This window comes from Camelus bactrianus, chromosome 10 (genome assembly GCF_048773025.1).
Source record: "Camelus bactrianus isolate YW-2024 breed Bactrian camel chromosome 10, ASM4877302v1, whole genome shotgun sequence".
NCBI lineage: Eukaryota > Metazoa > Chordata > Mammalia > Artiodactyla > Camelidae > Camelus > Camelus bactrianus.
In genome coordinates, this window is record NC_133548.1 from 50,224,675 (window position 1) to 50,296,763 (window position 72,089).

Genomic DNA, 72,089 nt, shown 5'->3' on the forward strand with positions numbered 1-72,089 from the left:
TAGAAACAAGCATTATTGCTATTTTGGTATGCTTCCTCCCACCCTAGTCTTTTCATATACTTTTTTTTTTTTTAAAGGTAGGGATTTCCACTCTGAGGAGCAGCCTGCTCTACCAGAATCAGTTGGTCAGTTTGACTCCCACTCCACAACTGAATGGCCTTTTACAAGTCACTTTCAAATCCATAAAATGAGGATAGTAACACCTATTGCCTCAGGTTACTGTGAGACTAAACAAAATGATCCTTAACCAAGTACCTAATATGATGCTTGGTACATAGTAAATGCCCAATATATAGTAGCTGTTATTAATAAAAGGAAGTCCAAATCCCACAAGACACAATTATAAGGAAAGTTTTCAACATCTCATTTTTTAGGAAAAAGGCTTTGCAAACCCACAATCTAACCGCATGTACTCTTCCAAAGAAAAATAATCACACCAAAAATAGGAATTTGCCAAATAAGATGTAAGCAATACCAAATATTTTTAAAACCAAAATTTTACAGTAACGCAAAACAGTAATGTGCCAAGAACTAACCCCAGGCCCTGGCTTGTTTAATAAATCTCTCTTCTATAAAGCTGACATACTTATGGGATTACCGTTTACATTAGTAAGTTTTAAGGGTGGACACTGCTCACCTGCCAAGAAATGATTTTTTCAGGCTTTCCATCTACAGTTTCCTCTGTTTGCTCTGTCCGGACACCTCTGCTCTCCCCTGGCCTCTGCCCCCACCGAGTGGCGTGATCCTGAGCAAGCTGTCCTGTCTAGTCCTCTGTAAAATGAAGGGTAGTCCGTACAACTCTACTGCTCTAAAATTTTACTACAATGCAGATTTTACAGTTTAATATATGTAATACTAGTTTAAGGAAGAAGGATCACACCTTAATCAGTTATCTTGAAAACCTTAAATAGCATACTGAATATCATAATTATCATGTCTTTTTAGAGGGGGAGTGAATCACATTACATGCATATATTTCTAATACTAAAATAAATTGATATATTTTCATTGAGAAGAAAGTGAGAGACTAACTTAAAAATATTTGGGGTCATGAAATCCCCTATATAGTACACACCATTTTCAAAGGTGGATCTTCTCTTAGCAAATGTCACTTACTCTGGCTTCAAATCTATTCCAAATGGACCTCTTATTGGCAATGTTGGTGGTGAATTTGGCTTAGTTTTATATACCATTATCACTCATTAATTAGATGAGGTCATTTATGGAAAAACAAACAGTGCTGATTTTGTTTCTGCAAACACCATTGCCTACCCTTTGACCGCCTATACTCAATGCTGACTGTCTACTCTTACCTACATTCTGGGAGACAAGGAACCACACAGGTTCTTGCTGGGTTTACATCTAGTAGAAGAGCCAGGCAAACCTGACAGCACCTGTAAAGGCCATGTAGATTTCAGGGACAGGGAAGCCCCTAGAGAAAGTGGTATCTAAGCTGAAGTCTGAAGGGTGAACAGCAAGGGTCTGAGGTGACGGCTGGAGACAAGAGCCAGTCTCACACTTTTCTAGGTCTAGCTAGGGCAGCACGTCCTCTAGTCAGGGCCCTCCCTTCTATGCTCCCTTCACATCGTGAGTTTTCCTCCATCTACGGTGACTGGTTTGTTCTGGATAGTCCAGCTTTATCTGTTGTTCTGGTGCAACTATTAATAGTGCTCCCTTAGACTCTCAGAAGTGCCCTGGTTGGGACAATGGTAGGATTAACCTACCTTTAGCCCTGCTCCTGGCCAATCCTGGCTTGCATGTCTGGCTCCCCGACGTGACTGAGCTCACTGAGGGTACGGGCTCAATCGTACTTACCTTTGCATCCATGGTATGGGCTCCACCTCATTCTTCTTTGATTCCGTGACCCTAAGCTTCATGCCTGAGACTAAGTTTAGATTGAGCACCACAGACATTCAATACAGTATTTGAAATTAGAATGAAAAGCAACTATGAAACAAGGTATTAGATTTGCAAATCTTTATATCATATTAGAATCAGGGTTCCACATTTTTCTAGCTGTGTGGCCCTCTAATCCTTAGGTTTTCACCTGAAAAAAATAAGGATAATTTTCATAGGGTGGAAAAATTTAAATGAGCACAGCACTGGCATATAGCAAGCACTCTGTGAGCAGCAGCTGCTACCACAGACAGTATGAGCACTCCTCCTGGGGCTGCAACCCTGCTCTATGAAAACTGCCCTAAGGAAATTAAACCAACAGCCAACAAGCATCCAGTAGGCACTCAATAAGTGAGCATGAAACGAATGCTTGGTCTTATGCTACATGCTGGCTGCAGACTAGATTCTTAGATTATAAAAATGCATTAATCAAAATTACAACTTTGAAGTCAAAAGGTCTGACTCCTCTAAGTCCAGTTTTAATAAAAACAAAAAACAAAACAACACCTTCATTATCCACAAGTAAAGAAGCAGCACAGAACACAGGACACAGTAGCACTATCTGACCACATCCTAGACATGTTAATGAACAGCATTTAAACCTCATCCTTGTTATAACCATGTCCTCTTTTAAAAGTTATTTTTCTATAAGCATGCCAACTTGGATATTTGGGTCCATCTCTTCTCTTTTTGAACTGTCAGCCTCTCAAGTTTTATATGATTAATGTATATAGAGAAAATTAGAAAGGCTTCAGACTGAGTCAACAGTAGTTTTCTTGATCCCTCAATTACAATATCCTCTTTGCAGTATATCCTTGTTGAACATTTGGAATGAATTAAGACTTTAAACTTCCAGATGTTTAAACTACTACTGTAAATTCAAACTCATTAAAAAGGGCAGATTTACTACCTCTACTTAGTTTTGAAGTCTGTTGTTCACCCTGTCCAAATAATTTATGAAACCAAATACAGTGGCAGGTAGTGTATTCTATTTTTATAGTATTCATGGTGAGAAATAAGGGGCATTTAAAAAGGTCTGGAAATTAACTGCCACTTTAGCCAACCTATAGATCACACTTATTGTTGTTTCTAAGCTAGTAATTGTTTCCTGAAACTGATCTAGTAGATTTTTATGCTAATCTGTACTAAAAATTACTTTTGCTTTTTCTGGCCACAAAAAGCTGGCTACAGAGGAGCATTTGGTTACAGCAAGAAGACAGCTGCACACATACTCGTGAAGTAAATGGACCCGGATCTACGGACTTTTGTGGTAGTGTCTTGGCAGCCAAACAAAGGTGGCAGCATTTCTACACCTAGTTTGTAAAGTCTTAGAAGTTTCAGGCTTCAGGTTTTGGGTTTTTTGTTTTTTTGTTTTTTTTTCCAAGGAACCCACTTTGACTATAATGAGCACATTTTAGAAATGCTGTGCTGAAAGCTGGCAATGGATAAAGCAAGAATACAAAAGAAAGCCTATTCCTAAAGCAAATATTTCTTTCACAAACCTTAAGAATGAAGTGGCTTTCACAATCATTTTTAAGATTGAAGGATTGGATTGAAGTACCTGGCTCTGGCACTTATTAGTTATATAATTTGGGGCAATTCATCTACCTCTGTGAGCTTGATTTCTCAACTGAAAAATGGGACTACTACTTGCTTGAGTTTTTCTTAGAACTTGAATGATATCAAAGTGCTCTGTAAAAAGCTCTATAGTATCATATAAATATTAATACTGCAAGTACAATCTTCCTATGCTTTATGACTCACTTTAAATAGCACTTAAAAAGTGGCTGTCCCTAATATGAAACAAAACCAGATCTAACTACGTTACTGCAGAGGATCTGGCGTCAAGAGGAGGGGAGGACCGTTTCTTCCAACTCAATCAACTACTAGTTACATTACAAGGTTACTGTTAAGAACTAAATAAAAATTACCTACAACTATTAATAAAGCATTTTTTCTCATTCATTTATAGGTAACAAATCCTATGTTAGGCCTCAACTGTGTATAACTTTTTTCCCCAAGAGTGGGTATGTCAAAAGCAAATTACATATGCTAAACTTTGAATATATTTCCAATTACATATGCTAAATTTTAAATAAATTTCCCAATATATTTTGTTTAGATATGATACAGAATTTTTTAAAAAATGCACAAAGTTTTTATGGATACACTATTATGTTATTTTCTTTTCCTTTAATTTCAATAATCTGATTCACTTAACTTTATAAAGCATGTGTGTGTGTAGTTATAAGTAAGCACAACTGTAGTCCTGTGGGTCAATTCTAGGCTGTAAGTTCTGTAAGAAAGTGCATCTGTTACTGCCAGCACTTAACTGAGAAGCCTGGCACACAATAAACATCCAAATTTGTGGTATAAAGTCACTATACCAACCACTTTCAAACTCCATAATCTTGCAAAAATGATGTTTCATCTATGGGGAGATACCATTGACCCAATCTATCTTCAAAGACCGGAGTTTGTGAAGATACCTCTTAATAAGTTTTGGGTTTTAAGCTTTCAATAAATTCTCAAATTAACTTGGAGAACATACGGAGATTATAAACACAAGCCATGGGCACTTTAAAAGCTTAACCAATGCTTGCTGCATGAATGTTTTTGATAAATTATCATGGTAGACTGAAAACGGGGCCCTATTTTGCAGCTCTGTCCATCAAGATGACGAGTCTATTATCCTCATCCCTTCTGGGCCAGCCTTGTGACTTGTTTTGACCAAACAAGATATGGTGAAAGTGATGTTCTGTGAGTTGAGTCTGGGCTTTGAAGCTATTGCCTTTGCCTTCTTGGTACTCTGAGACCACCATCCCATAAACCCAGGATAAAAGGTCACATGGAGAGGTCTAGCTGTCCCATCCAGGCCCCAGCCAATCTGCCTGCTGAATACAGAGAGTCCAGATGAGACCAGTGAAAGAACCACTAAACTAAGCCACAAAACTGTAAACTTTTGTTAAGCCACTAAATTTTGGAATGCTGTTAAGCTGTAACAGGTAACTGATGATAAATTATCTGACCCTCATGGCACAAAAACACATAAATGTGGCTTTACAGTTGAGGAAACATACCCAGATTAAATAATCTGCCAAGGCCATACCACTCCTAAGTGTCCTAAGAACTGGATGCAGCTATTAAAAGGCCAGCTCTGTGTTTCCTTCTTTGTCATCCTGCCATCATGAATCTGACCAGTTCCTTCTGTTCTGGACAAAGGCACTTCTTAGAGCTCTGGCTATGAGATAAAACTTTGTTATCTTTCTTATAATTTGCATGAGTAGTGCATCCTGATTTGACACATACACCAGGCTTGTCCACAACAGGGAAATACACTGCTGCCTATCATTAATACCCGGCACATTGCAAATATACCCCCTTCCTGTTCTCTGGAACTCAAATAACACTAACTTATCTCAACATAATATCATTCAGTGACGTCTCTGCCATGTTCACTCACTTACATTTGAGCCAGCAACAATTATGCAAAACCTAGTAATTTGTATTAGGGGCCATACAGCATATCATATTTAAAAAGTTAGATAAATCTTACATTTAATAATATCACAGTGAAAATGTCTTTTTTTTAATTCCCTAAGTAGTAAACCACACACACACACACACACACACACACACACACACACACAACCCCAAACTTCAACTGAGGTGATAAATATTTTCGAAGAGCATTTACCCCAAGAATCTGTTTTGTACCCCCCAAAAATAATGTATCTGAACTTTAAACAAAATTCACATTTTATTTAGGTTGAAATAAACTATACAAAATTGATTTTATTCACCAAAAATAATAGCAATATTTTCTGTATTATTCCTAGATAAACCACAAAACATTTATTTTTGTAGGTTTTCTAGGTTTTGCCTGTAAATCAAGATGAGGCAGTAGATACAGTCATGGAAAAAGACAGAAGAAAACAGACAAATCAGTTGTCAGTATCCATGGCCTCTGATTCTGTCTTGACCATAAAACAGAAGTGTTCAAATATATCTGCCAAAAAACTGATGAAGATGTAGGCTCAACAAAGGAATGTAAACAGCAACAACCAGATGTGAAACAATGGCAGGCTCTTCATTAAAACTTTAACTATAATTTGTTCTTTTAAGTTCATTTGATAATGACAAAATCTACACTGAAATTGTTTGGTGAGCTTACACGTTTCTCTTACCGTCTGATAATTCCCTTAACTGTCCCTTACAGATTTTTAACAACGTACTTAAAACTCCTACTATTTAAAGGTCAGTCATGAGCTTCATTGTTTTATAAAATGTACTCCTTCCTCCTGCACCTCTTCAAAATTTATTTCTTCCCAACTGATAACTTAATACCCAACAATTAATACCCAACAACTGATAACTTAATACCCAACAATTGGATCCACAGTGATAAATGTTATGTCTAAAATGACTTTAACTAAAACAATTCCAAAGTGCCATCAGCAGAGATCACACAGAGGTGGAACATGGTACTTTCAATGCCACTTTCTGGAAGAACAATTAGGGGTCCAAAACATGAGAGTTCAAACAGGGGCCATTCAAACAGGCAGATTATCAATGACTAATGTACTCAATGGGAAGCCTATAGGTCAAGATACTCAGTGATTAAGTGGCCTACGTACACCTGACAAGCTTTTCTGTAAGATATCTTCAAATTTCTTACAGATTTCTTTTTCAAATATCAAATATAAGAGAAAGCCTATTTTTAAAGTCTCTTAGGTATTTTCAATAGTTTCTGAATTAGCTGTAGGAAGCTCTGACTTACTTGTATAGAGTTTGATATATGTATCCACCATTAAATCCAAATCGTGTTTTATATCAAAATTTATGTTAAGCAAAGCCAAATTACTTGACCTTTGGTCTGTCAAAGTGTTCCTCAGGTATGCTTTGAGACGCTTTCGCCCATTTTCATAGCGTTCATTCTCAACCTTCATCACAGGAAGAATACATAGGACCTTCAGCAATGCATAAACATTAGGAAAAAACTTGATGTCTGGCAGATGAAGGGCTTCATAAATAGTGGATGGAAGTTCTATATCTTTCCCTCTGTGTTTCCACTTGATTCTCCAACAATGCAGCTCAGCAGAGAGCGTGTCAGGATTAGGTAAGTCACTTCTGTACATGTCAGCATGGTGCTCCTCCGATGTATTGAATTTGAGCTGTCCCATGACAGAGGGTACCAGAGATAAGCATTTAAGAGCTTTGAGGTGCTGTTCTGAGAATATATCTTTCAGTTCCTGAATAATGTGTTCCACTGTTGGAACACTTAGAGTTTCTTTATAGTAACTCTCAGAGGTTAGCTGAGTTTCCAGGTTACCCTGCTGAGCTCTGCGAAATTTCCCTGGGAGTTTCATCTGAATATCAAGTTTGGTTGCCAAATTTGTGGCTTCTTCAAACCAAAATTCATGATAAACTTCAATATTTTCCATCACTTCATTTAGTGAATGCAGCACTGCAGTCAAGCTACTGGCTGCAAAGAAGACATCAGAGGTTTGCCCCTGAAGATTTTTCCCAAAGGCTCTTGTAAAAGATAGAACATTTTTAAGAACAACAATGGTAACGATGAAATCAAAATCTGTTACTGCACTACAGAGTACAAATGCTCGACCAGCTATACAGTTATTCCATCTAATATTTGTGTCACTATTTATACCATCTAAACATAAAACAAGTGCTTGAAGGAGGTCCACTAAGATCTCAAAAGCATCATGCCTGCCTGTCCACTGAGAATGGCAAATTTCCTTCAGTTCTTTGCCCCTTTCTTCATTGTTCTGAAAGAGGACAGAAATTACACTGTCAAGCTCTAAAAGCAATTGTGGTGATCGATGGAAAAAAGAACAAACTTCCTCAATTGTTCCTAATGCAACAGATACTCCTGTAACAGGCACTGATTTTGCCAACCACATATTTAAGGCACAGGAAGAACAGAGTGTGTAGACAGCTTGGGGATACTTCTCTAAAAGTCTTGAAGCAACAACTTTCATTTTGGAAGAAAATCCACTGGACACAATGTAAGCCTGGCCACGACAGTACTCCATGTTTAATCCCCACTTCTCAGTTATCGTAGTGTGAAATTTCACAGCCAAAATTTCTGCATCAGCTTCATAAGGCAGGAAGCCCACAAATTCCTCTCTCAGGTTATGAGCTTCGTCGACAAACCTAACTAACACAGGCAGGTGCTCTTCCCCTGCTATGTCCACCACATCGTCAGTGATGATGGAAAAGAAGTGAGAGTCTCTCACTTCCCTGAGGGTTTCTTCTCGAATGCAGCTCTCACAGATCTCAAGCATCTGTTTCTGTTGTGTTTTTGAACAGAACAGTGTGTTAACTGCTGTTGTCTCAAAGCGTTTTCTCAGAACCTCTTCACCAGAATTTATCCGGCACTCCAGCAGTGCTTGAAAGTTATCAGGAGTGAAGAGACCTTCTGGGATTTCATCAGCTTCATGTCCATCCAGAGGTATGTTTTGTTTTCCCATAAGAATCAAAATTTCAAATAAAGATTTTAAGTATTCTTTGTTTTCCTTCTCCTCAAGGGTTAAAGGTAAAATGTCTTCATCCTGCTCTTCACTCCCTTCTTCTGCACTAGGGTTCTGAGCATTGCTGTTGTTTATTTCTTTATGTTTTTGTTCCTGTTCAGAAGTTTCATCAACTGGAAAACAAAGAATTAATTTTATAAACAGGCTCATAAAGAATCATACAAACAAAAATTTTACATTTTTGATTGGTTAAATATTTAAAATATATAAATGCATTCATTCAACACTCATGGGGCACCTACTAGACTATAGACTAGGATACAGAGATTAAAAGAAGATACTCACACTCTTGTGGTGGAGACAAACACTGTGAATGGATATATTTTAATCCTACATGTTAAATGCTATTATGAGAGGAATAATTTCTTATAAACTTAATAAGGCACATCACATATACAGAGCAATAACAGACAGTCCATGCCATCAGAAAATGGAAGGGGAAGAAAACTAATACTTATTGAGACACTGTGTTGGCATTTTACATGTAGCACACTGCTCCCTCTACAGCCAGGCGGTATCAACCCCATTTGACAAATGAGGACAGTAAATAATTGCCCAAGGTCACAGATGGAGGTGAAATTCAAATCCAGGCTTATCTGGCTCCAAGGTCCACGCTGACACTGTTTCTATACTTTTATATGGGAGATGAGGCAGTTATACAAACTAATACCATATAAAGTATACTCATGCAATTTTTAGGGCTAATATTAGAATATTAGAAATCTTAGCCTACTCTCTTCATATCTGGATAAAAAAACTGAGGCCCTGAGGTTAAGGGTCCTGACCATAGTCATATACAAAAGTCCTGGTCCTTGTGGTCCCTCTAGGTTCACTTTTTAACCATCATGGGTTATTAGAAGCTCCAACAACAAAATAAATACGTAGTTCCCCAAATCTGGCACCCTGTTTTAAGGCACTGTATAGAATACTCTTTCCGCCTTTCTTTGCTTGAGTCCATGTCTCCTCATCTATAAAGGGGGGAAATAATAGTACTTACCCTCAGGATTATTGTGAGAATAACATGAATTAATATAAGTAAAGCACTTAGAATAATGACTTGGCACACAGTAAGTACTCAATAAAAAGTTATGTTAATAATAATAATAGCAGTAGGAGGAGGAGGCAGGAAAAGAGGAGTACTGCTAATAACTGACAAGAACAAAAAACCTTCTGGTTCTCATCCTTTGGTGACACGGCTCAGGCATCAGTACCTGGGGAATGGTTATTGTGACTCTGCCCTCTATAAGGCCAAGTGTCTCCACAACATTTATTCCTTAAATATTTACCAAGAACTTAGCATGCACCACACTGGACGGACAGAGATTCTGCTCCTTTCCTTCCCTACACTAGGACATGCTGCCTGTGTGCCTGCCACCCCTACCACATTGGGAGCACCTAGTGGGGAGGAGGCCAAGTGCACGGCATAGTGGCACCCAATGAAGACAAACTGAACTAAGACTTCAGTCTCACAGACAATTCCAGACCACAGGACAATGCCTACCACACTCTAACATCATTCTCACAGTAGATGTTTGGACAAAAACATATTTATTTGTCCTTACCAGGTCAAGGCCTTTTAAAAAGGCATTCAGAAGTTGAGTCATTAACACTATCACTTACTTTTTTTCTGTTTCAGTGTCCTGATTTCATCTTCACTCTAAATGACAAGAAAAAATAAAAAACTTTGAGAAAACTGAACTCTAGTATATCATCACAGATTCACAAGTAAAAAGCATACTATGCGTCAAATTTAATTCTTTCAAGAACAAAAATTCTTCATAAGGAATACATTCTTCATATAGACAGATGACAGGAAAACCAGAACAATAATTTGCTAATGATTCCAAGCTTATAAGAAAATACTAGAGGGTAAAGAATACATCATTTAACTTGCTTTGTATCTGAATCATCATAATTTGGAGTTACAAGTGTTCACTGGCTAATAAAAGGCATGAAAATATATGATGGCACTTGGGGTCAAGTTCAACGGGCCATGAACCATGCCCCCTGTCCGATCAAACCCTGGGGGAATGCCACGTAAAAGAGAGTTGCTGGATGCCAGAACCCAACACAAAAGCTATGAGAAATCTCTGGGAAGCAGAAAGTGACAGAGTGCCAATATGGAAGAGAAATAGATACATACAACATGGAGAACTAAGTGGCATATACAAGGTTAGTTAGACTGAGGAAGAACTTCCCAGAGTGTCCTTTTCTCTCCCTCTAACCCACTACAATTCTTAGATCACAACCCAGCCCATTACTATTCTGGGGCAAGAAAGCAGCAGTACCAGTTACAGCTGGAGACAGTACGGTACCTGCTGAGCAGCATGGAACATGATACTAAGAACAAGAAACATAAGCAGGCTAGCTAACCTGGAACATTCCCTTTTTATCCTATGGGCTGCAGAGTTACAAGGATGGCCGATCTGGAAGAGTGCACCTGCCATAAGGTATCTGAGGTTCCACAAGGGGCAGAGAACAGGGAAATGATAGCTACAGGATGGGAAGTGGTTGAACTCCTCACTCCTGGTACGTATTACTAAGAAGAAAGCTGATGTGGAGGACTGTTGTATAGTGTCAGCATTAAGCTATAAGAAGTCCCAGAAAAAACAATAAATATAGGGTAAGAAATGCATGAGAAATAAAAACTGACAACTTCTCAGAACTTAAACATGTTAGTCTGGGGAAGAAAAAAACCTCACATCTAAATATGGTTTAGTGAAATTGAAAATGTCAAATATAAAGAAAAAAATACTGAAGGCTTTGAGGGAGAAAAAACTTATCACCTAAAAAGGAACAAGAATCAGGCTGGCATCAGACTTTAATAGTAATAACGAATGCAAAAAAATTAGAAAGAATATCACACAGACTATATGTACCCTCTGTGCATCATGTTAACATTTAGGGGGAAAGTTTTTAAAAATAAGCCCATGTCTGGAAACTAAAAACAAAAATAATTTTATACTAAAGAAAACGGGAAATTACAAAACACTCATAGTTGAACAAGGAAAACACTACATGTCTAAAATTGTAGGATACAGCTACAACATACTTAGACATTTATAGCTTTGAATATACATAAATATGAGTTAAACATTCAAGAAGCTAAAAGTAAATCCCTCAAATCAAGAAGAGACCAATAAAACAACTCACAAGTACAGCAGTCAGTGATAAAACTCACTACTGTTTCTTTGAAAAGACCACTAAAATAATTTTAGGAGTAGAGAAAGGAAAGCATCCCCAAATCCTACATGAAGTTCATAAACTGCTGGAAACATATAAAACTCCAAGAAGAAAGAGAAACCAATAAATAAATGGAAATGGTAATCAAAATAATCCCTCACCCACCCCAAGCCCTGTGATGGTTTTACCAAGTTCAACTTAACTATCAAGAGCAGAGAGTATCTACCTTATACAAGTTTTTCTAGAAAAATTAAGAGAGAAGAAAAGAAAAGCTATCCAACTCATTTTATGAGGCTAACAGAACCCTGATATCGTAACTGGATGAGAGGAGTACATGAAAAGAAAATTATCGGCCAACACTTATAATTATAAATGCAAAACTTTTGATAAAATATTGACCAACTGAACCGAATAGTGTATGAAAATTAAGAGAAATATACTGTAATCAGTTAGGGTTCATCATAGGAATGCAAAGATAGTTCAACATCAGAATATCCATCAATGTTATTCATGGCTTTAAAGAATGGAAAAAAAAAAAAGAACTCAACAGATGCAATGAAAGTATTTGAAAAATTCAACAAGTTATGATTAAAATTCTGAATATGAGGACTAGAAGTAAATACAGAGAATTTCTTTAACTTAATAAAAATTATCTAAAAATACCAACAAAAACATCATACTTAATGGAACAAGTCAAGTGGACCAGCTTGCTTACTTACTACTGGGACTATTCAATACAGTACTAGAGATGCTCTTGACTAACCAATAAGACAGGCAACAGAAACAAATTAAAATTGGAAGAACTGAAAGAGGCAAATTTGTCTTTACTGGTAGATGATACAACCAACTAAATAGAAAACTCAGTAGACTATTAGAATTAATTTTAAAAAGGGTCTTCAAAATTGCTGGAAACAATCTCAACCAGAAATATATAATCTATACCTACAAAAACCATAAGGTATTTAGAAAGTAATTAATCTAAGGAAGGATGTACAAATTCTTCTAAAGAATTGCAACAAAAATCCTGAAATTTTTTCAAATCTTTGACTTTTTGTACTCCTGGAAGTATTTTAATAGTCTTTCCAAATAATTAGTATTTAGTTTTGTCAATGATTGCTGTTACTTGATAGCTATTTTATTTTTTTCTATTTATGTATAGGACTAATTAATATTGTAAAGATGGTAATTCAAAGCATTTAATAATGAAAATATCAAAAGAATTTCTAGAACTTGACAAAGGGATGCTCAAATTCACTTGGAGGAATAAAGATCTACAAATAGCTAAGACAACTGCAAAAAAGAAGAGTTAAGAAACCACTCTATTTGAAAGTAAAAGATACTATAAAGCAATGGTAATAAAAACAGTGTAGTACAGCTGCAAACAAACAAATCTTCCAATGGAATATAGTAAGAGTTTTCAGAAACAGCCTAGCATATACATAAACTTGGTATATGACAGAGGTGGTATCTTATACCAGATGAATTAATAGGCCATGTTGGGAAAACTTGATCTCTATAAAGAGAAAAATAAAATTAGATCTCTATTGGACACCATACATACAAATTCAAATGGATCAAAGATTGAAATATGAAAGGTAAACACAGAAGAAAATGAGGAAAATTGGATAAATGTTATCTTAAAAAAGCACATAGTGGGTGAACTGAAATGACATATTAAGTACACTAACATGGATACCATAAGGGAGGGGAGGAATAGGAATGCTAATACTGGAAGAAGGAAAAAATAAACAAAATAAGGGTCCTGCTGGTGGTAATGATAACAGAATGCCATGGTCTGAGGAGTCTGAGTAATTTAATTTTGTTCATTTGAGGTCAACAAAAAACAGGTAGGTTTCAATCATCAGAACTAAAGGATATTAAAGGAATATAAAAATGTGCACAAAGATGCCACATAGAGAGATATAAAAGCTTTTTCTAAACCCTGTCAGTACTCAATAATTATAGAATCCTTATCTCTAGTAAAACTATCCATGTCTCAACTTTCCTTTTCTTTATCCCTTTGTGATGAATTCTGAAAATATACCTCAGCTCCACTTCCCTTACTGCAGAAGAAAAAGTGTTTTCCCCCTTCTTCCCTGGAAGAGAATGAGTTGGGGGTCTGTAATTAACAGCACATTCTGGTTCAAGTCAATGAGTGTGAACAAGCTAGATCTGAGGAAGATTTTCCAATTTAAATACTAAAACAAACTAATCATCTTGTGTTGAGGCTACTTCAAAAATAACCATAGCATTCATTTCCCATAATGCTACCTTTGAAGTAGAGAGTAACTTGGTTCAAATTTAACATGAATGCATCTATACTTGATTTCATATTATGGGGAAGCACACTGACATACCAATTCTTTTATTCGTTTTCTGTGTCTACTATGCGGATTATTCAAATGGCTGGTAAGATCAAATATTGTTGGTATTGCATTATCTCGAAGAACTGTCCTGTAAGGACTCTGAAAAAGAAAAATATGTTAATTCAGAGACAGTCCTTAAAAATGTATTACACATAAATGAAATTCTATGTTAACAATTTTCCCAATACTCCTTCAACTCCAACTCTAAAGATGCAGAACTGATGATGTTAGTCCAGATCAGCTTATTATTTCCAACTCTTTTTACATTTGCCCTTCTGCATAAAAAATAAAATGTATTTGCATTTTGCATGTATTTTTCTAATGCAATCTCCCAGCTACTTTATCTGTTCTGCCCTTCCATGAGCAGGCACAAAAGTTTCTCAAATAATCTATCCTCTTTTATGTTCTATAATTCTTCCCTCCATTACCTGCTGTTCAGTCCACTTTTGCTACTATTACTAAGAAACATCAAAGCACCATGAAATAATACTGGACTGGGACCCAGGAGACCTTGGGGCTAGTCCGAACTCTACCAGCAACTTACTCTGAGACCCTAGCCAAATACTCTCTGAGACCCTGGCCAAATACTTTCCCTTTTTGGACTCTGTTTCCTCTTCTTAATAAATTTAATATATTGAATTAGAATAACACTTCCTAAAATGAAGTTATTTACATAGCAATGATCATAATGTTTGCCATTTCAGTTATATAACCATCTGTACCTTTACATAATCTACTCACTTTTCTAGTTAACATCGTCTTAAACAATAAAGACTATAAAATAATGATTTGATGAGCTAGCTATATTTTAACACATATTACAAAACTTCTAAGATAAAAATTGACTCATGTGCCACCTGAAATCACTCATATCACAAGTGATATATATATAGTCACACTTTTGCAAACACTGAACTAGGTATTTCTAAATTTGCTTCTAATTCTAATGTTCTTATCACTGAAGGGTGACCATTCTCTATCCTAATTCCTGTTAATCTAATCCAATCTGGCTAGAAACCAGATTCATACGAGATAGTGATAGTCTTCTACAGCCAGACCAGAGGTCGGGTAGGGATAAGAAGTTTATTAAGAAGTAAAGTAACAAATGAATAACTGCTACTACATTCCCCTAGCTAGTCCAAAGAAACAGGGCCTTTAATTTCTTCCCAAATTTGCACTGATAAAGACAAGACACACTTTAGTTTAAAAAGCTTTCTTGGGAGCAGTGTTATTTCAAAGCTGACTATTCAGGCATATTCAAAGTATATGCCTAACAAAAATAACAATTCCTATGTTTTTTCACCCAAGGAAAGAAGGTTAGGAAAATATGAAGGAAAAATATATAACTAAAGGGAACACACTATCTTACATTTTATCCAAAGAACTGTTAAACACATTTGGGAAGAATTTTTATCTAGATTCAGTATTTTCTAGTTCAATCCCATGCTTCATTGAGTACATAAAGAAGAAAATCTATTTCTTAATGACACTCAGCTTCTAGTGTTGGGCCAATTATCCTGAGTCTACTTGGGAGTCTGAATCAGGGATTGATTAGGGACACAATCATAGAAGGAAACAAAAACTATACTAAACTCCAAGTGTCTCATCTTTCCTACTTAGCAAACATCTGAAAAAGCAAACATATCCAATATTCAGTCAACTCTTGATATCTTACCAATTAATAAAGAGGGAAGGGCTAAAACATTCTAAGGAATTTTTTTTAATTCACATAAAATTAATTTACTAAAAAGCAAAGGTATTATGGACCAGAAAATAACATACAGAGCAAAAACATGCAACTTTTCACATCTATTTATAAGTATGCATGCCAAAAAGGGCTATACATGTGCATGAGAATTGTAATTCAGTATCAAGATTTAACCTTTAACTGTTGAATTAAGGTTTGAGCATAAAGTAGTGATCTTACTCTAGGATCAAAAATAATATCTGGCTTTGATTGAACTAGCCACAAATGTCTACTGATGAGATCTTAACTGCCAAACTAATGAAGTCAAAACTTTTAAAACCTCTGGGTATAAATATTAGATAATCCAGCTTTTAATAGCAATACCTTCTTCCAAATGTGTAGAAAAAAAATTCTCATATTTGCATTAATTTAGTCAAGATTAAAGAATTATGTGAACATTTAAAAAGCAAAAATAGTTCTGTTCTATGCTCTGACTAAACAAGAATATAAGAGTAAACTGTATTTTATATTTCTCACATTAATCTTATTGTAATTAATTAAGAGACCATATTTATCACTAAAATTAAAATATTAAAATGCATATGGTTTGTGTATTTAAAAAGAATAATTTGGGATATTTTTACTTAATGTCAAGAACATAAAATTTGCCTTTTAAACATATGAAATCTCTTATTTTGATCATTATTACCCTCTTAACAAAGCAAGGCAAAATTATCCCTCAAATATTCGTGATTAAACTGTTGAACCGGAATTGGCTCACCTCCCAATGACTTCACAAGTATCTGCTTCAATTAATTTTGAGAAATAAAATAACCCAATCATTCTTTAGTTTTCTGATGCCTCTGCAAAATGTATCTGAAAAAAATATCAAAATAAATTGCTGCATAACAATATATAGTGTACCTTCAAATCAAATTTATGTCTATCCCAATATCTGAGATGATACATTTTTCATACCTAAACAATATACTGCTTAACAAAACTGACTTCCTAACTAGTTCTCAGTGTTTCAAGTCTGCTTCATTTCAATCAAATCTGTCCTATTTGTGACTTTTATGAATCATAACAATAACAGAATCACAGAGGATTAAAAATCCTAGACCGCAGGAATCATCTGGTCTAATTTCATTAGAAATTGGGAGAGGGAAAGTGACTTGGCCAGATTCATAGGTAACAGTAGAAAGGCTGAGAAACTCAGGTCTTGATGTGAATTTGCAAATTATTGATGAAAATGTCTTTTCACATTAATTGCATGATTTGTTTTCTGCTGTATCTAGCATGTAAAAATTGAGGCTGGGTTCTAACAGTACACACAAAATTTGAAAACAAAGAGTTCTATTCCTTGATGAAGATTTCACTCACAAAAAAGCTCTAGAGAAGCTGTTCCAAATAAAAAATGCCAACTTTACTTTAAATATACACTTTTATAATCATCTAAAATTTTCAGAAGGCAACATAAGTTTAAAAGTGGCTACCACTGGTGAGTAGGAATGGGGCATCAGAAATAGGAGGATAAAAAAACCAACAAACAGGTTTTTAAGAACAAAATAGATACTCTTAAGCTCCAAATTTGTCTTCATCTTAAAAAAAAAAAAGTGGCAGGGTGTAAGGATCCTTTCCAACATTAATATGTATTTACATTTCCAACCAGACAGTGAGTGAGTGAATGAGAGAGAAGGAGAAAAAATTAAAAACAAAAAAACAAACAAATGAGCCCTCTGGTTACTTACAGTTCTACAGATCATAGAAGTCTCAAAGTGTTTGGCACATAATCGATAATGTTTATTCAGTTGATCAGGTGTTTTATCTTCCAAGTCTGCTCTTCTACAATTCTCCACCCACTTCTGGCACCTACAAAAATAAAGCCAAAGTACAATTATGGAATATGAGCTCTACATTTAAATTTCAGCATTCAGTTTTAAGACAAATACGTATTATGGACAATGGATTCCTGCTGCCCTATACCCAAAGAACATTAGCATAATTTGGAGAAGTTGATTAATAACAAAACGAAAGCTGGAAGAAACCTTAAAATTATTTAGTACATTCAATTATACACAAGGTTAAGAAGTAACTCACTCAGAGTCATGTACAAAATCAACAGCAAAACTAGAACTTAAACCTGAGTCTTTCAATTCCCAGCACTTTCTAGCATCAAAGAGGACTCAATAATCAGCAATACAAGCAAAAACCTGCACAACCCTGAGACCAATGGCTTAACATTCCCCTCAGTAACATTATTAAGTAGATGTTCTATAAATAAATAGAGTTTCTTATGGAAGCATGATAGCTGTATTCCTTGGCTTTATTATAAACATGATTCATTATCTACAATGATATGTACAGACTAGATTGCAAGCTCCATGAATGCAGGGATTGTGTTTAGATAATCTAGTACATAGATGGTGTTAAAGATAGTGAATGAGACAACGTTCATACCCTCTTGGTGCTAAAATATCTGTAGAAAAACATCATCATCATCATCATCATAATGCTTACTGCATCATATGCACTTATTAAGAGCCAGTGTTCTAAATCATCTCCAAAGGGGTAAGGAATGTTCTATGTACCTAAACATGTAAAAGTAAGCTCTATTGGTAGAAATTTCAGGAAAACAAAATTTAATATATAAGTTGATTAAAAAAAACAGAACAAGACAGTACTATTATTATCCCCTCATGCAGATGAAGAAATGAAGGCACAGAAATGTTAAGTAATTTTCTAAAGATTCCAGCTAGATGTTTCCTTCATTCTTCAAGTTTCTAAGGATAAGTCTGCCGTGAATATATAGTGTCACAAATTTGAAAGCATATTCATTTTATAATTACATTTTCTTACGTCTTAATATAACAGCCTCTAAACACACACACTCTGACACATTATTCCCTCCACTTTCAATATGTAAAATCATGGTGAAATGTTGACTATTTAACCTAAACTAAAATCACATCTAAATTGTACAGCATTTCATCTGACCAAGATTACTAGATATAGTAATGATGCCTAGGATGTCCATATTTTAATCATATTTTTACATAGCTGTGCAATACGATTATAAACATTTTGTGTTTCAACATCTAAATTATTTGGTATAAAAACTCTCACTATAAGATAATTTGTCATATTGCTAGAGTTAAGTTTGTTTTTTAATTCTTAAATCTCTGGAGACTTTCCACACAGAGCACTACTGTATTATTTCTTTTTGATAGAAAGAACACTCAGAAGGGTATGTATGAAGTAGATAAACAAGCTTATACTGTATAAAACAGGGAACTATATTCAATATCTTGTATTAGGTTATGGTGAAAAAGAATATGAAAATGAATATATGTATATTCATGTATGACTGAAGCATTGTGCTGTACACCAGAAACTGACACATTGTAAACTGACTATACTTCAAAAAAAAAAACACACACTCAGATTTCAATCAAGAATAGGTTGGGCAGAGATCCCAATTAACTACATCGATGTGATCCACATCAAATACCTAGAAATAAACCTAGTGAAAGATGTGCAATACCTGAAATTTAGTAACTTAAATAAATAGAGGGATCTAGTTCATGGACTGGTGTAGTGAATTCTAAAGATATCAATTCTCAAAATGATTTACTGATTTAATACTATCACAATCCTAACAAATCTTCTGTGCATGTCTCTGTGTGTGTGAGAGTGAGTGAGAGACAGAGAGACAGAAATGACAAAGATCATTCTAAAACATTTTTACACAGAAATTCAAAGGACCAAGATGAGTCAAGACAATCTTGGGGTGGGGGGAGTTGAAAGACTTACACTACCAGATATTAAGACTTATTATAAGGCTTATTAACACAGTGTGGAATTGGCACAAGGATAAAATAATGGAACAAAAGGAAGAGTTGTAAATACTTAAGACGAAGGCAGCATTGCACAGCAGTGAAGATAAATTTCTTCAATAAATAGTCCTGAATTGGATATCCATATAAAAAATGAACCTTGATCTATACTTTCATACCATATACAAAACATAAATTCCAAGTAAACTGTAGAGCTAAATATGAAAGGTAAAACAAGTTTCTAAAAGAACACAAGAGACAATCTCCATTACCTTAGCATAAAGATCTCTTAAAAAGGCAACAGAAAGCAAACTAGAGGAAAAGATGAATTAATTAGGCTACTTTAACGTTAATAACTTTTCATCATTAAAAGAAGCCATTTAAGAGTGAAATGGCAACGTACAAAATGGAAGAAGGTATCTGCAGTACACAGATCCAACAATACACTCATATCCAAAATATAAATATGAAGAACTACAAATAAATCAGATACCTTGATATAAAAATAGGCAAGAGACTCTAACAGGCAATTAACACACTAATTAAAACTGCAACTAAATATTACTTCATACCCATAAGAATGACTATAATATAAAAGAAAGAATACCAAATGCTGATGAGAAGGTGAAACAACTTTGCCCATCAAAGTTGAACAGGATAAACTGTGGTATACTATTATACACAGAATACTACTTGGCAATGGGAATGAATGAACTAGCTAGATCTCACAAACATTAATGGTGAGCAAAATACGCCAGGAGTACATACTATGTGATTATCTTCATATTAAGCTCTAGAGCAGGCAAAACTCATCTATGGTGATTGTGCAGAAAAAGAGTTAACACAGCAGGCCTGAGATTGCTATCCTCAGAAAGGCTTATTTCTAAGGCTTGTCTTTTGGCTGGTGTCTGGGAATTTGGCTAGTAAATAATTCCCTACACTTACATAAAACTTTCTCTAACTGATAAAGTAACTCATGATGCCCAGACTGTGTGCAAACAGTATGACTTATAATGAATACCTGTCTTCCTTCTGGGAGTCTGAAATTTTAGTACATGCTAAGCAGAGAGTATCCAAGTGATGAGACCCCAAGAAAAACTTCGGACACTGGGTCTCTAATGGGCTTCTCTGGGCAGAAAACATGGCACACATGTTGCATTTTCACTGCTGGGGTAAAGTGGGCTCTGTGTGACCCCGCGTGGGAGGGAGTGTAAAGAAGCCTATACACAGATCCTTCCACACCCTACCTGTGTATTTTCCCCCTTATGATTCAGATGTGTGTTCCTACTATACTGCTGTAATATATCTTAGCTGTGAGTATAGCTATACACTGAGTTCCAAGAGTCCTAGTGAATCTCTGAATATGGGGGTGGACTTGGAGACCTCCAACACAGTAATGGTAGAATAGTGGATATATTTTTGGGGAGAGGTAACGACTAGGAATGGGCACAAAGGAGGCTTCTGAGGTGCTGGTAATGCTGTATATCTCGAACATTACCTGGGTATGTTCATTTTGTAAAATTCATCATGTTCTAGACTATCATTTCTGCACTTTTCTCAATGTATGTCATATACCAAAAAAAACCCCAAAACAAAAAACAAACCCAGCTCCCCCCTACTCTTCCCCTTTTCCTCAGTAACAACTAATCTGATCTAATGTGTGTAAAGTCAAACGGTGGCTACTACTGGAGAGAGTGCGATAATGAGTGAAAGGTTCACAGGAAAGAACTTTGGGATGTCAGTAATATTCTATGTTTTTTAAATCTGGACAACAATTTCACAGACATGTTACTCTGAAAAACCTTACAAGCCATACACTTATGATTTGTGACCTTCTGTGTATGTATGTTTTACATCAATAAGTTATAAAAATTACATATGACAAGTCTTTTTTACATACATACATACATGTACTTGTGTATATGTATATATACTTACCAGTTTATGTGTAAGTATATACATACTTACACAGCTATCTCTCAATTTTTTTTTAAACCAGTGTCTTCCCTGTCCTAGCTCTCCCTTTCATTGTTCTGCACCCTGTGCTCTAGATTCTATAGCCTTTTTTTTCTCCCTTGGCAGAGTGGAATGACTCCCCCAATCCATGTACTCCCAAACTACTCTTGTGCCTTTCTCTACCCCTTCTCCATGTAGTAAACACTTTAAAAAGCCAATTTGAGAACATCCTTCCCTACTTAAGATCCGTTAGTGACTTCTCATTATTCTTAGGATAAAAAACCAACTTCTCACATGTCTTATATAATTCTGTACAATCCAGACCTTGTCTACTTTTCCATTATCATATAGCACCACCCTTTCACTCTCTTTGCCCCCTCCCATGCCTTATTTCAGTTTCATGAATGCACTGTGATCATTTCTATCCTAGGGCTGTTTCCATGCTGTTTATTCAACGTAAGATCCTCTTACTGTCACTTTTTTTCCTCTCTTCCTTTGCAAAGGAAAGCCTATGCAAATATCAGCCTTCATATCTTAGTTCAAATGTCACTTATTGAGGGAAACTCTTCAGATTTGAAACGATTAGATTTGTATACACATACAACTACATATGTGAGTATGTACACACACACCCAGGTAGGTAAGACTCCTCTACCTCTCTGTACAGTAGTCCCCCTTTATCCTCAGGGGGGTGGGGTGGGGTGGATACATTTCAAGACCCTCAGTGGATGCCTGAAACCATGCATAGTACTGAACCCTACATATACTATCTTTTTTCCAATACTAATGGGTGGGTAGCACATACAGTGTGGGTAAGTTGGACAAAGGAGTAATTCACATCCTGGGCAGGAAAGAGTGGGATGGCACAAGATTTCATCACCGCTACCCATAACAGCTAAAACTTATGAATTCCATCCTGCCAAATCCAATGGTCACTTTCTATCCTCATCTTAATCACCCTTTCAGTACTATTCAATCATCACTGACCACTCCTTTTTAACTTTTGTAATTTTTTCCTTCAGTGGTCTCCTACTAATGCAGCATTTCTAAAACATATTCCAAGGAACACAAAGTACTGTTCCATTCAAAAAAAAAAAAGACGTTTCATGGTCAAATAAGTTTGGGTAATATTACATACTTTATCCTACATCTAGGGCTTTAAATAGGACCTTGAACAAGTTAGCTAACCTCTGTAGCTAACTTGAACAAGTTAGCTAACCTCTCTGTGCCTGATTTGGTCATCTGAAAGCAGCAACTACCTCAAAATTTATTACAAGGGTTAACTGAAATAAAGTACATAAAACACAAAGAATAGTGCCTGGCACACAGAATATGAAGTATTCTATAAGGAGTAGTAGGTGGTGGTGAGTAGTAGCAGCAGTAGTAGTGGTGGTGGTGGCAGTGGCAGTGGTGGTGGTGGTAGTAGTAGTAGTATAACTCACAGCATTGTTTGGAGGATTAAATGAGATCATATGAAAGTACTTTCACCTAATCTGGGGATGAGCTCCATTGTGAACTGCCCCCAGGCTCCTGCCAAGCCTTGGCATTAGTCAAGTCATCCTTGGGTAATCACTATTCAGGCAACTTTTTTTTAACTTTAATTTCAGGTAATCTATCTCCCTGCCACTGTCCTAAGGTAATTTGATTCTATTATTTTATGTTTCTTAAAAAGTATATTAATGCCACTTTTTCTAAACCAATATAAGGTATTAGGGTATGAAATTTCACTCTGTGCCCTTTATTAATTAATGCTTAAATTTTAAGTTACTTCTAAATAGTTGTTCCTAAAAATGTGCACAGAATTTATAAATATGATTGGAAAATGTACTATTTAATAGCATTAAATATATCTATCTGTATTATTAGTTAACAATGTGAGTTAACTTTTGAAGAATAGATAGGCTGGCAATGTCATCTTTTATCAATCTTCCCTACAACCATTTACAGAAAAAAAAAACTAATTATAACCAAAAACTCTAAAAATACCGTTATTAATTCAATAAACTCTAGAAACTATTTCGTTATTATAATTAACTATGGGCATAGGGAAAAAGAAACTGTCAAACACAGTAGAATTTGAAATCCTATAGTATTGAGATTTGGTTTGAATAAGAAGTTAAGACCTTGAAGACACTATATTAAGTAAAATAAGCCACACATAAAAGGATTATTATTATATGATTCTACTCATATAATATGAGTATGAAGTGCCTAGAATAGACAGATTTATGGAGAGTTAAAGTGGATTGGGGAAAAAGGAGTTACTGCTTTTTTGTTAGTTTTTGCTTGGGGTAATGAAAAAACTGTGGAAATAGATGGTGGTGATGGTTGTAAAACATTGTGAATGTAACTAATGCTCCTGAATTACATACTCAAAAATGGTTTAAAAATAGTTAAAATGGCAAATTTTATGTTATACTACTGCCATTTTATATAGGAGACTTGAGTATCCATGGATTTTAGTATCTGCAGGGGGTCCTGGAACCAATCCCCTGCAGATAAAGAGACAACTGTATACATTTTATCAAATTTTAAAAAATTAATATAATGTTAAGATATCCAATACCATTGAACTGTATACTTTAAATGGGTAAATTGTACAGTATGTGAATATCTTAATAAAGATGTTTTTTAAAAAAGAATTAAGAGAAGTTCGTAATTTGGTCTTGAAATACTCAAAGGGCTCTTACATAGAAAAGGGCACAGATTTGTTCACTGTCACTTTGAGGACAAAACGAGGACCTCCAAAGCATAAATTATAGACAGGCACATTTCCACTCAACACAAGGAAAAAACAATAGCCAAATCTATCCAGAATCCTCAAGTGTCTCCTCACAAAGCAGAGGAACTGGCACTGGAGGTGTCTTAGCAAAGGCCCACCTGTCAGGAATGCACAGGGCCCCTAAAGCATTCATAAATACCTTGATAAGAAATCATGTCTACGTCTTTTCTCAAGGGTCCTTATGTTAGATTCTCAATGTGGGACACAGACCCAAAAGAGGTTTAAAAGCCACTGAGGGCATTCCAGCACTTCAAGGGATACTGCACTAGATCTAAAGACTCCTTCTAAATCTGAGGCTGCAAGCCTGTATAGGACATATTCCCCTTCTAAGGAATATAATGAAAAGAGTATTAACTACCTACGGTCACAAACAATCTGTGGTTCAAAACTGATTAGTGGTGCCCTCATTATGCAAGTGAAATATACTGCCAAGAATGCCCCTGGGATAAAATTTGGGTCAAAGGAAGATAACGCTTAATGGGGTAAGGTCCAGTCAGATTAAGATGTTTCCCTTCTCTGCTCCCACAGAACCCAACAGCTATTCCTCACTCAGTTAGTTCCTCCTCATCTCCCTGAACTTTAAACACTAGAATCACCCCAAGGCTCAATTCTCAGACCTACCCTGATTTATTTACCTGGTTCTATGGTTTTAAATACCCTAGATAAACTGAGAGTGCCCATATTTATTTACAGTCTCCAGTCTGGAAGTCTCTAAATTCCAGATTTGTATATCTTTTTATGGTTTTAGCTCGTAAATACTTAGATCACGGATCTAAATATGGGCCATTTTGAGTTCATTTCTAGATATGGTATGAAGACATCTATTCTTGAATATCTATCAGGCCTGTCAAACTTCACATGTCCTGAATCAAACTTTTAAGATTCCTCCACCAAACCTGCTCCTCTCAGTCTTCCATAGCTCCATAAAGACTCAGGTTAAAAATCTTTGAGTCATTCTTGACTACTCTTTTTCTCTTACAATCTAAATCTAAACCATTAACAAATTATGTTGGCTTCACCTTCAAAACATATCTCAAATGCAACTACTTACCACCTCCTCCTCTATTAACCTGGATTATTGCAATTGCCTTTAACTGGACTTCGGCTCTCAGCTTTGCTTCCCTACAATGTATTTAACAACCAGTCAGTGATCCTGTTCAAAGTATAGGTCTCTGTCCTAAATCCTATGACTTCCTATCTCCCTCAGAATAAATGCAACAGTGCTTTCCATGGCCTACAGTGGTCTACACAATTTGCCCCGAATACATACACACACACACACACACACACACACACATTTTTCTGGTCTCATCTTTTCCCTCTCTCTCCTTCCTTACACCAGCTTCAGTAGTCCCATGGATGTACCTCTAACAAGCATATCCTGCCTTTGCATTTATTGCTTCCACAGACTGAAATGCTCTTCCCCTAGATATCTCCATGCCTAACCCCTTTACCCACTTCCGGTCTTTGCTCAAATTCACCTTCTTAGTGAGGCCTTCTCTGATCATCCGATTTAAAACAGCAATTGTTCCTCCCCTGCTACTCCTATTCCCCTACCGCACCCCTGGCAAACATTTACGTTTTTTCCATACTTATCACCATCTGACACGCTGTATATTCCTTGTTTATTTCCCCCCACTAGAATGTAAACCCCATGAAAGGAGAGGCTTTGACCTGTTCATCTATACACTCATGCTCAGAACAATGCCCAGTACATAGTAGGCCTTCAATAAATATTTGTATAACTAATAAATTAGCAGCATGCTATACTGTAATCGCCTGCTTATATATGTCTCCTTAAGGGACTGTGAGCTTTCTGCAGGTAGCAGCACTGTCTCACTCATCTCTGAATTTCCAGCACCTAACGTTAGAGCTCTGGCACACAGTAGGCAGTGATTTGAAATGAATGAATCAACAAGAGTGGCCACGGAAAAATCCTCAGCCTTTCAAACACAGTCTCTGCGCTATCACTCTCTAAATACAAGACAGAGCGTGTGGGTTACTTCAAGGAAGAGGTTTCAATACCAACTCCCAGGCCCTCACGCGTTCTCCGCCCCAACCCCTCCGACCCGTTATCCCCACGTTAACCAACTGAGATAATGAGTGACGGTCAGAGCCAGAATTTGAACCATGAACAAGTCCGAAGGAAGGGGTAGTTGTGACTTGACTTGAGATCAAAGGTGGCTGGACTCCAAAAAGAAACACTGTCCCAGGGGTGGAAGGGCCCCGGCGATCACAACCATAGAATCCAAGTCCCTCTTCTGACAGCTGGGGAAAGTAAAGCCCAGAGAGGAAAGCGACTTGCCAGAGGTCACAAAGCAAGTCAACCAGGGTGAGAACCCACCTTATGCTGCCCAGGCAGCCCCAGTTGCCTATTTCGGGTGGTGCCCTATGCGGCGAGCCCCCGCGGACGCACGTGCTCCGAGGTCCCCGAGAGCCCGCCTGCTCGCAGCTTAAGGGCCCCTGCCCACCTCGGAGCGGGGCTGGGGTCAGCAACCTTCCCCTACCAAACGCCCCTCTCAGCCCCGGAGCCTGCTCGGGGCCAGCGGCTGGCAGCGCGCACCGCGGAGGAGGGCCCGGGCTGCCAGCTCCGCGCCTGCCGCTCACCTGGCCGGATCCCGCGGGAACCTGAAGAAGGCCAGGTCCGACTGTGTGCTCTTCCGCGTGCAGTTGGGGGCCGCGCAGAAGTTCGGCATCGTCGCCCGCCCGCCGGCCGGCCCAGCCCTCCCCTCCCCGCCTCCTCAGGGCAGCCCGCCCGCCCGTCGGGGCCGGGGAGGGGAGTCAGGCCGGCCGGCCGGCTCGGCAAGGCCGGCGAGCCGGGGGGAGGGGCGGGCGGGCGAGAAGCCGCGAGGGGCAGGAGGGGCGCCGCGGTCCGAGACCGGGCTGGGGACGCGGCTCCACAGTGCTGTGAGCGGCCGGGAGGATTTACCGCCGCCGCCGCCGCTGGTGCACCTCCCGCCCGCCCGGGACGCTGCCGCCTCCTTCCCACAATGCACCCTGGCGCCCGGGGGTGCCCTCTCTTCCCTCAGCCTTCCTTCCCCGCCCCCTCCTTTCCGCCGACTTCTGCGCGGGCGGGCACGCGCAAGGAAGCGCGCTTGCTCGGGTGTGGCGAGGCGGAGGCGGGGCCTGGCGTGGGTTGCCGCAGTGCGCCTGCGCACGGCCTACCCAGGATGGGAGGGAATGGCGCATGCGGGCGTGTCTCCCGGGACTCTACAGCAGGCGAACGCCCGGCTCCTCCGGTAGGTTTGGCGTGCGCGGCTTTCCGCAGATCTGGAGCGAGCTTGCACGTTGTATCACCGGTGCATCGCTTCTTGCTTGCTTAAGTTGCCACCACATAGGCTTCTGCTGCAGAAATCGCCATAGACTTTTAAGGGCCGCGGAACCGGACTACCTTGGTGACTCATTTGCACACCCCCAGCATATCTGCGTGCATTAGTTGGACGCAGACGTAAGTTGTTGGAGATTTCATTATCCCCAGCTTTGCAGCCACTCTCTGGCCCCCGCATCAGCTTCTAGACTGGAAGCCGAGGGGCTAAAACTCAGAAAAGCAATGACTCTTCCGTGATGAGGCTTCCAGAGGAGCAAGAATAGCGACATGATTCCACCTGCAGCCCTCTAGAGAATAGTTCTCCTGTCTTCCCCTCACAGTAGTGGACTTTTAACGTTCTTGTATTGTTTAAGTGATAAAATGAGCGACCGCTATCTAGAACAAAGGATTAGTATCAAATTCTGCGTGAAATTGAACAAGTCTGCAAGTGAGACCCACCATCTTTTAAAAGAAGCTTATGGGAATGAAGTCATGTCAAGGGCCAGAGTCTTTGACTGGCACAAGAGGTTTAAAGAAGGGCGGGAAGATGTTCGAGATGATGCCCGAAGTGGTCGTCCAGTCACCCACCGGACGGATGAAAACATCCAGAAGGTCAAGGACTTGGTTTGTTCAAATAGGCAGTTAACTGTGAGGATGATGGCTGAAGAGTTAAATTTAGATAAAGAAACCGTTAGACTCATTCTGAAAGAAAACTTGAATATGAAGAAAGTTTCCGCAAAAGTTGCATCGGGTATTTTAAAGGATGAACCTAAACCTCGAAAACTTGACTTTCGGTCTGATCTTTCAAAGGAAACTAAGAAAAAGAGCTCATGTGTGAGGAGAAAGGTAACAAGTTCTGAAACGTGGAGTCATCTCCAGTGCGAAGCTGCTGGGGAAATAACTGTGCCTGTATCCCATCCCAAAATCCATCATCCTGCCAGCCAGCTGCTGCAGGCTTCATCTTCAACAAGCCTTCCCGCCAGGGCAGCTCAGGATTCGTTCACTCCGTGGTGAAAGGAATGTGGGGTGGCCCCACCCCACCTAGAAAGCTGCCTCACACTTAGGCACCTTCATTTGCTGCTCATCTATTTTCAGCTTCTTTACCACTCCTCCGTCTTCCTTCCATGTTATGGCCCTCCTGTTCACTCTTTGCTGGACTCTTGGGCCATCTTCCTTGCTGTTCTCCACACTTTGAAGAACTTTTGGCTGTTGACTTCTGGTCCTTGCTTGTACTTAATTTTTTTTTAATTTTTTAATTTTTAATTTTATTTTATTTTATTTTATTTTTTTTTTTTGCTTAACAAGTTTGGATCTCTTCACTGTCCAGACCTTAGTTTGTTATGGCTGTCCTCTTCCTTTGTTCTCAATATTCTGCCTCAGGGGATCATACCAATGAAAGGTGGGAGCAGGACCTTTTGGAGTCTCTGTGCACAGGGAGGCATACTCTTCTGGGAGGACCCAAAAGAAAGCCTACAGTTCCAGCCTGCTCCACAGTCAGGGCCTGAGGTATGGTACAGAAAGCAGTGGCATGCTGACATAGGGAGCAATGCTAAGAGCAGATGCAGCCCAAATGACTCTGGGAGCCCCCAGAACTCAGGGTTGGCCACCCCTTACTGATCTCACAGACCTACCCCGACAGAAGAGCTAGGTTTGTTCATTCTAGTCTTGCACTTTGGACCCCCAAGACTCATTTGGGTGTATCCCCTCTGCTGGAGGGGAAGGATCTGGCCCCAGAAAATGTAAACCAGGGGATTTGGGCCCAGGCTGTGATGTATGAGGAGAAAGACTAACACCCTAGACCTTGAATTAAGGGAGCTCACTGCCTACGTGCTGGTGCCCACACAGCAGCCTGTTTTTGGTAACTCACATCAACATTGTCAGGTGTTTTTCTGAGCACTGACAGTTTTTAGAACACTGCTGAGCATTGACAGTGTGAGGCTGTGAAATAAGATTACCAAGGGCTGGGTAGACTTCATGGATGATGTGGTTCCTAGACTGGATCCATAAGGAAGGATGAGACTAGGGGGCTAGGAAATTAGGGAAGATTCCCAGGCAGGTGGAACAGTGTGAGGCTGCAAACCTGCCTCAGCAGGAAAATGATGGCACTATTGGCTGAAATAGCAAAATCTAAAGAGGAAGATAATGGTGTTGCAGAAGGTGAACAGTTTGGAGTAATTTGCTTCCACTCTTCTGCCGCCAACTCTATGCTAGTAGTTTATAAATTGCTTCCCCCTGAGTCTGTGGATAGGTTTATAATAACCACTTATTTGATTATCTAATTCTCTCATCAAACCCTCAAAAAGCATTCTCTACTGGTTCAAAATCCTTTATCTCTCCCTGGCTCTCTGCCAGGATTTATGGAATGAAACTTTTCGCAAGTGGGTTCCAAGTAATACCACATAGACTAGAAACATCTTAGAATGCCTAATGGAGGGGGGTGTGTGTGTGTTGGGTGGGGGTGGGGGTGGAAGTGGAAGATGGTTAGTAACAGCATTTCGCAGGATTGGCCAATGTCTATGTTTTAACCCAAGGATTTTTACATGTAGCAGCTCCTATTTAACTGGTAAGTTAGTAAAAAATATTGGTTGATCATAGAGGCCCAACATTTATTCAGCAAGTTATTCTTAGTTCTGTTCTTTCACTATCTCTATTGCCTTCAAAAAATTACTAATACCTGTCAGCTTTGATGTTCCCTGAAACCTAGAGCTTATCCCACAAATAGAAGATACTGTGCAAGAAAACTCAAACCAACAATGGCTCACAGACTTCTGCCTACTTAGCAATTTGTAGATATTTCATCTCAATTCTTACATCTTCCTACATCAGATGAGGCCCTGGGTTCCCCACTGCTGAAAGCCCTCATGGCTGGCAGCTTTGTGGCTGAACATAATAATCGTCACTCAGCCCCGGGGGAAGCGGAGGGGTAACTGTTGCAGAATTGTATGCTCCTACGCCTTGAGCAAGTTCCCACAACAGTACCTATAGGCATTATCTCCAATCTTTGATAACACAGAGGCCCTGAAAGAATTTATTTCTGGATCTATTCCTGTCCTGTGAACAGAGCTGGAGTGACCCTTCCAAAGATACTAGACCAAGACCATGCTGGAGGGTAGGGTACCAGAAGCAATGTTGTCCCAGACAGGGTTTGGACACAAAGCAACTGGAAGCAGGTAATCAGAAGGGTGAATTTAAATTGTTCCAAGTAGCCATAATGAAAAAGACTTAGTTTATTACCTTAAATCATGCCCTGTGTGGTAGTCAGGTCACACTTCTACCTGAACCCATTATCCATTTTGCTTCCCAGAAAATATTCAATGAGATGATAATACACCCTAAGAAGCCTCAAGTTTGAGAGAAATTAAAAATACTCATTCAAAGCAGTCCATTCACATGTGGCTGCTCGGAATCTCTCCACCCCAGGTTAGAGCATGATCTCCATACGCCCAAACAAGAGAGTTCTGTAACAGTACCCCGTATGTGCCCAACACCCAAATCCATTTTATTTCTGACCCTTTATTTTGCCGGCATCTTGCTCCCTAGACCTCTAGAGTGTCTAATCCTGTAATCTCAGAGATCTACCCATCATCATGCCTCAGGCCCTTGTCCTTGGCTTTTTCAGATATCACTCGGTTTATTCTTAACTGGTTTGTTCTTGTTCCTCTGTTTCCCTGAGCTTTGTTTTCTAGTTCTAGACCACACTCTCCAATAGCTGCTTTTGGCCACTTGGGTGTGCTGATCTTGAATTGCCCTTTTGCCTGTGATTTTCCACTCAACTGCAACTCCTCTCCTGGTTTCCGTGTCCCTCTCCCGACTCCCCACTTCGGCCCTATAGTCTTGACTACGGAAATTGTCTGCTCCATTGCTGGCCCCGGTTGCCTTCCTGTCCTTAAAAAGTAGGGTGGGATAACATAGGGGAATGTGTTCATGTTTTTTATTATTATTATTTTTTTTTTAATGGAGGTATTGGGAATCAAACCCAAAACCTCGTGCATGCTAAGCACTCTATCACTGAGCCATACCCACCCCTCCTTGTTTTATTATTATTATTATTATTATTATTATTATTATTATTATTATTATTAGACACATAGAGAAGGAACAAAAATCTCCCTTTCACCCTTAGCCACCAGGGACTCCACTCCCCAGAGGTAACCATTATTACTAATTTCTTGAGGCAATTTGGTTACCTCTGGTCCTCAGGAGTCATGAAAGTTTTTCAGAGATATAATATCCAAATCCCATTCTCCCAGCAACTGTATTTACCCTGGCGGAAGAAGCTCCATCTAACCATAGGAGATGAAGCCTGGCTCCCTGTAGGGCATCTGGAGGAGCGCTGGCTCTCTGCAGACCTTTACCATAAATCTCAAGCTCAACACACAGTCAAGGAATCTCTGGCTTTCAGGCTGATCTTCCTCTTCCCCATTCTGGTTCACAAACCACAGGGAATGTTATATACCACAGCTGGGAGTTCTGGGGGGAATAAGCACCTTCCAGGGCAGATCATCCCATCATTGAGTTTATCCAATCCTTTCTCTACCCATTACCCCACCTTCCACCTGTCCCACTGTTAGTGGTCTAAACCAGAATAAAATGTTTACCAATCTTTGATTTCAAAAAACATATGGATAGTTCTCCAGTCTTCTGAATTCTGCCCCTGGCTCTGAGTTCTTACTGAAATCTTGTTGTTTGCCAAGAATGTGTACCCGGGGCCTGCTTTCCAGAGTCTTCCTTTCAGATCCGTTTCTTAGAGTTCAGAGTTGCCATTGGAGATGGCTGGATAAATCTGGATGCTAAATGACTTGAGGATGTGTACTAAAGGAACAGGGTACTGTTGGGATTGTCACCGTATCACATGTCCTGGTCAGCCAACTTGCTGTTTGCAGACATCATTGCCAGTAAGTCTCATTAGGCTCCTTGGAATTGGTCATTATGTCCTATGTGGCTCAGTTAGTAAGAGTCTTTTTGCTGCTGGAATTGTATATGTAACCCTGCGTTCTCCAACTGCTTCTTAGTTGGAGCAGTCCTCTAAGATTTTACCAAAGTCTCACACCCTATCTGAGGCCGCTTTCTTGTATTTATGTTCTCTAGTCTCTGCCTTATCAGATCCTTGCAAATGCTGTCCCAGTTGCATCACCCTTCTCCTAGTATTAATAACCAGAGACAAAAAATCTTCGGTGGGAAACTTCAGTATCTCCAAGGACCCACTTGGATTTAGTGAAGAGGTGAGCAAACTTCTTATGTAAAGGAAATGTCTTAGGCAGTATGGGCCATACAGTGTCTGTTATAAGTTCTCAGCATTTTAATGCAAAAGCAGGCATAGCTAATATGGAAACAGATGAGCATGGCTGCGTCCTAATAAAACTTTGTTTATGAATACTGGGGTTTAAATTTCATATAGTTTTTGCATGTCACAAAATTTTTTTTCAACTGTTAAAAATATTTTTTGAAAACATTCTTAGCTTGCAGGTCATAGAAAAACAGATGATGGGCCAGATTTTGCCCAAGGACCATAGTTTGTTGACACCTGGTCTAGTGTGTATAAAGTGTGTTTATAAAAATGACAGATGATTGATCCTTTTCCACTGATGACATTTAATGCTAAATTGATCTGGCAGTGTCTGACAATTTGGTACTATAGAAATTGTAGTATATTAAAGGGAATCCTTATAGGGCCGGGAGAGTGAACTAGAACTAAATGGAAGACTATTTCACCTTGACCATATTCTGAGCCACAAAATAAGTTTTGTGCTATTTTTGCCTAAAAATGATATTACATAAGCTACTACCTAAAGTATGCCTTTGTAATATCTCAAAAACAATTTTGGCAATAGTGAAAATGATGCCAAGTTACAACCTGTGATAACAGAATGAATTGAAGGTAGTTCCAAAATTGCCTTGACAATGGGCAGCATTTGAGTAAGTTTGTTATTACCTGTGAAAGTGACTACTATGGAGGTGACGAAACTCACTGATTTATATTTTTTGGATGCTTGTATATACATATACATACTATACATGTATATATATATATTTGTATATATATATACATATATAGTATGTATATATATATTTGTGTATATATATACACATATATAGTATGTATATGTATATATATATTTGCAACTTGTGCCAAACTATGTCCTGTTAGATGTGTTTACTTGTTTTTCTCCTAAAGAGAGCCATTTTGTGTCACCTTCATTTAAATTGATTTTCCAAAGTTGAAATAGAATCTCAGGATTGAACAGACCTGTACAAGGGTGTTTCATCCAGCCAGTCATATGTCCCTTGACTCCAGGAGTGACTGAATCCTACAGCTGCTGAAAAACTGCATCTGAAATAAGATTCTGTGTTAATTCAGCAAGTTTTTATTGAGTGGCTGTATGTGCCAGACACTGTCCTGTGTGCTGGGGTATAGCAGGGGACCAAGCAGATACAGACCTTAGATTTGACGGTTTCAAATCTAATTATGTTGCTCCTCACTCTTATAAATCTTCAGTTGCATGTGCTCACACTAACTCATTTTTAATTGCGTACCTGGCAATAGATATGACCTTTGCCACAGGCCTCTCTGCTGTGGTCATGATGCCTCTCCAACTGCATTAATAATTTAAGGACTATATGTTTCACTTACATTTTATTATCCTTTGGACCAGTCTATATTGGTAGAAAAACACGCTGGCAGTGTTGAAAGTGTAAATTGGCAACAGCTTTCTGAAAAGCAATTTGGCAGTATCTATCAGGAGCTTTAAAAATGTTCATATCTTCTGATCCTTTAATTCTACTTCTGGGACTCTGTCCTAAAGAAATAGTCTAAAATGTGGGCAAAATTTATGCTTAACAATCTAGAAGTCCAACAGTAGAAAATTGATTAAGTAAATCGCAGTATGACTATACAATATAGGCTGTTATGCAGTCATTATAATTAATGCTTCTGAAGTGTTAAAACAGCATGGCAAAATGCTTATTATAATGTTAAGTGAAAAGAATGTTATACAGAATTATACACATAAATCCAAAAATATTTCTCTAAAATATTATTGGTTTTATTATCAGAATAAAACAATAGCACCAAAAGTTGGCAATGGAGAGAATGGGGCCAAACCACTAATTTGGCCCAGAAACAATTAGCTGACTGGGTCAACATGGAGACTGCATGATACTACTATGTTGGTAGCAGGAATGGGACAGAAAGGAAAAGGGCCTTCCTGAAAGGAGAGGGCTATGTGACCAGAATCCCTGCAAAAAAAACTCAAGTGTTATAAGAAGATACCACGCATGGTATGAGAAGACACCACAGGTGGCATGTTCCTGCTACGTGGTCCTAGGGAGGTAAAGGAGCACATGTGGTTCAAGTATATTCTGACAAATGGGAAAGGATTTGAAATACTCTCCTGGGTAAAATTAACCTTGTTCTTGCATTCTCTCATACAAAATGAATATTCCTGAGATGGATTTTATTGCAACTGACTTTCTGAAGAATCCTTGAGCCTTCCATATAATTTCTTTAGGATAGGAATGGCTTTCAATGTACCAAGTCTACCTCCTCCCATAGTGAAACATTCAAACAACATGGTATACACGGGAATACTTGGTATTCCATACTGAGGATGCCACAAGCATATCAGTAGTCACCTTAGTATTGTAACTTGCAAAACTCTTAAGGTTTGCAAATGTTATTTTGTTGGTGTCCAGAATGACTGTGCTTTTATTTATATCTGAAAAGTAGTCATGTCACGGGATTTTAAAGTGAGAAATGATGTAGATAATGCCTATCTATCCATAGATGAAATTGTTGTTGGGAAAATGTTTCTTTCACCATTACTTTAGCAAAATGTTTATCATTAAAATGCCAAATATATCTCCTCAGTGGAATTTCAGACTTTCCAAGGAGTACACAGGTAAATACATGTTTTACAGGCATGTAGGTTATAGGCTTGTTGAGCTAGAAGAGTTCTTCAAGGTCTGAATCTCTTGGTCTATAGAAAGAACAAAAGAGTGAGATTGGGGTTTTAATCCTGCTCCTTAACAAGCCATGTGACTTTGGGCAGTTCATTTGTACCTGTGGAACACTTCAGGTTACTCATCTATGAAAGGGGAATAATAAAACCTGTCTCATGGAGTTGTTCATTTTGTCCTTTCAACAAATGTTTATTGATTGCTTTTATGTGGCTGACCTATTCTACACACTGAGGATATAACAGTGAACAAGATTTAAAAAAAGTTCTTCTTGAGCTTACATTTAAGTGTGGAAGACAGACAAGAAATAAGACAGATGTATGTTAGATAGTGATTATTAGATGTGAGGCTTGCATTAAAATAATGTATATGAGGTGACCAGCACAAACTCTGGCGTGTAGTAAGTATTCAATAGATAGTAATTCCCTTTGCTTCTTCATTCTTCCTAACAGCTCCTGAGTTAGTCTACAGCATGGTAGTGATCAGCAGAAGGCCTGACTCCTTGCCTTCAACTTCTCACCAGTTAATAAGGCCTAAACCTATTTTGTTTAAGATGACAAAAGTATTCTTACCGGTGTGTTTTGCACTTTCTATATGGCAGATTAATAAAGGCGGTGCCTAAACACTGTTGATAAATGGCCTTTTCTGAAGCCAGTTGGCAAAGGCCCTTGCCTGGAGCTAGATGGCATCCAACCACAAGGACAAATGCATGATTTCTTTGCTGTTTAAGCTGAACAGACCAGGAAACTGTACTGGCTGCTTCTCTTAAAAGATGTGTGACCTGTGTCCTGTTCCAAACACAAGAACTGGGCAAAGTTTGCATTATTTCTGGGAGACCAGGGCATTGACTAAAAGCCAGGAAAAAGAGGGTTTAATGCTTGTGGTTGCTATATATTTTTGCCCATTGTAGAAAATTTGGGCAGTTCAGAAATGTTTAAAGAAGCCAAAAGTTCAGCATTTCACCAGACCCATCTCTCTGCCTCAGCTTCATCCTCCAGAAACATCCAGTGAATAGTCATTTGCTGAATTCCCTCTTTAGACCATCACAGTTGGGACGATTGTGGGAATGAGAAAGTGGAGCATAAGGAGGCAAAATACACAAAGCAGTGGTAACTGGCCTGCTGGCCTGGCCATCCCTCGCTCCTCTTATTAAAAGGGCCCTGAGTTCTGTCCTCAAGGATTCAGTCAGTGCAGTGTTAGCTCACAGAAGAAAGTGGACATGAGGCTGTAGGCCAGTACCCCTGTACCTTATTTTAAGGACTTAATAAGTGAAAATTCAGAATTACAACCCAGATAGATAAGGAAATGGGCCCAGGGAGGTTGAGTGAATTTTCTTGAATCACACATCTAAGTGGTGGGAAAGCCAGGATAATAATGAAGGACCTTGAATTTCACTCAGTCCAGTGATTTTTTTTTTCCATTATTCTGTTGGTAATAATTTCCTTTACTAAATTGTGCATTCTTAAGATAACTTTAAAATAATGGTCACCTTGGCATTTGATAAACATGATTTACCAACAATTGATTCACATGCAATTTGGAGGGAATGTATTTATGGCAAAGAAGGTGATGCAAAAGTTTTTCCAAGATCCCTGGGGTGCCCAGACCCCTGGTCCTTCTCCCAGAGGTGTGTATTCATAAGTAAATGTTGGCATTCTGTCATTCATTTTTTTCCAGATGTTCTTCCCAAGTAGTGTGTTATGTCTTGTGTTTTTAATATTTCTCGTATACATTTAAAAAAATCTGGGCACATAAATCCTAATAAAGTTCTCAACTATCTCCTCTATGCTGTCTCAAATTTCTGGGTATGTTTATATTTATGACAATGTCTGAAGGTATGAATACTATCACATCATTAGGGCTTATATTACTAAATCCTAGGCTTGTGTTTCTAGATGTTCTGAAAATTCTTTACACTTCACTTGTAAATGCCACTGTACTGTGCCATGACATTTCCATAGTAACATATATTTCAAACAGGAAAACAGAGGAAGCCCGAGGAAAAGGGATGTAGGTTTCAAATAACAACAACAACAAAAATTAAAAATAGAATACATAAGACAAGGAGTGTAAATTCTGGTTTGATGTCCCCTGAGAACAGAATATCTTGCAGACCTGCCTTAGGGACTGGCAATATCCACCACCCACCAAGTGGCCCAATCTTGGAGTCACACATCCTTTGACCCTCACATCCAGTCAGGTCCATGTCATTCCTCTAACATTTCTTAATGTCGCCTACTGCAGCCAGCCAGTCACCCACCTGTCACCTCACTGTCCTGAAGTCCACCTACGCTGCTGTGCATGCGCTGTTTAGTTAGGAGTTTGCTGAAAACTGGAGGCCTTTTGACACCAGCTTTTTGAGCTTGTTCAAGTCACACCCTCTGCCTGGAATCCATTCCTGCTGCCATCCATCTGGCAAACTCCTACTCAACACTCAAGCCTCAGCCTTACCGTTGCTGCTCTCCGTCCCCCACTTCTCAGTAAAGCAGCCCCCGATGTACAATGCCCAGTCTTACATCAAGGAAGCTAAAACACTTAACTGAACTTAATTGTTTGCAGAATGTTTTTCCTCCCCTACCAAACCATGAACTCAAAAGCCAAGACCTCATCTGATTTCTCTCTCCATTCCCTCCATTCAGAATAAAGCTTGCCTAGAACTGTTCAATAAATGTTTGATAGATGAATGAAAGAACAGACTTTTATGGAAATTGCTTTTTAAAATCTGTGATTAAATTCACCAGGTTAACCATTTTAAAGTGGCATTTAGTCTTAGTGGCATTTAGCACATTCACAGTGCTGTGCAACCATTACCTCTCTAGTTCCAGAACATTTTCATCACTCCAGGAGGAAACTTTGAATCCATCGAGCAGTCACTCTCCATTCATCCCTTACCCCCCAGCCCCTGGCAACCAATCACCTTTCTGTCTCTCTGAATTTGCCTGTTCTGGACATTTCATATAAATGGAATCATGCAATATGTAACCTTTGTGTCTGGCTCCTTTCACTTAGCATAATGTTTTCAAGGTTCATCCATGTCATAGCATGTGTTAGTACTTCATTACCTTTTAGGGCTGAATAATAGTCTATTGTACTGATATACCACAGCTTGTTTATCTGTTCATTCACTGATGGACATTTAGCTCGTCTCCACTTTTTGACTATTATGAATAGTGCTGCTATGAACATGCATGTACAAGTTTTTGTTTAAACATCTGTTTTTAATTCTCTTGAGTATTTACCTAGGAATGGAACTGCTGGGTAATATGGTTTTATATGTTTAACTTATTGAGGAACCACCAGACTATTTTCCACAATGATTGCTCCATTTTACTTTCCCGCCAACAATGTATGAGGTGAGGATTCCAATTTCTCCACATTGTCTCCAGCACTTTTCTTTTCTTTTCTTTTCTTTTTTCACCATATCCATCCTAATGAGTATGAAGTGGTATCTTTCTGTGGGTTTTTTTTTAATATCATCCATGTCTCCATTTAACAATTTCACTCTTTTCTCTAGCTTCTTGATCACATGGAATATAGTCATAACTATTTTAATATCCTTATCTGTCCCTTCTACCTATCTTGGTCAGGTTTAATTGACTGATTCTTTTTTCATTATGGCTCCTTCTACATGGGCCCTTTGGCTTTTTAGAAAGAGCTTTTGGCTATTACTTTTAAGCTTTGTTAGGTGACCAGAGCAAACATTAGCCTAGGGCTAATTTTGCCCCATTATTGTGGCAAAGCCCATCTGATGTCTTGTGAAATATTCCTTGCCACTCTGAATGTTGGGAACTGTTGGGAACAGGAAGTGGACCTATGTGACCTCCAAGAATTGTTCCTTCTAATTCTTTTGGATGGTTCTTTTTCTTACCTCAGGTAGTTTCATCACGGACGCTGAAGACTCGAGGGGGACCCTTAGCAGATAGCCAGAGCTTCCTTTTTGTGCAGCTCTCTTCTCTTTGACATTCTTCCCCGTGAACTAGTGCCACCTTGACCACCCCAGATTGCTCACTCCATCTCTTCAACCCAGGGAAACTATTAGGCTCTGCCTGGGTTTACTCTCTTGGTACCATGGCCTGGAAATTCTCTCTAGGAGATAAGCAGGGACAATCACAGAGCTTACCTCATTTATTTCCTATATCTCAGGGATCACTGTCTTTAGTTGCCTGATATCCAATGTCTTAAAAATCATTGTTTCATATGTTTTGTCCAGATTTTTAGCCGCTTCAAGAGAGAAGGTAAATCTAATCCCTGTTCATACATCTTGGACAGAAGCAACGGTATAAACATAGGAAATTAATAGAGCTATTGGTTATGATTAGCACACAGGCATGCATATCATAAGACTTAAAAAGCTAATATCATATAGTTGTTAAGAGTATGAACTCTGGGACAAGACTGCCTGGATTCTGGCTTTCCATCTTGCTAGCTGTATATGCTGGGCCAGTTACGTAACCTTTCTGGGCCTCAATTTCCTCATCTTTAAATGGGAATCGTAATGGTCCTATCTCATTGGAATGAGATGAGGGTTAAATAGATTAATCAATCTAAAGCATTTTGAACAGTGTGTGGTTCAGAGCAAGCACTCAATAAATATTAGCTATTAGTATTCTGTATACAGTAGTCCCTCCCTTATTTTCAGGGGATACATTTCATAATGCCAGTGGATGTTTGAAACCAAGGATAAACTGAACCCTATACATACTATGTTTTTTCCTATACTACATACTTATGACAAAGTTTAATAAATTAGGCACAGAAAAGATTAACAACAATAACTAATAACAAAATAGGACAATTATAATGATTTACTGTAATAGAAATTATGCCAGTGTGGTCTTTCTCAAAACATCTTATTGTACTGTACTCACCTCACTTCTTCTTGTGAAGATGTGAGATGGTAAATTTTCTATGTGATGAGATGAAGTGAGGTGAGTGTCAAACATTGTGATGTATCATTAGGCTACCATTGACCTGATGTATTGATGAGGGTCATCTGCTGCGGGTCACATTGCACCATTGAGAACCATGACAATGTTTATGGTTGGATTTCAGGAGCAGACAACGTCAATGGTTGGGGATCATGGATGGGACAGACCAGGCAGCGTGAGGTTTCATCATGTTACTCAGAACAGTGAGCAATTTAAAACTTAGGAGTTGTTTATTTCTAGAATCTCCCATGTAGTATTTTCTGACCTTAGCTGACCACAGGTAACTAAAACTGTGGAAAGAAAAACAGCGGGTAAGGGGAGACTACTGTACTTTTTATAAGTAGCCAGCAAATTTGGCTGTGAGTTCCCTAGTGACCCTAGCAAAGTGGAAATATCAGTTACATGATTTAGTGTCCATAAAATATGTACGAACTGGTTGTGAAAGAGAAGTACAGACTTCAGAATATTTCCTCCCAAGTTTCCTCATAAAGAGGATACTGTATGTGCCTGGAATAATATCCCAGCCAGAGGGAGTTTCCCAGGATTTTGTCTCTACCATCCCTCCAAATAACTGATAGCTTCACATCAGAGCTCAGTTCAGTGAAAGTGATTCCACTGTGACTGAAATATTGCAGTAACTTTTGCCTGGCTTAAACCGAAGATAAAAATTTATAGTGTCCACGTGGAACTACTGAACCACACGCCATTTGGGCAATTCTCCATAAGTATAAGGGAGTCAATTAGGAGCCAATTACAATGGTTCAGGCAAGACAACTAAAGCCTGAGGCAAAGAACTAGCTCCAGGATGAAAGTGTGTTGCAGGGAACCAGCCCACTGAACAGTGAGAATCCACAAAGCTCAGCAACTGACTCCGCGTGTACCTGCAGGGAGGAGGAACTTCCGAGGCCCAGGAACAAAAGTGTGGAAAGACGGAAAGAAAAATGATCTTCGTGTTGTTCAAATCTTCTATAGCCTTACAAGTATTTTGTCTTCTTACTCTTAACAGCTGCTGAAGGAGATGTGACGAAATCTCCCACTATGTGGATCTGTCCATTTCTCCTTGTAATTCTGTCTTATATGTTTGGAGGCAATGTTTCCAGTTGGTACAAACATGTTTTGGGTCATTATATCTTCCTGGTGAACTATCCCGTTTATCATTAAAGCATATGAGTCTATCCTTAGTAATGCTTTTTGACTTAAAATCTACTCTTCTTGCATTATTTCACTTAGTATTTGTTTAGTATATTTCTCCCATCCTTTTAACATTTCTGTATTATTATCTTTTTTATACTAATTTTTGCTTTCTTTTTAAAATGTGTTTATTTATTTATTTAATGGAGGTACTGGGGACTGAACCCAGGACCTTGTGCATGCTAAGCGTACACTACCACTGAGCTATACCCTCCTGCCTTGTTTGTTTATTTTTTTTTAACCTATTTGCCATGTGTTTTATTTGCTTTATTCTCTCATCCTGCCCTCTTTTAATTGGTTGTTTTCTTTACTTCCTTTTTAGTCTCACTAGTGGTTTGGAAGTTACACATTCTAATTGTATTCTTTCAGGGGTGTTCTTAGGTTATTAATGTGCATACTTGACCCAACATTGTTAAGTTAGTCACTATCTCTAGTTCATTGTGAAGATTTCAGGAGCCTTAGAATTCCTTAATTCTAATCTCCACCTCCTATCTTCCAAGTAATTTGGCTTTTAGTATTTTAGTTCCAACTTACTTTTAACCACTCACCCCCTTTTATTAGACATTTTAACAGCCAGTATTTATTTAGATTTACAAACCTTCACACCAACTTCTTTGTCAACCCTTCTTTAGTCCTTTCTTTTTATTAAAATGTAAGTCATGTACAATAAAGCTCACCCTTTTAAAGTATACAATTCAGCAGTTTTTAGCATATCCACAAAACTGTGCAGCCATCACCACTATCTAATTTTAGAACATTTTCATTATCCCCCAAAGAAACCCCATACCCATTATCAGTCACTCCCCATTCCTCCTTCCCTAGCCCCTAGCAACCGTGACTCTATGTTGTGTCTCTATATGGATTTGCCTATTCTGGATATTTCATATAAATGGAGTCATATAATATTTGGCTTTTTGTGTCTGGCTTCTTTCACTTAGCATGTTTTCAAGGTTCATCCATGTTGGAACATGTATCAGTACTTCAATGCTTCTTATGCCTAAATAATATTCCATTGTATGGATAAATCACATTTTATTTATCTATTCATTAGTTGGTGAACATCTGAGTTATTTCCACTTTTTGGCTGTTATACATAATGCTGCTATGAACATTTGTGTACAAGCATTTTTGTGGACATATGTTTTCAGTTCTCTTGGATATATACCCACCAGTGGAAACCATTATTTCTTATACTCAGTGGTGTGCTGATAGATATTTAACAACCAGTTTCACGTGGTAGGGGTATGGGAGCCCTGGTTTGTAGCATTTGTTGATCTCTGGAATACAAATGCTCAAGTTACCAAGGTGACATCACTCAGATTTAAGGATGGGAAAAGAGGCACAGCAGCACACTGTTCTGTAGTATTTCTACCATATAGATGCAGGAGGTAGAAATAATCCCAAGAGCATAGATAATAGCAAAACTGTAGTAGAATAATTAAGCAGTGATATATTGTGAGGATTTATTTTACCTTTATTTTAAAAATAATTCATTTAAATCTAAGTTAACAGGTTTTAGTTTTTAGCAATAACTATGTTTAGCAACTAGTTCTCAAAATTCCTGAGATTTTAAGTCGGCTCTTTGGGCTAATGTGAGCTGCCTTGAGAACCTCACTTGCACTCTTCTCCTTACATCTAACTTATTTTTTCTTAATTTTCTTTTTATTGAAGTATATCCATTAGTATTCTCTAAGCAAGGTTTTGTAAGGTAAACTCATTTTCTTTGCTTGTCTGAAAATTTGGTTATCACTCAAGAATTTAACTGTGGAGAGAAATTCTTCTGGTTTCCATTGCTGCTGATTGGAAGGCTGCTGTGGTAGTTAACGTCCCTTTTGGTAACCTGTCCTTTTCCACTGAGGGCTTTTATATTTTACTCTTTGCCTTGTGTTTTTGCAGTTTCATCACTTTATGACTAGTTATGAAATTGTTGGTACTGTTTCTCTGGAGAACCCTGACTTATATAGCTATAATATTTTTAATAATGATTCTCCGCCATTCCCTCTAGTAAATCTTTCTGGAATTCCTATTAGACATATGCTTGAGGTTCTCTTTTTATCCCTCATATCTCTTAAACTCTTATTCAGGATTTCTATATCTGTCTTTCTTTTTTTACTCCATTTTGAGTGATTTCCTCAAATGTCCCTTCTAATTTGTTTCTTCTTCTTTTTTTAATATTTATTTTTATTGAAGTATAGTCAGTTTACAATGCTATGTCAATTTCTGGTGTACAGCACAATACTTCAGTCATACATGAACATACATATATTCGTTTTCATATTCACTTTAACCATAAGTTACTACAAGATATTGAATATAGTACCTTGTGCTATTCAGTATAAACTTGTTGTTTATCTTCTTCTAATTCATTTTTAATTTCAGTGCCTATGTTTTTCATTTCAATATGTCCTATATGGTTCTTTTTCAAATGTCCCAACTCTTTTCCCTTATACTATTCTTTTCCTTTATTATGGCTTCTGTTGCTTCTCATATCTATTTAATCATCCCAATTCATAGTCTCTTTCAAATGGTCCTGTTTTTACCCTTATCTCTAATTTGTTGTGCTGGTTGACTCTCCATTTTGCACATTTCTTTCCTCATGTGGTTTGTTACCTTTTGTGAGCATCTTCTTCAGGGATTGTTTTTTCTAGTGGATTCTGCAAGCCTTGCCTTTTTAAGTATCCCTGCAGAGCTGTTTTGAATTCATTTCAGCCTAACCTAAGAATTTTAATAGGTCTTACTTCAGCCCTAACCTGAGAATTTTAAGGTCTGGACCAATTTTTATGTTAATTTATCTCAGTAGGGACCTGTACATACAGGTAGAGTAAATTTAAACCTCTACATGCACTTGGCAGAGACTAGGATTTCTGTCTCTCATGAGAGCCATTTCTTCCCTACCCAAGGTCTCTTCAGATATCAAGCTTCCTTGGACTTCTCTAACACTGGGGGACAGTTTTTCCAATCTCCTTTTCATGGAAGGGGGCAGAGTTTCCAATGTCAGGGCTTCATGTCAGGGCTTCCCACTTTCTCGCTGGTCTGGGCCTGAAGCCCCCTCTCCTGCTCCTTAGTGCACACTGGAACCCTGGCCTGCAGCTCTCGGGGTCTACAGCTAAGGGTGAAACCCCTGTGGCTGCTAAGGCGCATCACCTGCACCCTGTTCTCGCTTTGAGTTTTTCATTTCTGATATCCGGGGGTTTCTCTTTATATTTTTCAAATGTGGCAATAAAAACAGAACATGTTTGTTATAGTTCATCCAGCATTTCTATGTATCTGTAGCAGGGGGGTGGGATGGGGAAATCATCTATATTAGGATCGTTGGCCATGTTTCTGGAAGTTCCCAAATCAGAAACAATCATTATGTGAGGAAGACATTTATTGTCTCCATTTCATAGATAAGAAAACTGAGGCTCAGAATGGTTGTCTAAATTGACAGAGCCATGAAACTTTAAATGGGGAAATGGGTTTTGTGTTCAGTCTGTTTGCAAAATCCCATGCAAGATATCTAGGCATTCTAAAGTAAACTTGGTAACTTTGACTTCCCTCCCTGATTAGCATTTATGGATAATTTTGGCATTTTGCTGAAGCAAATACTCTGGAAAAGATTCTCCCTGCTTCCCAGGTAAGGGTGTTTGGGAGAGAATGGGAGGGAATAAAGAAGTAGGTGGTGGAGCTGGACTCTCCCGAGACTGAGAACCCCTGGTGGGAGCATTTGCCTGGGAGGATGTGAAAGCCAGCAGGCATTTCTGCCACCATCCAGAAGCACCCTCAAGCTCACTCATGCAGTGGGCAGTGAAGGGGACATATCAAGCGTCCTGCACATTGTCTTTGGCTTGCCTCTGGAAGAAGGAGGAAGCCCAGGCCATGCAGGGCTTACCTGTAACTTCTGCTGAGTTTGGGGATGTCTCAGCAGAGACTGGCATACTCTGAGACTTCACTTTACTCCTTAGACTGGAGCACCTCTTGCCCTGTGCATCTTTTATAGAGCCTGGCCCTGAGTGGATGCCCTAAAAAGGTACTGTGAATCAATGAGTCTAACTAAGGAAAAAGAAGATACATCAAGTATTTACAGCAGAGGGATCTTAATGAGGTGGATTGGATACACAGGTGATAGGATGGGGACAGAGAGGCATCCCAGAGCTTGGAGCAGGAAACTACTGCTACCCATAAGGCAAAGTGGCAGAGAGAGGAGGCAGTGTCACCAGGGGCCAGGGAGACAGGAGACAGAAGCCAGGGGCCAGGTGATCAGAAGCCTGAACCTTAGCAGGCCTATCAGGGGGAGCAGGAGCCATGAGAAATGTGTAGCTAGAAATGCGACCCAAAGCAGATGGGGAGGATAAGAAACATTCTGGCCTCTTCCTCCCCCACCCACCTACCCCGAATCTCCTGCTAGGACTTCCCCTTAGCCAAAGTCGGGGCCTGGATTTGCAGCCTGAATCGATCAACCTCCCTGTGTTGCAGAGCAGAGCAGAACGCTGGGGCGTGGGTCTGAGAAAAATAGGCCCAGAATTGGCATGGAAGGAAAGAAGAAAGAGGAAAAGGAAGAAAAGAGGACAAACTCAGGGGACGGTATAGCTCAAGTGACAGAGTGCATGCTTAACCATGCACAAGGTTCTAGGTTCAATCCCCAGAACCTCCCCTAAAATTAAATAAATAAATCTAACTATGCCCCCCCCAAATTTAAAAAAAAATGAGAAGAGAAGCCTATAGGTAGCATGTAAGCATTCTAAAATACTTCTTAAATATTGCAATTTAAAAGGATCTTTAGGATAAAAAGTTGCCTTCCTTGCAGGGTTATAAGGATCAAATAACAAAGTGATGTGAAAATTTCTGAAAATTGTCAAGTGCTGCATATATATGAGATGATCATCAATTATATCATTATTTCTCTGGATGGAGGAATTATATTTGAATATGAGTGTTAAATGGAAACATTTTATAGAGCATCTATTATAATGTGGACACTTTTTATGCATGTGTATTAGCCACAAGTAATAATAACTAACACTGACAAACAAATTGGTAGTTACTTTCTGACATAACAAGAATTCCAGAGGTGCTCCTTTGGCTTTTCCATCTTGATTACAAGATAGCTATGATGTCCAACCTTCATCCCCAAGTTCAAGGCAGGAAGAGGTTGGGGTGAGAAGACACTCCAGACTTAGCAAAAGCTCTGCCAGTAACTCCCTGCAAGGTTCTACCTAAATCTCACTGGCCAGAACTGCACCACATAATCACCCTTAAGTATCAGGGAGCTGTGGTGGGAGGTAGCAAGAGAGAAATGGCTTCTGGGTAGCAGAACATCAGGGTTTGCTACATGTATATAAAGCAGAGTAAATGCCAATACGTGTTAGCTATTTTCTGTGTGTGTATGTTATGTCTCAATGTCTGTGTAATTCTACATATTCTCTACTTCTCCTGACAATCCTGTGAAGTAAGATCTTCTACAAATGAGGCCTAACACACAGCTGGTAAAAGGCAGAGCCAGGCTCAGACCCAGGTCTTTCTGACTGGAGTCTGAAGGCTCTTTCCATTGCCAGGCCGTGGTCCCTCCTCCCCCTCAACTGGCCCTCTAAGGTCTTGTCTTAGAGTCACATCAGGCCTAAGTGGGCTTGATGAAGAGAGAATGGAACAGCATCAACTCTGAAGTAAGTTGACACCTGTACCTGGAGCTATAACGGAGTAACGATGAAGTCACGAGAGGAGTTTCCATGATTACACATGCTAGACTCATGCCTCCACCTGCGTGTAGCCACTTTGGAATGGTCGTGCTGGGAGGCCTGGCACTTGTTCTGATGATGCCACTACTGCCCAAGAACTCCTGGGGGACTCCCCTTTATAAGTCACAAAAATACCTCAATCTCATTACTGTAATATTACACCTCATTTCTGATCCCAAACCCAGCTGCAGCGCCTCTTCTCATTTACCGTGAGTTCCAAATGGCTTTTGATTGTTGCCAAAAATTAAAAAAAAAAAAAAAAAAAAAAAAAAAAAACCATCCCCCAAAGACAGAATTGTATTGCAGTTTAGATACAAAATAATGGGTTGTCTGCTCTGTGGGGAATTTTCAAGTCAAAATTGTAGAAATGTTTAAAGCAGCAGAAGCACTGTTCAACTAAATATACCCTTGAAGGTTGATATCCTGGAAGAAGACAACTCTAAGTGTGGTTGAATAATTTTTTGCTGCATTTAATAAATATTTCTCACCATGAGGGGCGCTGTGAAAAGAACACTGGACTTGGTAAAGTTTCCAATGTGATAATACTTAATGCGGGTCAGGACACTGTGAGACGGGCACATCATCTGTTGGTGGAATTGTAAATTAGTATCACTTTCTTAGAGCAGTTTGGCAGTGAACATCAATAACCTTTAGATTTTAAACCGGTTGACCAAGAAATTCCATTTCTAGGAATCTTTCTTAAGGAAATAGTCAAAGATGCAAACAAAGATTTATGTATAAGCTGTTCATTTTATTTGTAAAACAGTAAAAAGGAGTAACTAGCCCAAATGTCCCACAATGAGGAAACTGTCAGGTAAATTGTATACTCACTAAATGAAATAATGCAGCCATTTGAAAATGATGTTTCTGAAGAATTGTCAACGATGTTTTTATGTTCACAATAGGATAGGTACTAAAACCAGATTATAAAACCACATGCATTATATAGTCCCATTTTTACTTTCTATATGGTAAACAAAGGCTCAAGATATACTCAAAATATTACCAGTAGTTTTATCTGGGTGATGAAACTACAGGTGATTTTAAATTTTCTTCATTATATTTTTAAATATAAAATTCTTGATCATTATAACTACAAATATTACTTCTATAATTAGAAAAATATGTATGATAAAAATTACTTTCTAAGAAAGAAAGAAATGGGTTTTACTGGGAGAGAAGAGATCTGCTCCCAAGGAGCTGATTGTTTAATGAAGGAAATGAAACACATACACAGATAAATTCATTACAAGGTAATAAGGGCTATAATGGAGATTTTACAAAGTGTGGAGGGGAGAGTTGAAGGTGGGTGAAAAGAGGTAATATTTGTGCAAGGTCTTGAAGGATGAATAGGAGTTCTCTAGAGCTTTGTAAATTGTTAAGCACTGTGTAAGTGTAAGTTAGTTTTTGGCCTTTATTATGACTGTCAAAGCTTACCTCATATAAAGCCCTCTTTCTTGTCTCTTTTCCATGTTCCCTGAGGCCCAGGATCCCTGGGACAGGAAGCAGCAGCAGTTAAACAGTCACACATCAGTGCTCCAGCAAGTGAACTGAGGTGCATCCAACTAAGGAGCAGATCCAGGACCAGAGGACATAAAATTATCTGGGAGCAGGGCCAGGAAGGTGCTGGTGGGTAAACAGTTCGCCCTTATTTGCCACCCTGTGGAAAGGCTGCCTTTGCTTGGGGCCTCCACCCTGAGTTATGCGGCCATCTCCACCTGAGGGATGGTAAAAAATGAGAACAAGCATCATACATCAGTCCATGATTTACATCGGCAGGAAATGGTGTGTTAGATGTCCTTACAACTCCAGACAGGGTGGAGTAGAAAGGAGGGGTATGAGTGAGGAGACCTGCAAGATGATTTGTTTGGGAGGAAGTCTGAGAAGTCCAAGGTAGGAAAAGATTTAAAAGTTGTCTTATTTAATCCTCCTGATCCTTCCCAACATCCCATCACATGATCATCCTTCTTGGCCTTCAAGGCTCAGAGGCCACCTCTGTTACCTCCCACCTCAATTCCTCCAGCCTATGCTTTATGTATTCCTTGTTGTTCAATTTTATGAGAAAAAATAAGCCAATGCCCACTGTGCACCAGGCAGTGTGCTTATGATTCCTTGATTGCAGTATGCCCTCCTGTGCCTCCTGTTGTTTATTTATTTATTTGTGCAACAAACTTGTATCAAACACCTACACTATGCCAGGCAACACAGAGTGGAGAAAAAGATAGCCAAGATCTCATGTTCTCTTGGACCTGCCATTCTAGTGGGGGAGACACACAATGAACAAAGGAATACATAAGAAAATACAAGGTTATAAATATCAAGGGGTCCGCTTTGGGAAAATCTAGGGGAAGAACTTTCCATACAAAGAGAGCAGCTGATTCCAAGATCCTAGGGGATAACTGTTGCTTGTTCTAGGACCAAAAAGAACACGGTGGTATTGTGCATGGAAGACCCTTTTGTGCTTTATCTGCAAATGAAAATCTTCTCATTTTTTAGGACTTAGCTCAAGCATCACCTCTTTGGGCAAATCTACCCTATTTCTTTTCCCTGGGTAGAAGTGACCGCTGTCTCCTTTCCTCCCCATTGACTCAGAGCAGACTTCTCTCAGCACACCTGTAATGATTTGCCATTCTTACAGTACTATAGCATTGCTAGTCCCAAGTGGACCTCAGTCTTGTCAAGAGCAGAGCTTCCTGTCTAAATCCTTAATGCCCAGCACAAAGCCTGGTACAGAGTCTGTGATTGGTAAACATTTGCTCCATGAATACGTGAACTCTCACATAGCACTTTCTCAGAACTGCCCTGGTGACATTTATCCAGAATTAGTAACCCTTTATTGATCAGTGCCAGGCCCTATACTGTATTCCTTCAGTTCTGCTATGTCTTATAAGCCTCATGACCACCACGTGCCATGTTATTTTCCTACTCTGTAGTTAAAACTCAGAGAATGGAGTGACATTGGTGGTGGCTCAGTGATAAGAATCAGGGCTGAGATTTGAACCCAATTCCTCTTGATGCCAATGCTTCATCTACTCTGTAATGTGCCCATCGTGCATTACTTCACCTGTGGACCTGTCCTGTCTTTTCTCTTAGATAACGCTTTCCCTGAGGGAGAGGCCTGTTCTTGTCTCTCTTCTGTATCCCCCCCATGACACCAAAACAGTGCTATGTATTTAGGACACACTCAAAATAAATCTCCAAAGGTGGAAAAGAAAGATGAATGTGTGAATGAATACTTCACCCAAAGTGGATCAGCCCCTGACATAAGCTCACAGGATGGTGATGGGCTGGAGGGAGTGATGTTTTTGAGGGGAGGGGCCTTCCCAGATACCTCTGCGTCCATCTGGGAAAGCTGAGTATGCCGTCTCCAAGCTAAAGCACTAATTTCTTAGAAATCACACCTTCCACTCGGTTGTACATCTCAGCAGGCAGACAGGGGCACAGAGGGGAACATGCATGGCTTCCATTGAGTTGGGAAAATGAGGTTAGGTTTCAATTCAGATAGTTATTTGTGTTTTCTGGGTCTGCACGGTCGATAAATTTTCAACGAGCAGTGATTCTGTTCCTCATCTTTCATTGCTTTATGGGACTTCAGGGAATGAAAGCATAACATCCTGCTTTCCCATAAGTTCTCTGGCCACTACCCTGGCACCAATTAAAGACATGTCCATGCAATTAATCAAAACCAATTTGGAAGCACTCTGGCTCTGCTCCTCTGATGTGCTGCCTGCTCCACATACAGTAGTTCCTCAGCTACAGTGATGAAGCCAGGCACATAGGAGCTTTTGATGAACTGGTTGTGCTGGCCCCAAGTGTTAACTATGTCATCTGACATGACTAATGAGGTTCCCAACTTGATCCGTGTGAGCAGAGCAGCCCTGCTGTCTGGAGGAGGCTTGGTTTCCACAGCCAGCCTGGGGAGAGGCTGCAACGTGCAGGGTACACACTCCATCATGTCAGCTGGAGTCCTGGAGGCCTCTAGTGTTGGAGCTGAGAGTCGTCAACGGGGACGGTGATGGAAACCATGGGCCAGGTTCTGTGCTGGGCACTGGTGGGAAAGTGACCCAATTTAAACTTCTAGCTCAGCCTCCACATTTTACAAACATGGAAACCAAGACCCAGCAAAAGTGACGGGCTTGCCAAAGACCTGAGCTGTGGGGAGAGAAATCAGGGAGAAGGCACGGTTCCTAACTTTGAGAAGCAAGACTCCTAGATGAGTAAATAAAGAGGCATGAGGATAACAACTGGGATGTGATGCAGGTACAACTTCTCAAGGGTTAAACCATGGGCTCCTTTCCTTCATTCTGTGGACATTTATTGAGAGGAGGAGAGTCTGTGTTTTTGTCACCTCTGCAATCCTAAAAGCGTGTGATTTGAAATTAATAGGTCTGGGTTTGAGTCTCCTTTGAGTTGATGTAATCTTGAGCAAATCACTTCATTTTTCTGAGCCTTGGGTTCCCTGGCTGTAATGTTGGGACAAACCAAATATTGCCTACCCAGCCTATGTCCTAGAGTCCTCGTGAGACCCAGCAGAGTTAATGGGTGTGAAGGTATAAGAGTCTATGCACATGTTAGTTATTATTCATATTATTATCCTCTCTAAGGACCCCTGGCTGAAAGCTCCGGAATATGGATCCACAGATAGCTTTAACTCTCTTCCTCTTCCTGCCCCTTTCAAAACGCACAGGGAAGAAATGGACATAAAACCAACTGGTCATCTGCCTACAATCTCAACAGCTTCCCCAGAGAGTCTATGACACAGAAAGAGGAAGAACTCAGCTGTTGTAATTGAATGTCATTCCACACGTTGATTGAGCACCTACCATATGCCAGACGTTGGCCACGCTGTGTGGGAATCAGAGTTGGATAAGACATATTCCTTGGCCACCTTGAGAAGCTCACCATTTAGTGGGAGAAACAGACCTGGACATAAATAACTATAACATACTGCAGAAAAACACAATTGCCATAGGAAAGATACAAATCAAGTGCTCTGGGATTCAGAGGAGGGAATGAGTCATTCCCCAAAAGGCGACTGGGAAAAGTTTCATCAAGGAAGTGGTATTAAAGGATGGACAGGGTTGTCAGGAAACACCAGGAAAGGTACTCTAGACTGAAGGAACAGCACGGGCAAACACATGGAATCCTGAAAGGAATGGTGATCTACAGGACAGAATAAAGTCGAGTGAGACAGGGAGTGTGAGCATAAACTAAAGAAGACTCTCTGGGCCCCAGCTCTGCACCCCAGGCATGGATGTTGCTGTTTCACGGTTCTCTTTGCAGGCTGAGGTCACCTTGGCCTCTGTCCTTCAATCAGAGAGAATCCTGGATTGGCCCTTCCTCCAGCAAGGCCAAACCCAAGCCCCAGGCGGGAGAGCCAACAATAAAAATGAACAAGGAACAGTGACAGCCATCAGATGCAAAGAGGTCTGGCTGGGAAACCCTGATCACAGCCATACCTCCCCAGCCCCAGTGAGAGCATCACATTAATACAGCAATGACACAAACATCTGAAGCATGATGGCAAAGGACCAGGGGCCTCTTGCCACAGGTCATGCACTATATTTCTCTCCTTCCCTCCTTTGTCCAGAAAAAGCTGACTTCTTTAGGAGTACCGCTGTCAGAATTACTTTAGAAGGCCAGGAGTTGCAGCTAGACTCAAGGCATGACCACAGGCCAACCTAGGGGCTCATATTTTCTCTGTCTTTTCATTTTTCATTGTAAATTTGTTTTTATTGTGCAAATAATACAGTGATAATAATGGAAACCTTGATAACAGGAGAAAGAGGAAAGTGTACCCACTCATACATTGTCTGTTTCCATTTCTTCTTGCCTCTTCCTGCTGTTGACTGTGAGCACAACTTTTTTGGGGGGGGCAGCTTATATCACTGATACAATTACATATTCTTACTGTTCAGCATTGTATCACACAGCTTTTTCCATTTTGCTACTTACTGCCATTCTCTGGTATCCACACAGTCTTGGCCCCATTTCCCCAAGACTGAAGAAAGATGCTAGGGCCGTGTAAAAGGGATGCCTCTGTAGATGACACAGTCGTTGCTGACACTTGGCATCATGGTGCAGAGGAAAGCACTGACTGCTCTGCCATCACGTAGACTTGGGTTGGAATCTCAGCTCCTCTTCTTCGAAGCTAAATGGCCCTGGTCAGATCACTCCGTCCCTTTGAGCCTCAGGTCTTTGTAAAATGGGGATGGTATTAGTACCACTCTCATAGGATTGCTACTGCTGTGAGGATTAAGTGAGATACCAAAGGGAAATGCCCCCTAATGGCGGATCCTCTTCTTGAGCCCTTGCTGGGGCTGACCCGGGGCCTACTCTACTTCCTTCACTTCATCTCCTGCCCACGTTGGACCTTCTCCCCTCCCTGGGCCCAGCAGGCCTCCTGAGTGAATCCACCTAAATTCTGACAAGCATGCAGTCTGTGTATTTATTATTCATTGGATGAATGCACCACTTCTTATTTAGGTATTCTCTCTGCTGGAAATTTTGGTTGTTTTCCAATTTTTCACTTTTTCCAATAATGATGCAATAAATATCTTAATGTCTATTGCTTACTTCAGCCTTTTAAAAAAGTATTCCTTAAGAACAATCTCCAGGAATAGGATCACTAGGATAGAGGATAGAAACATTTTAATGACTTTTGATGTATATTTCCAAATGGTTTTTCAGAAGGTTTGTACCTGTTATTCTGCCACCAGCTCCAGAGAGAGGGCCACTTGGACTGCATTTCAAGCTCTTGGATTCTGGCCACAAACTCTTGTTCCTGCTTTATTTTCCACCATTTTCTCCATCAACATGCCTCCCACACAGCAGCCACACGAGAGAGCTCACTGTTTTCCCTCCAAAATGATGCTCCATGCTTTTGTGCCTTTGTACTTCCTATTATTCTCCATTGCCCTTTCCCAAGAATATCCTTCCCTTAACATACCCTCTCACCATAAACTGGGAACTCCTATACTATCTTCAAGACCCAGCTCAAATATTCCTTCTCAGCAAACTAATTTCAACATACCCATCACTAAATCTTCTCCCAAACTCTTTGGTAGAACAATATGATGACCAAATCCATTAAGTAATTTCTCACTTTTAGGTATATTTCAGTCACTGTGCTAAGCACTGTGAACATAAAAGACATGGTCCCTGCTTTGACGGAGTTTAAGTCCAGCCGGGGATCAGATATAAGTAATTATAGCAGTTTTAAGTGTCACAATGGGAGAAGTATGGGTTCTGTGGGAACGCATAGCAGAAATGCCTCTCCCAACTAGAGAGACAGGAAAGATCTGAAGAATGGATGGAAACTATTCATTTAGACAACATATATGTATTAAGGGCCTCTTACATGCCAGCCGCTTTTCTAAATGCTGAGAACACAGTACCAAATATGACAGACAAGGCCCCTGCCTTTCTGGAGCTTACATTCTAGTGAGGGGAGACAGATAATAAACACAGAAGATAATTTCCAGCAGAAACTAGGACTATGAAACAGACAGGGTGGCTTGATAGGGAATGGCTCGGGCAGGAGGTAGGGGAAAAGAGGTTATTTTAGGCAGGTTGGCAAGGTCATGGAAGGTCTCTCTGAGAAGGTGACACCTGACCTGATACCTAAAGGATGAGAATAGCCAGATATGTGAAGAGCAAGGGAAAGCGTGTTCCAGGCAGACACAATGGTATATGCAAGATCTGAGGAGGATCAAGATCATAAGCTTTCAGAGCAGGATTGAAGGCAATTCTGTGTAGCTAGAACATAAAGGGCAGAGGGTGCTAGAGATAAGGGAATGGATGTGAGCTACGGAGTGGGAGTCCTGGCATCTCCTAATAATATTATTATGGATAAAACCCTTATTCTGCAGTTATTTGTTTGCTGTAAGATACATGCCCACCTCTTTGCTCCCTTAGTATTACAGGAAGTATAAAAACTTGCAAATGACATTTTTTAAGCCTCCCTTGCCAGATGGAAGGTGTTGGCTGGAGAACGGCATGTGGAGGGAAGAAGCCCTGGTTCTGTCCTGCTTTTTGGCGGTGCCTCCAGCAGCAGCACCCCAAGTAGACCAGTACCTGCCGAGGGCTGACGTGTCCCGCAGTGTTGGCACCTTCCTGATCTCTTTTTTTGTTTCTAACCTTTCTAAGCCCTTTATTCCTTGGGCTACTCCCATATGCCCAACAGTTTCCTGCTTTAAATCTCTTTCTGCCTGAAGTGATCCAGGGTAGTGCTGTCCCATAGAATGTTCTGTGATGATAGAAATGTCCTAACTGTGCTGACCAATACAGTACCTACGAGGCTTATGTGGCTACTGAGCTCTTGAAATGTGGCTAGTGTGACTGAGGAACTGACTTTTTAATTACCTTTAATTTTAATAATTTAAATGTAAATAGCCACATGTAGCTGACGACTATTGTACTAGACAGCACGGACCTAGAATGATTTGTTTTTCTGACTAGACACTGGCTGATAAAGTAGTTGACATGGAAAGTGGTTGTGGGAAACAGACTCTCAAACATGGGACTCTGGGATTGTTCTATGACCAGACTGGCCTTGAATTCAGCGATGACCTCATTGCCAGTGGAAAGTGGGATGCAGTGTCAGGGAAGAACCCTAACCTCATGGAGGATAGCAAGGAGTAACAGGACTCCAGGTTGGTTTGCCACACTTCACAGGTCCTGGAAGTTCAGTGGATCAGAGAAAGACAGTTTATTTCCAGCACCAAAACAGAGGAGCAATACCATGGTACAGCTGGCTTCCTGGCCTTCAAGACAAGGGGCCCAGCTGGCAGCTACACAAGCAGTGGAGTTGCACTGTCACTGAGCATACCTGGTCCAGGGCTCGGAACCTTTTATAGCAAGCGACCAATGAGCCAGTCCCCTTCCCCTAGGGAGTGAATAGTTGTACAGCCATCGTGCTGTGCTTACTGTGACCTACTTAACTGCCTTTAGACTAGCTACAGACATAACCCAGAGTCTGAGCATAGTTAGGCCTTGCAGTTTGACACACTCAACAAGGATGTACAGGGAACTTTGGGGGCCCTGATGGACTGCCTCTTCCTGTAACTAGTAATCCATGACTTGCGACAGCAAAAGAGTTACTTAAACTATCACCTGTGAGTACCTGGTATGAAATGCCTGTTAAAGGCCAGTCCTTGGGAGACCAAATTGCTGCTGAAGTGATTCTTATGGTGGGAATTGTGACTACAAGGGTTTTGAGATGGGTTGGATGCTTCTGATTGTACTGGAATGCCTACTGAAAGAAATTTACAATCTCAAAGTTCTGAACTCTCAGTTCTAGGCACATTCAGAGAAACTGAGAGTTTCTAGTATGGTTTTAAAATAATTATTTTTACCTGTTATCGCCTCAGGACTAATATTATTGAAAATCAGACCCAAACTTTGATCCTGTGGCTGCAGAATTATAATACTAGTGGAATTCATAGGTTCCCCAGATTTCTTAGATGAAAGTTAGGGTGTGAATGGGAAGGAATGGAATCGTAGAGACTTGGAATGGAGACATTTGGTTAGGCTCAGGAAAATAAGAGAATCTGAAATGCCTAAATCCTCCTGAGCTCCAGAAAAAATAAAAAAGCTTATGGTTCTCTTTTCTATCTATCTATCTAATTTTGGGGGGGAAGCATAAGAATGTGACAAAGTTTTTTAAAAAAATCAATCCTTGCATATAGATGTGTGTGTGTGTGTGTGTGTATGTGTGTGTGTGTGTGTTGTGAGAGAGGAAGACAGAGAGCAGAGAGAGAGCACACATGTGCATTAAGGCATCTATACCCCCCTAAGACCACTCAGGACCCCTATGCTTAAAGAAGGAATGTACATACTGAAAGCTCTTTCCAAGTCAAATGAATCTAGGTCTCCTATCTCCTCCAAATCACTTTCACTCTACGTCCAGCTCAGCCTGTTAGCATAATAGAGGCAAGCAAGGTCCGTGTGGAAACACAAAATTCCCAATCATAAATCTGTTGGCCTTAGAAGCATTCACAGCCTCTTGCCAAGTCTGATTTCAATCCTCCTCTTGAGGGCCTACATTTCCCTCTCCCATTTGTTCCACACTTTTATTGTTTGTTTATTGAAATGCTCCACTTGTTGGAAGCCTCCCAAGGAAGTAAGTCATCATGCTATTTTGTTATGGTTGGGATTCTGTGGGTAAAGAAGGAGGGGAGGTAAATGTGGTGCGTTTTGGGGCTCCACATGACACCTATGGCAACTTCATGAGAAACTGCAGAGCTCTCCTTCACTGATAAGACTTCGGTGCAGTGATAATACTTCAACATGCTACTTATCTGAAGGTAGAGCAATGAATAAATTGGGGGACTCTGCCCTCAACTCATGGTCTTACAATCTAGTGGGAAAGACAGAGAAGTAGAAGACAATCACCATCCAGGGATATCAGTGCAGTGAGAGAAGTAAGTACAAGGTGCTTCAGGATCACTTGAGTCATGGGTAGGAGGTGGAGAAAGAGGAGATGCTTTCCCAAACCTCCTCCTGAAGGATGACTAGGGGTTTTCCAGGCAAGGATGGGAGAGGGGTTGACACTGATCCTGGCAGAGGAAGTAACATATGCAAAGGCTTGGAGGGAAGAGACAGTATGTCTCTTCAGGGATGGCAGTTCATTCTAATCAATCAGTGACCAAAATTTGAAGGGAAAGTGATGGAAGATGAAGCTGCACAGGTGAGCAGGGCCACCTGTTCTGAAGGAGTTTTAGGTGTATCAGTGACACAATCAGTTTTCTTTGTTGGAAATGTCATTCTGGAGGATGACATGGGAGCAGAGAGGCCAGTTAAGAGGCTGCTGCATTACTCTAGGCTGCATTACTTGGACAGATGGTGGAGGCTTGAAACAGGGTGGTGGTAGAGGGAATAGAAAAGCATGTAACAATTTCAGGGCATTTAAAAAGTAGAATTGGCAGATCTTAATAACCTATTAGCCATAAGGAGTGAGAGAGAGGGAAGGATCCAGGGTGAGCCCAGGTTTACGGCCTGGCTAACTGGATGTCCTCATAAGTGTGAACAAATAAGAGGTTCAAATGAGTGCTCTAGGAACTCAGAGGCTAGAGAGATCACTGAGGAGGGATGCGGGAGGTGTCGTTAACTGAGCAGGTTAAGGGGGAAAGATGGGTCAGTGGATGGGTTTTGGCATCAGAGAGACATGGGTTCAAATCTCTGCTCTGCCATTAACTTGCTTTGTGATCCAGACTGAGAGATCTTATTCTCTGAGCTTCAATATCATCATGGGTAAACACTGGGATAAGGCTAATTTCTATCTCTGCTGGGAAAATTTAGTTTGAAAAAGTATAAGCTTTGGACAGGTTAATTATCCCTGTCTTTAAGTGTATATGTGCACGAATTTACCTCCTCTAATCAATCAGCAGATAGTTATTGAGTACTTATAAGAACACAGGCACCGTTTATCAAGCCTCACTCAATTTGACAAGAATTATGTATAGCCACCATCTAATTTAACCTTTACCATAACTCTATGAAATGGATTTTATATTATCACCCCCATTCTACAGGGGAGGAACATGATATTCAAAGAGAGGTAAAGAGCTTTGCCTAAGGTCATGCTGCTAGTTAGTGGTAGAGCTGGGATGGGAACCTGGGTCTGCCAAAGGTATAGTCCCAGGTGCTGTGGAGACGATGGTTCTTGCCCATCAAGCTCCCTTCCTAAGCTGAGGACTCAAAGGCCAAGAAGTGAGATCTACTCTTGGTGGTGGATGGGTTATTGGTCTTAGGCCATCAAACCCTTGAGTAAGGGAGGCCTCCAGTGCCCTCTAGGGGCAAAAGCACCAGAGCAGTGAGCCACTTGGCAGGAATCATTGTCTTACAGGGTCTCCTGACACAAAGGGAGAACTACTGGGCCTAAGTAACTGTTCCTGAAGAATTAGGGTCAGCAAATTAATATGCACAATCACAACTATAGAACATTAAATACGAACTGCTTCTAGTGCTCATGCTTTTGATTTTTTCAGGCTAAGGTCAACCCCAGAAACCTTTGTTGGAGACCTCAGCATGCTGTCCAAGTCCTTTGGCAATAATTATGTACGATTCTAATAAATAGCTACATTTACTAAGCACCAAAGACTTTACATATGCCATCTCACTTAATTTTTATAACTATCCAAGAAATTAGTTAATTCTATTCCCATTTACCAATGAGAAAATAGGTACTCTAGGGTAGACACGACTTGAATATGTTTACACAGTTAATAAGAGTTAGTGACAACAATAGCTGACGTATATTTAATGCCAGATTCCATACTGTAACACAACCTGTTGGTTGTCTATACAGCAAGCATCCTACACCTTCTCTGCTCACAGAATCTGAGTTTTGTTCAGATATCCATCCCTCAGAAAAAGGGACTCGATCTTCAGTATGACTGGCCAAGTCAATCATGGTGAGCCTATTCCATTGTGTCGGTGACTGGATTAGAGGCAGGCTTGTGACCCAGCTCTAGCCAAGGATGTGAGAGGGGCATCAATGAGGAAGTAGCATATGTAAAGACTTTGAGGGGAGAGACAATGTGTTCTATGACAACACCAGGGAAAGGTTTGCTTACTGTTAAAAAAACACAAAAGAGATGACCCTCTTGTGCTTTTGCATATTGCAGTGTCAGAATGTGATGTCTGGAACTGTGGTAGTCATCTTATGACCATGAGGAAGGCCAGCCTAGGAAAGCCTACTAGTTGAGGCTGGAAGAGCATAAAGATAGAACAAATCTGAGTCCTTGATGAGCTAACTAATCCTAGATCTTCCCTACTTCTAGACTTCTTCTTCTGGAAGATAACAAATTTTCCTTATTATTTCAGCCATTTTGAGTTTTTGTTACTTGCAGCTAAACATGTATTTTATCATTTGTCACCAGAAGTCATTGAGGATGGTGTTATTGTCCCCACTTTGCATATTAGAAAATGAAGGCTCAGGGAAGTTGGGTAATTTGTTCTTAGTCACAGAGGCAGGAAAAGGTAGAATAGTATCTGAACTTAGCTCTGCCTAACTCCAGAGCCAGAGTTTTTAACCACATCATATTAAACAAGACAGTGAAAACCAAACCTAGTCTGGCTGGCTCCAAAGACAATGATTGTTCTTCCACATTTCATTGCCTCCCAATTTCTGGGATGAAATTCTCAGAAAATTGAATCCATGATGTGAGGTACTTAAAATATGATGGCTCCCATTAAGTAAGAAGGGGCAGCCACAGGATGCAAGGCAGGATGGTGGCAATTGAGAGGGACCTAGACACATGAGTTGGCTTGACCTGAGTCCCTCGTTACCAGCAGACTGGCCTTTCTTGCCACTAGGGCTTGAGAACATCTCCCATAGGGGACAGTCTGGCCTCCAATGAGACACAGCTGGACTAACTCTGACGCTTTTGTATATAAAATTCCTTTCTTACCTCTAGTATTTAGTTCTACCTGGAAGAACCTAACTAACTTCCAACTGCCCCAGTAGGAAATTACATGGCATCATCCCCTGGCAGGGAAGTAGGAATCTCAGGAAGGAATTCTTATTATCAAATGCAGGATTAGACAAAATAACAGCCAAGATCATTCGTTTGCTGATGAGTCTAGGATTGCCTGAAGGGTACCAAGAAGACTCTCTTCTGAATCTACCAAAAAGATATGGCGGGAAGGGGAAACACGATCAAAGTCTTTCTGAGCATTTTGCACTTATCAGGCCCTGTCCAGGACATGGTGAAACAGAAGGATATATATGACCTCTGTTGTCAAAGCTTAATCTAGCAAGAAGGCTGGAGTATGGGGCCATGTAATTAAAATAAAGAGACCATGCCCAGGGTTTGACAAGGAAAATACAGTGTGTGGTAGGAACCTCAAAGCAAGCAAGCAAGCAAGAGGTGGCAAGAAGAGGTGGCATGTGACTGGAGCCATCAGGGATGTTGAAGCTGGCTTTAAGGTGAGATCTGTAGAATGGGTGGGCATTAGATGGGTGGAAATGGGCAGAGAGCAAAGAATAGAAGATTCCAGGCAAGAAAGCTCCATATCTGTAGAGAATAGCAAGTGTTATTCTGGCTGTGTTTGGTGTTTATAGTGGGAGATAAGCCTAGAAAAGCATTTGGGGTCATTCTGAGAAAGGTCCAGCATGCTAGGGCAGATGACTTGGCTTGAATTTGGTAGGAAATGAGGAGCCAAAGAAGACTTTTGATCAGAAACACAATATACTTAGCATTATGCCTTAGCATACATTAATTCAACAGGTACAAGCAGAATTGGTGTGGGAAAAGACGGCACTCAGGGAGATCAATTTGAAGATTTGAGGGATCCCTTCTCCCTGACCACCTAGTGAAGGCTCTGCTCTCTGACTACCACAGCCCAAGAGTCTTGCATGCTGTGGAAAGGCAGCTTCAATGGCCTGGGAAGAAACTCACACCTCACTTGGAGGGTTCCCGCCCAGCTCAAGGCTCACACATGTCATGGTGGATGCAGTGGAGGTGCTGACAGAGCCAGAGGACCAGGATCAGTTACACAGGGAGAGGAGGTAAGACTGCCAGAGCCAAGCTGCAGAGAATTATCACTGAAGACAGAAGGCCCCAAAGGAGCTCAAGGCAGCCTCTCAGCCAGCTGCGAAGCACTCAGAGCAGGACTTCCAGGTTCTGGGAAGCCTGGAGGCCATAGATAGTACTTGGAAGTGCAGTGCAGTCAGTCAGTCCCAGGATGTGAGGACCAGGGGGGTTTCTGAAGGATACAGTAACCCTCTTACCGAGAAGCCGCACCAGTTCTGCATGATTACTGGGAGCAGCTTGGTCTTCTGGCTCTAGATCTGGGAGTGAGGGTTGCGCTGCATTTCCTCCACGCTGTCACTGGCTGCAGAGAACTCCTGCCACTAGCTGCCTTTGGGCCACGGACAAGCCCTTTTCTGAGTCCTCTCAATTTCTTTCTACTTGATTCATCACCTACTTGAGGCTCTGAGAGTCAATGTTGGCGTCTCTTCGACACGCTCTGGCCAGACACGCACATGTCTCCTACACCTTCTTTAAGACTAGCACTCCCGGCACATTCCTTCTTGATGGCCTGTGAACATTGCAAGGTTTTATAAAAAGTAAGGCGGCCCCATGAAGTCATCACTCTTTATATAGCAAACCCTGCAGGTAACATTAAATGAGTGAAGGGGCCTGGGTTTAAGAGAAAGTTGCCATTCTCCAATAGACACACATTTCTTCACAGCCACAAAGAAACATGCTATTCTCTCTTTTTTGGAATGCCTGGCCCTTGTGGTCTAACTTTCATTTCCCCCTCCTTTTCACAGAGACATGGGCACTAAGAAATATTTCTTCCCTTAAAGAAAAACAAGAGTGCAAGTGGGATGACAGAGGGTGTGGTAGAGACTAGCAAGTTATAAAACATGTCTGGCATCTAAGGACAAACAATACAGCTTATGTGAGAATGAGCGCCTGGTGTGGCCAGATCTTCTGATTTTTCAACAGAAGCTGGAGATCCAGAATTTTATGTGAACTCTCCCAATTTTAAAACGTTGGCTTATTTCCCTCCACTTCCCGACTATGCTCGCATGCTCCTCCCACCACACTAACCACCTGCAGCACCCCAGATGTGCATCTCTCCTGTCCTCACACCTCTGCAATGCTGGTTTCTGTCTGCATTGCCTCTCTCTGCCTGGAAATCTCTTCAGCAATTTCTCAAGATTCAGATCAAACTACACTTCCTTCTGACAGCTACCCTTCCCTTTGTAAGATTAGACACTCTTCATTATTTCTCTGCTCCCACAGTACCCTGAACGTTTTACCCCACTATTCTGGAATTGCTTATTTCCTTATCTGGTGTTCGCCAGCCTGAGAACTCCCTGAAGGTAGAGACTTTCAGAGTCTCTAACCTGAGAACCTAGGGTAGGGAGGTGAGAAATATGCCAAAAAAGTAAAAATAGTTTAATCAGAGGTGAAAATAAAAATTCAAACAAGATAGAGAACGCGAGGCCTGAACATTTCAAGTAATAAGTCCAAGAGGTGATAGTAGGTGATAAAGGGAAGACAAGCCCTGGAGTCAGGAATCAGGACAATTAAAACAGTTGGGAAGTGGAACGGTTTAAGACAAAAGCTCTGAATGAAGTAAGGGTGTCTGGAGCCTGTTTTTACAGGGTGCTGAAAGTGTGACAGGGACAGAGATGGGTCTCACTGCCTTAATGTCTTTGTGCTGGGCTCCACTATTAGCTTGATAGTCAAGAGGTCCTCTTCTCCATTTCAAGGATTCATTCTCAGCAAGCATCTGTTGAGCAGCTATTCTGTGCCAGGCTCTGTTATGTACCACAACTATGAAGAGGAATCAGATACAATTTCTGCACTTGAGCTTGTGGTCTGGTGGAGGAAATGGACACATAAATAGATAATGACAAAAAGATGAAATAAATGCTACAATAGAGAGAAGCACAGGGAGCTATGACAGCACAAAGCAAGGGCTCCTGATCCATTAAGGTCCAGAAATGTAACTTACCTGAGGTCATACAGCTAAGGAGGATTAGAACCCAGGCCTGTTAGACTTAAAAGCCTACTCTTTTTCTACTGTAGAAAACTGGAAGAAGACAGAAATGACGTTGTGGTGATGGAGGAAATTTATGTGTGTCAGCTTGGTTAAGCTGTAACTGTATGGCTCTAGGTTAAACTCAGTTAAAAAAGAATAAATCCTTGAGATTTGGGAAGCAGAAGTGAATCAACAGCCATTGCTCTCTGAAGTCATGTGGATTAGTTATAGCAACAGCAGACATGGAGGTGCCAGCAGGTTCTAGCTTGTCTTCACTCTCCTTCACTCCACATCCAGCTCTTCCCCAGTGCTGACCCTGCTGGCCAACAGTAGCTCCAAGCCCACCAGCAGATATTTGGCTGTGCACCCACAGACTTCTGCCTTAGGCTTCTCCATCAGCTCCCTCATCACAGCCCCATTCGGCAGCTGGGTGTGCTTGGTTTCTTCTGGGATTGACTGGTTGGTGACTCCACTGATTCCTGCCCCCTCCACTTTCTGAGTTGCACTGCCCCAGCTCCTCCCACAATTCCTATAATAAATCCTTCATCCTATAATTCATAGTAGTTCTGCTTCCTTAGTTGAGTGTTGACTCAAATACTATGCTTTTCCCAAGGATGAAAATTATTGAATAGATAGAACAGACTAAGGTTAAAAGTCTACCTTCACCAGTATCTTCATAACTCCAACGCCTCTGCACTTAGTAGTAAGTAGTTCAGTAAATACTTGTTAAATTGGAATGACTTTTTAGGTTGCTTCCAGTTCACTGGTACAGATATTACCGCAAAGAACAGTTTCTGGGGAAGCAAATTTTTTGTTGTTGTTTTTTGTTTTTGCTTCTTTTAATTTTTTTCCTGGGATCAATGCTAAGTATGGAGTCCTTTATGGGTCAGACTCGGAAGTTTTGACTCAGGGCAATATCTGTTGTGTTGGCTGTATGTGTTCATTTCCTGGGGTACAACAGATTTTCCTCTGGTTTCAAGTTTCCTCTTTTTCCCTCACCCTCTATCCCTTGCAAAAACAGAAAAACTTCACTCTTGAGCATTTTCTCCAAAGTATCTCACACTCTAATCAGATCAGCAACATATATATTATATGTATAAATATGTATATATTATATTAAGTTACCCTTATGGGAATGCCCCTCTGGCTGGGCTGAGTTTGGAAGTGAGAGAAACAAAGACGTCTGGAAGTGGAGGCGTTGCTCACTTGAACTGGACAGACAGCAATCAACGCTGAACCACTTAATTGCAGGGGAATTTCCTCCTTGCTACTTAGACCATTCAGCTCTGGGGTTGGGAGAAGACATGTTACATGCTCACTTCGCCTCCTGGAAAGCAGGGTTAAATGTTGTTTCAATTAGACAACCATTTATGGAATGTCTGCTCTAAGCTAGTCCCTAATGTAGTTGCTGGATATACTGCCCTTGAGGCATTTTCAGCCAAAAGGGGAGGGAAAGACAATGAGTTATAGCACAAGTCAGCTTATACCCAGTGCTAAAAAACAGGCATAAACAAAGCACTATGGAACAGAGGAGGGAACAATCATAGTTGAGGAGGGAGTGGTGGGGCAGGGGAAAGAAGTTTAATGGAAATGTTAAAGAATGTATAGGCAGAGGGACCTAACATTTTAAAGCCCTGAGCTGGGTTTCAGGGAGGAGAGCTAACAGGTACTGATCATTGTGCTGTGCTGGCCACTGAGCTGGGCCCCAAAAATATATTATCATATTAAATCTTCCCTAAAACCCATCTGGAGGAAACCAAGGCACAAAAAAGTGAGGTAACTTGTTCAAGAACTTGAAAGAGGTTAAACTGGATTCAAACCCAAATCTTTCTGACTTCCAAGAACATGCCCTGCTCCCATTTGTGCTTGGAGAATTATTTTCCAAAGACATTTGAGATGAACTATAAAGAATAAGAAGGATTTTGAGAGGCTTCAAAAGGCAAAGGGGTGGGAGAAGGGGTGGGGTAAATGCATTCCAGGCAGAGGAAGAATGGAAGGAGAACACGGCAGAGCATTAAGGTGCCAGGCCCACCTGGGGAACCTCAGGCAGTCTGGGGTGACTGTGGGAAGACATTGCCACATGCTCACACCGCGTCTTCTCAGGTTGAACACGCCATTCAGTAATGCACTCAACAGTGCTGGGGGCTCAGAACTCAAAAACCTCAGTCCTTGCTCTTGAGGAGTCTCCAATCTAATGAGAGTCTAGTGAGATAACTGCTATCACCACTGATGGCCTTGAACACTTCAGCTCAGTGTGTGTGTGTGTGTGTGTGTGTGTGTGTGTGTGTGTGTGTACATGAGCATACTCACACAAATGTTATTTGGAACATTTCCTTCCCACAATCATTTCTCAACACATGTGTTCTCCAGGCTCTCCATAAGTGTGTGCTCCTTTTTTACCTCTGCCTTTAGAAAGGCTTGGATTTGAACCGCTGGACCATAGCATCTCAACAAGTGCCCTTTCAACCCATGGGAGACTGGACCTGGTCTTCTACTAGCTCATTTAGAAAATAATGATCCATCCTAGGGCTACAAGGAAAAAAACCTTCATTAGAACTGACAAGAAAGCGGACACCTTCTACCACTTCTCTGCAGATTTCACAAGTGCTCAACACTTTTTGAAAGAATATGGCTCCAAGCCCTTCATTCAGCTGGCTGGAGCAGAGTTTAAAAAAATGCATTTCATCTCTGGCAAATCACAGCAGAATGTCATAAACAGCTGGAAACTCTCTAAGGTGAAGACAAGTTGGATGTTATGTTTGGATTTATAGCCCCCTCCCCCATGATAGCTGATTTCCATTTCCGACAGGGTTATTATTTCCATCTTTATGAAATATCTTGGATCTCACCTTGGATAATTACTGATTATCATCAGCTCCTCACCTGAGGCACTTTAGCACTTGGGTGAACCTAATTTTTTTTTCCAAAAGTGAACTAGGGAAAACTTAATGTGTGAGATTATGTCTTTATTTCTATTTTCACTTGCAATTCCCCTTGGCTTTCTAATGATCAAGTCATTAATCAGTGTCAAATCACCGTCCAGAGCAGACAGTATTTTTGTCACTTGGGCTCCAATGTGGATTATTAAATGGCAATAACTTGTGTTATTTGGTCTGGTGCTCTCTTGTGGGGCAGTGTGGTAATCATTTAGGGTATAGACAAGATCTCAACGGCCAACTAAGGTTTTTCACCAAGGGTATACATCACAGTCTTTTGAAATTTGATAGAGTTCACCAAGTTGTTCTGACAGGTACTCCCAGTTGAGTCCAATATCCCTTATTTCGCTTCTAGGTGTCCATAAATTTTATGCTTCCATGCCTTTGCTTCTTTTATTTCCTCTGCCATGACACCCTTGATACCCTCTTTACTTCTATGCCTGGTAAAACTCTATACCCTATGAGGCCCACCCTAAATGCTTTCGCTACTAAGAAGCCTTCTGTGATGGAAACAATCCTTTTCTCTCAGATTCCATACTGCATGTTAAACACCTTTGTGAACATTCTCCTATGGTATACGGAGTTACCTGCATGTGTCTAACTTCCCTGCTCAACAGTGAGCTCCAGGAGGATAATGGCTGTACCTTATTAATCTTCATATCTTCAGGGCCTGGCATTCATCAAATGAATGAAGTTGTTACCCAAAAGAAGTAAACATTGGTCTGTTTAATTTAGCCAGATCTGGGCTTCCTTTGCTTTATTCACTAAGTTGCTTACAAAGGAAGATGTGCAAGGATGTTAAAGGGAAAGACCTAAAGGGCCATGATGTCAGTTTTTATTATTATTTTAAAAACATCAGTTTCCTAACAGACACGGTAACTGCTTTAATCTGAATTATTAATGGAAGGCTGGATATCAACTTGAACTTGAGGATGGGTTTTCAGAAAAGCAGACACTGTCATAAAAATCCAGATCTTAATTGATTGGTTCAATCAGTGTAGGAAATATTAGCATGATAATCAGGGGACCTGCCCTGTAGTTCCTGTATGATTTTGTACAAGTTACTTCACTTCTCTGGGTCTCAGATACCTCTTCTGTAAAACGGATGGTTAAACTGAGTATCTCTGAGGTTTCTTTTGAGGACCTATGACTTAAACAGAATCATTAGTCAATTGATGTAGCAGTTTCTTTTTCTTTCTTCTTTTTTTTTTTTTAAGCAGTTTATTTGGGCTCTACTCCATATTTAGGAGAATTAAGTATTCTTAGTAAGATACTAAGGAGTTTTACAAAATACATTAAATCATAACAATATAAATACCTAAAAGAAAACTTGGAAAGTATGGTAAAGGAAAAAGAACCATCTATGGTTCTACCACTTTAATGTTTTTGTTTTGGCATGTTTTCTTCTACTACTACTACTACTATTTATTATTATTGATATTTACATGTATATGCTTTTTCCTCTTACAAGCATATCCCTTGATGTTAGTTATTTGTAATTTTGATCTGAAATGACTACATACTGAAACAGATGTGTCAGATATGTAAATTCTCTCCTATTGTAAAATAATTTTAAGTTGTCTGATTTTTGGATAGCATTGAAAATTCTTTGTAAATATAAGTATTCCCATATTTTGGGTTATTCCCACAAATGGGGATCCTGTATCAAAGGGTATAAACATTTTTATGACTCTTATCACACGTTGCCATCATTTCTTTTAGTAAGCATCTGTGATTTCGCTGTACAGCACTTTTTATCTTCCTGTGATAACAGTACCTTAACTTTCCTAAGGGAAACCAAGCCCACCCTCACACCCATTCCATGTGCTCTGGGACTAGGTGACTTTACCCACACCCTTCCCCCTTTCCCAGAGACTAACAAGTGCTTTGGGCTTGACAAACCGGGACATTACAGTTCAGGGGTTGGCATGTGACTCAGATGGAGCCAAGAGCAACAGACAAGACTTTTGATAAGACTATTAGAAGAGATGGCATGTGTTCTTTTCTGCTGAGGCTATAAGAAGGGCATGATATAAGCCTAGAACTGCTGGGAGCCAACACATAGAGCCTGAGAATGAAGCCAACACAGTAGAAGACAGAACTGAGAGATGGAGAGGTACTAAGATTGGCCCTGCTTGAATCCGTGGATTTAGTAATGCCTAAATCCAGAACTACATCAGGACTTACTTTTAATTAATGTGAACCAAAATTTTCCATTTTTCCTTAAATCATTTCACTCACTCACTCATCCATCCATGTATTCATTCATCTACCATTTGTCTCACACATACACAGCTCCTAACTGGCACAGGTAGGTTTTTTTTTCCCTATCCTTTTTCACTTTTAAAAAAAATTAATAAACTTTATTTTTTAAAGCAATTTTAGGTTCACAGCAAAATTGAGTGGAAAGTTCTCATATGCCCACTATTCTTGCCCCCCAGTCTCCTTCACTATCAACATCCCACACCAGAGTCGCACATTTGCGACAACTGATGAACCTACAATGACACATCATTATCACCCAAAGTCCACAGTTTATGTTATGGTTCATTCTTGGTGTTGTACATTTCATGAGTATTGACAAATGTGTAATGACTTGAATCCACCACTGCTGGGTCTTTTTACTTTTTATTGAGGTATAACCTACATAAAAGACACAATCTTACATGTACAGCTTGATAAACTTTTATATTTGCTTATCTATTCATATAATCCCTACCCAAATCAAGTTACAGAACATTTATAGCACCCTGATAGGGTCCTACATGCTCCATTCAAGTAGTTGCTCCCTTGAAGATACTTACTCTTCAGACTTCTATAATTATAGCTATTTGACGGCTTTTGAAGTTTATATAAATAAAATCTCATAATATGACTATAAAACTTCCTAGTCTCTGAGCAGCCCAAGCCTGCTGTTGTAAGGGGAAGAGACTTTGGGTTCTGGGGGGAAGGAACAAGTGTTTTGCATGTGAGAAGGATATGAATTGTTGTGGACAGAGGATGTTTTCCAAAAATGGCCACAGCAACATTTCCAGACCCACACGTTCTTTTAGAACTTGATTACTCTTCCACCAAGAAATGGAATCTATTTCCCTTACCCTGGAACCTGTGTGGGCTTGACTATTCCAATCAAGAGTATGGCAGAAATAATGCTATGACTCTCACTGCTTGATCATAAAAATTATATAGCTTCCTCCTGCCTCCTTCTCTCCAGTAACTCGCCCCTGGAATTTGGCCACATGTTACAAGGAAGTCTAGGACACATGGAGATGCCATGTACACATGTTCCCTCTGATAATCCCAGCAAGATTCCAGGCCAAGGGCCAGTATCAATTGCTAATCATAGGAATGAATGAGCCCTCAGATGATTCCAGATCTTAGACTTCAAACTGCCCCAGCTCATGCTCAGAGGAGTAGAGATGAGCTGTCCCCACTAAACCCTACCCAAACTGGAGATTTGTGAGCAAAATAAATTGTTTAAGCCACAGGAATGGTTTGTTAAGCAACCATAGATAACCAGGACTGTATTATCTGTGCATCCTTGGCAAGAGTCTTCTAGTGATAACTAACTTTGGACAAATTATTTTTCTTTATAGGTCTTAAATAAATGCTACCTAACATTATTTCAACTTATTTCCAACAAATTGTTCTAGATTTACTGCTTTGTACAAATTTCCTCTCAGGGTAAGTGTGTATTATGTACACACAAGTGTAAAACCTAATTTTGTATACACATGCAGGCATAACACTGCAGCTTCTACACTGCCCTCTTGGATCACTTGCTCTGGGGGAAGCCAGCTACCATGTCACAAGGATGCTCAAGCAGCCTTTTAAGGGGATCCAAATAGTGAGAAATAGACCTCTTGCCTCACTAACTTGCCAACCATGTGAGTGGCCTACATTGAAAGCTGATCCTCCTTCAGATGACTGCAACCTTAGAGATCCCAAGCCAGAACCACCCACTTAAGCCACTCTTGATTCCCATTGAAACTGCAAAAACTGTACAAAAATTTAAAAAAATTGTTTTAAGTCACTAAGTTTTGGAATAACTTATGCACTAGCAGTTAACTAATAGACATATCACCATGGGGAGGGATTTATGGAAGAAATTGATCCAAGGTGAAAGCTATTTTAAAGTCTGTGTGGCAGATTCAGGAAGGACAGAGATGGTTGAATGGACTTGAAAGTGCTGATGAGACTGAGTTTGAAATAAATGATCATGGAGTCCGGGGTAGAAAGGGAGGAAAGCAAAGCCAGAGGACGGAACAGACTTGGAACTGGGAGACTGTAAACTGTGGATTTCATTGAAGTTGAAGAGCAATTTGGTGAGGGTTAAGGAGTAAGAAACCTGGCAAGGAGTGCAAGAGGTTCCTTTGCAGAAAGAGGGTTGGTAAAAAAGTCCACACAGGTGATGAGATCTCACCATTAGCCCACTAAAACAATGGGGTCAGATACTTAGGAAGCAGAAACTACAGAATTGAATGGACAGCGGGGGAGAGAACAGAGGCAGCAGACAAGGCAGTGGCTGGGTCATTTGCCCTTTTTGAAACTTTTCTAGAGTGTTCAAAACACTTTTGATCCTCCATTGAGCCTGGATTATGTAAGTGACAGTTATTTTCAGTTTATTTTCCTTCTTTCTTTTCTGTCCCCCAAATCCACTTATTTTGATCTACTATTTGATATTTTATTTGTATCTAAAAAAATTTTGGTCTTGCGAGTCTCCTTTTTAGTACTCACCTTGGCTATACCAGTGTGGTAATAAAACTTTCTGAAGTTAGGACTCTAAAGGCAGTGTGATACAGCGGAAAGAGCAGCAGCCTGTAAGTCAAAAGGGCTGGTTGCCAGTCACAGTCATATCATGAAATTCCTGTATGACTTTGGTTAACTCATTTGATTTCTTCTTCTTTTTTTTTTCTTCCATTTAGAAAATGAATCTCTAAGGTCTTAACCCATTTCGATTTGTCTACCTGTACAATACCATAGAAGCTTAACAGATATTTTCAAGATAATGGTGAAATCTACCTTCTCCAATACAGCATCACAAAATTAGAATGGCAGATGATAGGCATCTTGAAGAAGTTTGTTCCAAGAAACTAGCTTAACTTGCTTAGTCAAAAGGGGACTCAAATTTGAGATTGGTATTGTACTTCAATATTTTCCCAGACCAGAGGTAGTTATACTCATGTCTAGCAAAATAATGAGTCTTAGTTTCTCCTCTTTGGAAGTAAGTGGAGGGTGGCCCCCATATTAGTTACCAGACATATTCTGAAGTTTAAGTGCCTTCACTTGAAATC

At 40.0% G+C, this 72,089-nt stretch overlaps 2 protein-coding genes across 7 annotated transcripts; one reads left to right on the plus strand and one right to left on the minus strand.

Moving 5' to 3' along the window:
• Positions 1-5,637: 5,637 nt before the first annotated feature.
• Positions 5,638-27,219, minus strand: THAP12 (THAP domain containing 12). 2 transcript variants are annotated; one of them, XM_074372683.1, is made up of 5 exons: positions 26,865-27,125; positions 17,435-17,555; positions 13,988-14,095; positions 10,068-10,104; positions 5,638-8,560 (listed from the first exon to the last, which is right to left on the minus strand). In XM_074372683.1, exons 1-5 carry the CDS (start codon positions 26,951-26,953, stop codon positions 6,627-6,629), a joined length of 2,289 nt encoding a protein of 762 aa, XP_074228784.1. In that variant the 5' UTR covers positions 26,954-27,125; the 3' UTR covers positions 5,638-6,626. The 2 variants fall into 2 exon arrangements, with proteins under 2 accessions (XP_074228784.1, XP_074228785.1); XM_074372684.1 differs by having other exon boundaries at positions 8,423-8,560; positions 10,010-10,104; positions 26,865-27,219.
• A 162-nt stretch (positions 27,220-27,381) lies between these two features.
• Positions 27,382-53,158, plus strand: GVQW3 (GVQW motif containing 3). 5 transcript variants are annotated; one of them, XM_074372688.1, is made up of 3 exons: positions 27,382-32,786; positions 37,765-48,982; positions 52,041-53,158. In XM_074372688.1, the coding sequence occupies exon 1, from the start codon at positions 27,946-27,948 to the stop codon at positions 28,576-28,578; it is 633 nt and encodes a 210-aa protein (XP_074228789.1). In that variant the 5' UTR covers positions 27,382-27,945; the 3' UTR covers positions 28,579-32,786; positions 37,765-48,982; positions 52,041-53,158. The 5 variants fall into 5 exon arrangements, with proteins under 5 accessions (XP_074228789.1, XP_074228790.1, XP_045364964.1 ...); XM_074372689.1 differs by having other exon boundaries at positions 48,836-48,982; XM_045509008.2 differs by lacking the exon at positions 37,765-48,982 and having other exon boundaries at positions 27,382-28,410; positions 50,855-53,158.
• The last annotated feature ends 18,931 nt before the right edge of the window (positions 53,159-72,089 follow it).

Bases quoted from the DNA above. Each gene is read 5' to 3' on its own strand.
- THAP12 (XM_074372683.1), bottom strand. From the start codon at position 26,953: ATGCCGAACTTCTGCGCGGCCCCCAACTGCACGCGGAAGAGCACACAG. The intron at 14,096-17,434 runs GTAAGTAACCAG...TTTCTTTTTCAG, and splicing joins CTTCTATGATCTGTAGAACT to AGTCCTTACAGGACAGTTCT. The intron at 10,105-13,987 runs GTATGTCAGTGT...CTTGTCATTTAG, and splicing joins GAAAACGAATAAAAGAATTG to AGTGAAGATGAAATCAGGAC.
- GVQW3 (XM_045509008.2), top strand. From the start codon at position 27,946: ATGAGCGACCGCTATCTAGAACAAAGGATTAGTATCAAATTCTGCGTG. The intron at 28,411-50,854 runs GTAACAAGTTCT...GTTTCAATTCAG, and splicing joins GCTCATGTGTGAGGAGAAAG to ATAGTTATTTGTGTTTTCTG.